This window comes from Sesamum indicum, linkage group LG1, assembly GCF_026168435.1.
Source record: "Sesamum indicum cultivar Baizhima isolate 11 linkage group LG1, ASM2616843v1, whole genome shotgun sequence".
Classification (NCBI taxonomy): domain Eukaryota; kingdom Viridiplantae; phylum Streptophyta; class Magnoliopsida; order Lamiales; family Pedaliaceae; genus Sesamum; species Sesamum indicum.
This window is the reverse complement of record NC_142657.1, coordinates 8,107,199-8,179,287: the sequence shown is the minus strand read 5'-3', so window position 1 is coordinate 8,179,287 and position 72,089 is coordinate 8,107,199. Positions and strand designations below refer to the sequence as shown.

At 33.8% G+C, this 72,089-nt stretch overlaps 2 protein-coding genes across 16 annotated transcripts; one reads left to right on the top strand and one right to left on the bottom strand.

The window, feature by feature from the left end:
- The first annotated feature begins 29,563 nt into the window (after nt 1–29,563).
- LOC148789430 (histone acetyltransferase HAC1-like) lies at nt 29,564–41,132 on the top strand. Of its 10 annotated transcripts, none has more exons than XM_088885617.1 (10): nt 29,564–29,960; nt 30,067–30,160; nt 30,586–30,980; nt 32,653–32,794; nt 33,850–33,979; nt 34,072–34,133; nt 37,628–38,172; nt 38,730–38,971; nt 39,050–39,330; nt 40,108–41,132. In XM_088885617.1, the coding sequence occupies exons 8-10, from the start codon at nt 38,968–38,970 to the stop codon at nt 40,246–40,248; spliced, it is 426 nt and encodes a 141-aa protein (XP_088741743.1). In that variant the 5' UTR covers nt 29,564–29,960; nt 30,067–30,160; nt 30,586–30,980; nt 32,653–32,794; nt 33,850–33,979; nt 34,072–34,133; nt 37,628–38,172; nt 38,730–38,967; the 3' UTR covers nt 40,249–41,132. The 10 variants fall into 10 exon arrangements, 8 of the variants coding, with proteins under 8 accessions (XP_088741743.1, XP_088741725.1, XP_088741698.1 ...); XM_088885599.1 differs by having other exon boundaries at nt 34,392–38,172; XM_088885572.1 differs by having other exon boundaries at nt 34,072–34,536.
- A 6,480-nt stretch (nt 41,133–47,612) lies between these two features.
- Nucleotides 47,613–57,946, bottom strand: LOC148789429 (uncharacterized). 6 transcript variants are annotated; one of them, XR_016067575.1, is made up of 10 exons: nt 57,098–57,946; nt 55,719–56,070; nt 53,255–55,493; nt 50,900–50,968; nt 50,721–50,803; nt 49,918–50,181; nt 49,548–49,647; nt 49,018–49,294; nt 47,949–48,328; nt 47,613–47,812 (listed from the first exon to the last, which is right to left on the bottom strand). XR_016067575.1 is itself a non-coding variant. In XM_088885472.1 (9 exons), exons 3-6 carry the CDS (start codon nt 53,269–53,271, stop codon nt 49,919–49,921), a joined length of 432 nt encoding a protein of 143 aa, XP_088741598.1. In that variant the 5' UTR covers nt 53,272–55,493; nt 55,719–56,070; nt 57,098–57,942; the 3' UTR covers nt 47,858–48,328; nt 49,018–49,294; nt 49,548–49,647; nt 49,918. The 6 variants fall into 6 exon arrangements, 1 of the variants encoding a protein (XP_088741598.1); XR_016067594.1 differs by lacking the exon at nt 47,613–47,812 and having other exon boundaries at nt 47,858–48,328; nt 50,721–50,813; nt 57,098–57,945; XR_016067626.1 differs by lacking the exon at nt 47,613–47,812 and having other exon boundaries at nt 47,858–48,328; nt 55,719–55,908; nt 57,098–57,945.
- Between the last annotated feature and the right edge of the window lie 14,143 nt (nt 57,947–72,089).

Below are 72,089 nucleotides of genomic sequence, written 5' to 3'. Positions count from 1 at the left end.
GGGGTATGGTAATGCATTTTGCTCGATTCCTGCCTTTCATATTTGCTATTCATCTTGAAGGGTAAGGCCATATGCTTGATGTATTGATGTCTGCATGTGTTGATGACGATGATGGGTCCCTCCTCATATGTTTCTAGGGGGGGTTCGCCAAACCTTTTGACCCAAAAGGTCTCTCGTGCTCTCTCTTTTTTTTTTTTTATTGTAGACGTGGCCTGCATGAAGTCACTTTTCTGGGAGGTCCGAGGTTTTCACTATGGCCATATTGCTTTCTAAAGACTCCAAAAAAGGAGGTCCTCTTGGCTTTCTTGGGAAAGGGGGGGAATACCCCTCTGAAATTCCTTAATGTTTAAGTTTTTTTCGTAGAGTGTATCCTCAAACTTTCCCATAAGTGAGTATTCAAGCAGTATACTAAGAAACATATTTATAAAAAGTAATGAAGTATATTATAGATGAGGGCCGAGGATGGGAGCCTTAGGGGGTCCCTTAGTAACGGAAGCCTGATACATGCGCCAAAGACGAATACTTATCATATTCATAGGGACAACATTGCTTAAATAAAGATTGCTTGAATGGTCCTCAAAACCGCCAATCTAATTGACTTTTAGTCACCTATTCCAATAATCTCCCACTTGACCTTAAAGCTAATTACTCATGTTTTTAAATTAAACTAATTATGAGCAATATGCGATACCGACTAGGTCTTATGGGTCTATTGCCGATTTTGCCGATGTTCCCCGGTCCAACTGCAAGTTACATCTTTCTATCATCGCTCCAAGCAGATGATGGTGTCTAAGATTTTTCCTTGGACCTACGATGAGATCTCAGACCTGTTACCTTGTTCCATAGCCCAGTTGAAATCCTCCAAGGTAACTACTAGTGCGGCTATGCTAGGTAGCACACCCAACAACCGGGCGTTGTTTTTGGTCGTAATCGTTTTCCAATATAACTTTTGAAGTTTGCTATACATTCAATTTTTCATGATAAGGTTCCTTGTGGTATTCCACTTGGAACCTACCGCATTATCATTAATCTCAAATGTACGTTCCTTTTGAGATTAAATATTTTTCATATGATCCTGGAAGCTGCTATCACTATAGCCATCCAAAATCAACTCTCCATTAATGTGCGTCAAGGGCTCTTCTTCAATCCTTATTTAGGTATTTAAAGATAGCCCTTCAACAGTTGTTTGTTGCCTCTTCGGTGCATACTCGATATCCATTATTATGCTCAAAAAGCATAACCAACATCAGGTTCAGTGCACCGAATAACATTCCATGTTGCTTACATCAAAGATGTGGGGGATGTCAAACATCTAAGCTCCTCATCAGTCTAACATGACTGAATCTTAGATAGCTTATCCCTAGATAGGAATATAATTCCTATTATGGAGAATTTTATGAAAAATTCTCCTTACCTTTTTGTGCTAGTTACTTGGAAGTGTTAAGAATGACATTTCAGCATTACATTGAATAGAGAATGGGTTTCACGTATCATTGGAGATGTCGGGAAATTGGCCTCTTTCAGCTTTGCTTTGTAGAAGATTTCCTCCTTTAGCCATGCAGATGAAAGCTCCACAAGGGTATTCCGAATGGGATTGGAGTTATTTGCTTCTTTATCTGGGTTACACACTAATCCGGAGAAGAGTCAACTTATCTTGTCTAAATCGGCCCAAAATAGACGAAATGCCCTTCTTTTTTTCAGTGAAGGTAAATTGCATTAATACCAAAAATAGTATAGACATAACAAGGCCTATCAACTAGTCGTATCCCCTATAGGCCAAGGATTACGCCAGAATCTATACAAGTCCCTCATACTAATAGAGTGTATAAGATTAGCTCTAATAATCCTCTATTTAACTATATCAACAATGGAATAAGCTATCATATTCGTGGGATGCAGAGTCTGCTGGAATCTTCTTCTATTGTATTCTTGCCACAAATTACAAATAGTAAAGCAAGTAATACAGGATAGGACGCATTAAAATGCCCTTCTTGATATTCTCAGTTATCAGGAAGGAATTCTACCAATACAGTATCTTGGTCTACCATTTATCTCCTGACAAAGAATGGTTATTCTTCTCTGCTGGGCCGTTTACGTAACTATTTCAACATTATCTCATAATTGGATTATGAATGCTCAAAACAAATGGTAAAATGGATAATCAAGATAAACTCATAGATCTGACATGCGAAGGTAGGTCACATTTCTCTAGTTAGGATAAGGAAGTTGGTGAACTCAACGAGTCTAAAAATAGACAAGTTGAGTCAACAAGCTTACTAGTCCTTCCTAAACAAGATGGGGACTGAGAAGCACTTTGTGGGACAAAGTGCGTTTGTCATTGGTCTATTGAATTAGATCCAATTAGACATCTATGAGTTATTGAATACACAGAGCCAGAAGGGGGTTCACAAGTCTAAAGGACCTTTGGAAGGTTTGGAGAGTTAGACTTGAAGTGGAGAACCAAACTGGTTACAAAGTTAAATCCTGCGATCAGATCGAGGTAGTGTGTATTTAGTGGGGGTTCTTGAAGTATCTCACGAGAATGGAATTCTCACTTAGTAGAGTTCTTCTTTGGAGTGCCACAATTGAATGGTGTCTCTGATAAGGGAGGGTCGAACCTCATTAGACTTGGTCCGATTGTTCTTTCATTGAACTACCTTGACCCATATGGCATGACAAGCCTGTTTCCACAACGTACTTTAGTATATAGGATGCTCCTGTATACATTAAAGGACTAGTGGGAGACAAACTAGGTTTATATACAGGTTTATTTGTTATCCTAAGAGAAATTGAATTTCATTGGAAAACTGACATGAGGAGTAGATCTTTGAGAAATCAAGTGGATAGACACCTCAATCAAATGTAGCAAACATAATTTATACTCGAATTCTTCCACTAACTCACTATATTCCAGCCTCCTGAGGGATGATTAGAACACCTTAGTTACCTAATAGGTACAGGTTTCAGAGTCTGACCACTCAATTGGATTATGATCCAAAGACATAAGGCGAAGCGACGTAGGACATCGGGTTGGATGAATGGCTTGGAGCAATGAGATTCGACATGAAGTACAAACTAGATTTGAAACTTCCTATATCTGGAATATTCGTGTAGACAAGGTCATGCAGGGTATGATTCAGGTTGAGAATGAGTTAGAAGGTCAGTGGGAGCTTAGTTATACTCCTAGTGTTTTAGGTGCGAACGTCTTACTCATTTGGAATGATGTGAAGTGTTGGGAAACACTGAAGCACAAACATTATTCATGCAATTCTCCATGAAGGAATTCGATTCCTTTCCTTATCATGAGGTTAAGCCATCCAAGACTCAGTTTTCGAGGACTAATGAAGAGCTTAGAAATATGTTTGACATCCCCTATGTTTTTTGTCGTTGACAACATGTGTATGTGTCTGATGCACTAGGCCAAATGCTATGTGTGCTTTGAGCACAACAATATATATCGAAAGTGTATGGAGAAGGCATTGCGTAGGAATCAAGATTACTTTTTAGTACCTGAATAAGGATTAAAGAAGTGTTCTTGATGCAAGTCAATGGAGAGTTGATTCTGGAAGGCTATGGCGATACTAGCTTCCAGTTATATGTGAATGATGACTAGTCTCAATTTGAATGTACATTCAGACCTAATGGTGATGTGGTGGCTTGGATTGGTTTGTAAGCGGGATGCTACAATGGTTTTCACAATGGAAGTCAAATGTATAGTCACTTTAATAGTTGATCATGAAGTATTTTGGATGAAAATCCACATCCAATAGTTGAATGTAGAGCATAGCACGACTAAGCCAGTAGTTACCTGGAGGATAACAACTACGCAACGACATAAGCAAAAAGGCTGAGATCTCATCATAGATCCAAGAAATATTCTTAAACGCCACCATCAGTTTGGAACAATGGTAGGAAGAGGTGACATGTGATTGGACCGCGTCATTTCGACAGAAAATATGGTAGACCCATGAGACCTAGCAGGTATCGGAGATTGCTCACTCAGATAGGTCTGAGGGATATGGGCAATTGACTTTAGGTCAAATGGGAGATTGTTAGAAATGGTGACCAGAAAGTCAATTGGGTTGGCGGTTCTGGGAACCATTTAGCAATCTTTATGAATGTGATATTATTTTGATGAATGTAGTATGCATTCATTTATGGAACCATGTGTCTGTTGTACTTACTATTTACGTTAAACGTTATTTTAACATCACAACAAATGCCCACAAATCAACTGAATAACCCATGTAGTTGGGTTGCGCATTGGATGGCAGCTACGAAACCAACTTTTGAGGGTTGGTCTGAAATGTTCCAAATCAAGGACCTCAAGACTGGGCATCGAGAGTCCTATAGAAATTTGCACTAAGTATTGCATTCATTGGATGAGTACCATGTTTCATCGGAAACAGGCATGGGATGTCTATGCAATTTTAGTGGATTAGTTGACAAGATTGTTAATTGATTGAACTGATTCGAGGGAATCGTCATATGAAAATCTTGGAGGCTTGGTCAGTATGACTTGAATTCTCTGCTCCGATAGTACAAGATTAGTCCTTGGACTTGAGGAATCATGGCAGTCGCATGCATATGATGGCTATATCTTGGATCTGGCGAGAGATGACTGTGTCTTCGATTTGGTCATTATAAGCCTTTTCCAGTGTAGTTGGATTATGTATTGAGGAGGGTGGATTTCAAGATATGATGTCCCATATCAATATATGATGGATATATTTCCTATGTGTTCTGAGACTGTTTAGACTCTCTAAGTCTATGGCCTTAGCGATTAGTCGAATAGGAAATGGTTTTCATTGTCGATCAATAGAGTAAATGCATCTCAAGTACTCAGCATAGTTGCCTGATCCAGGATGGGAACCGACGCCCAATTTCATGCCCTAGACTAAGGTCAGGAGATGGTCGATGGAAGTACCGTACCTGTATGGAACTCGAGAGCCTAAATGTTCACGCCAACATTCAGCTAGTCTTTAGTGCCATGGACCATTGTTGTTTGGAAATAATTAATTAAATTAGATTTAATTAATTATTTGTGTTGGACATAATGCCCAAGTCTAGTTGCGAGTGAACGTAAAGAGTCATGCACAAATCACTATGGAATTGGTGGAATTAATTTGAAATTAATTCAAGAAGAAACAAATTAATTTAATTGGTTTAAATAAATTCAAGGAGAATATATATAAATAATTGGATCATTTATTTAATAATCCATTTGATGGATGACTCAAGAATTAATTAATTGGATCAATTAATTTTGGGTTTAACACCTTTAAATCAATTGGATTAATTTATTATGTTTGACTTAATTAATTAATTGAATTCAATTAATTAGAGTTTGGGCTTATATTTATTTAATTGAATTGAACGAATCTTTGGAGTTAGTTGGGCTAAAATTAATTTAATTAATTATTCTCCAATAGACTTTTGTTGGGCTTAATTTAATTTGATTAAATCAAATTCGTTCCATACTTAAAGTCCAAGCCCATTTGAGGGAGGTTGGAGCAAGTTAAGGAGGAGTTGAAACTTCTCACCATGATGAATATAATGGAGTAGTTATTTCATCATTTTTGGAGGTTATATGCATGTGTGTGTATAGGTTGTCTTGGAGGCAAACTTGGTATTTATTTAATTTTGAATTCAATTGTGTGTAATATACAAAACTATACACATATCATGTATAACCAACACCTAAGCCACGAAATTTGCTCTCTTTTCTCTCAAAATATGTTCTTTTTTTTTTTGTTTTATATTGAATTGGATTCAATTTAGAACATAAAATATTCTAAAAGCACTAAACGATAATGTTAGTTTGGAGCATGTATTTTCTTCTTGTTCTTTGTTCTATCTAGAAATAGAAAAAGAAATATATCTATTCCTTTGTATGGTGTGGACAAATTAGAGGGGTTCTAATTTGGAACCTAAAGTGAAGGGGAGAATGTGAAGGGAACAATGCACATTGCTGCTCAACTATGGAAACAAAAGGTAAAGTTTCATGTTTTATTTCTATGCCTTTTGTTTCATCCTCCAGCCACTTGTCTAGCATGTTTATTTATTTATTATTATGCTTTTGACAAAACCCAAACGCCCGAAAATTTCAAAGGGAACACCCCTTTGAACCGTTTTAATTATTTTTTTATTTCACACTTTCGCCGTGTTCCCAGACCATACCGATTCTTTCACATGCGTTTGTTGTGCTAAACGGATTACGTTAAACACTACTTTGACATCACAACAGATGCCCACAGATTACTTAATAACCCATGTAGTTGAGCTGCGCATAGGATGGCGGCTACGAAACTAACTTTTGAGGCTTGGTCTGGATTGTTCTAAGTTGAGAACCTCAAGACTGGGCATCGAGAGTCTTACTGTGACTTGCACTGACTATTGCATTCATCTGTTGAGTGCCGCCTTTCACCGGCGACAGATGTTGGACGTCTATGCAATTTCAGAGGGTTTATTGACAAGGTGGTCCACTAACTGAACTGACTTGCGAGGATCATCATATGGAATCCTTCGAGGCTTGGTCGGTATGACTTGAGTCCCCGGCTCTGATAGTATAGGAGTAGTCCTTAAACTTGAGGAATCATAGCAGTCACGTGCATACGATGACTGTATCCTCGATCTGCACGAGAGGTGATTGTGTCACATACATGATCATCATAAGCCTTGTCTAATGCAATCGGAGTGTATAGCGAGGAGGATGAGTTCTAATAAGGGGATCCGTCCCTATCAGTGTGTGAGAAAGGTATCTCCTATGCACTTGAAGATGCGTTCACGCTCTATGAATCTGTGGCCACAATCGTTGATCGAATGGAAAATGGAGGCTCCCATATCTAGAAATTTGGCGTAACGCAATCTCAAGTATTAAGCATAGATGCCTAGTCCAGGATGAAAACGGACGCCTAATTCCATGCCTAGATTAAGGCAGACGGTAGACGAAAGGACCGTAACCGTATGGACTCGAGAGCCTAAATATTCATACGATAATAACCTAATCTCTAGTGTCATGTACCATTGCTAGACGGCCATTTATGGTGACGGGCTTTCTTAATTAAGGGTGAATCAAGAATTATTAATTAAATTTAATTTAATTAATAATAGTATTAGACACTAGAGCAAGTTTAGCTGAAAGGAAAACGTAAAGAGTCACACACAAATCACCGGAAAGGAATTAGGAGTTAATTTGAAATTAATTCCACAAGTAATTGGATTACGTACAAAGGGAGATCCATTGAATGGGAAAAGGCCCCAGAATAAATTAATGGAATTAACTTATATTGGGCTTGTCCATATAGTTTAATAAGTTAGATCTTATTAAATAATAAGGATAATTTGCATTTATGTATTTAATTAGATTAAATACAAATTGGGCTCAATAAAATTAGATTTTTTTATTAAATTAGATTTAAATAAAAATTCATTGGCTTGTATTCTTAAGGGTAAAAATTAGCCAAGCCCAGTTATTTTTAGCTCATGGAAAATTTCATAGAAGGAAATAAATTGTTAGCAAATTGCAATTTTGAAAAGTGCAATTATAGCCATTTTGGGGATCTTTTTATTTGGAATAAAAAGAAATATACCTTGTAAATAATACAATGTATTTGGAAACATTATTAATTATCAAATAAGGTATATATATATATATATGAATAATAATTATTTGAGAAACAATTTGATCATTGTTACACAAAAAAAAAAAAAAAACAAAATCCCCTCTTCCGCCAAGCATGGCCGCCCCTCTCTCCCAATGCACTTGATGCATTTTTTCTCTTCTTCTCTTCTAACAAAGAGGACGTAGAGATTCTAACTCTGGTGCGATGTGGACGAATTAGAGGATTGCTACGTTGGAACCTCAAGTGATGAGCATTTCAAGCGATTGTGAAAAACGAAGGTATCATTTTTCACCCTCTTTCTATTCGGTTTTATGGTTCAACATCAGCCCCTTGTACATTTTATTTTTTAGTATATCGAACGCCTGAGAACTCTAAGGGTACACCCCTTGGATTTGTTTAGTTTCTGCATTTAATTTTGTTTTTACACGTTTTTTATTTTACCACTTCCACTAGCGTGTTCTCAAGCCGTACCACGCAATTCTTCATAAAGAAGTACTACAATAGACAGAGAAGTATTTGAGTTATTGGAGAAATCAATGGCTATATCCTTATAAGCCTTCCCCAAAAAGACAGACTAGATAAGTCTGATTGGAAGGTCATGTAAACAAGCACGAGCATATAACCAAGGTTGTTACCTTGTTTATATGTCCTTGTCAGTCTATAGGCACCTGAAAAGAAGGATGCAACCACAGACTACAGATATAAGAATCTTATTTTTGACAGTCATCTTACATGACACCTTTCTTAGTTTCTTAGAAAATGATTGGCGTTTACTTGCACTTACCCTCCATGAGGACTTAAAAATGCCTTACTTGTAAGCAAGAGGTAAAAATAGGAAAATGCACTTCACATAGGTTTACTAATCTTACTTATTACAAACTCCTAGAATGAACTCCAGTAAGTGTACTTAAAAGTCGAGAATTTCCTTCCCCATTTTTTCCGACAGAATTGACAGGTATTAATTGTTCCTCATGGCCTTCTCCTTGCTAAATTTAGATTAACGAGCAAATGTTTACATTAAAAATCCATGAAGAACATAAAATGGTTTCTGATTTTTCATACCTAAGCAACTATGACATGAAAAGAATTTTGTAGGCACACAAAATTGGGATTTCACAAAAACTTATGCTTCTCATAAAGTGTAGCAAGATTAGGAGAACTCTCCGAATTTGTAGGTTTTGTTACAACTCGTATTTGCGTTTTCCCCCTCTACCACCACTGTATATAGGAAAGAAATTAATAATATTACAGAACTAAATTTGAGCCAACATGGCAAAGTACTGCTACTCTTTTTGGTTTTACTATACTACTGATGCAAAGACTACATATTTTGTGCATGGACTCATTGGAGTGTCCTGACACGAAATAGAAAACAGCTACATTGGCAATTATGTTCGCATTGCAATGTTTAAATTGGTCTTTAAAGTAATTAATGATACTCGTGCAGTGGTTCAATTAGTTTCAGAAAATAAAACAGTATTATGCACTTAGATGTAGCACATTTTCAATGAGCATACAACATAAATAGCACATTTTACAAGCAACACAGTAGCTAGATAGCATGTGGAAATTGCGAAAACGGTGGCACATATTCAGGTTATCAATATTGTCCCTGCAAGAATATCTTTGACAGGCATGATTATCATTGAGAACTTTCCTAAATTTTGTCTATGTCCGAAAGCCTAAGCATCTTGCCAGTAACAGTTTCAATGACAAAAAGGCGATTAGAAAGGAGAAGAGCTACCACCCAGTCAAAAGTACAATTATTCAACAGGGCAAATAGAGAAATCAATTGGTAGTTTAATTCTAGAAAAATAAGTGCACGCAGTCTGCCACAGTTTTTCATGGACCTATACCTCTCATAGTACTACAGAATCAGTACTTGAAGCATGCGCAATTTAAAAAAGCTAATTATTGGTAGGAGCATAAAACTTACTAATTCATCTTCAGGCTGCAAATCATAGTCTTCATCTTTCACAGACACCTTTGACTGGGATCCTAGCAATATCAATTTAACTAGGAACCACACAAATGTACAAGAACAACACAATAAACTAAATATGCAAAATTAACCACTTACCACTTTTTGATTCAGATGTTTTTTCATTGCTATTGTCACCTCCTTTCTGATGAATAGTGTTGCCCTTGGACAGTGCACAAGTTAGATGATTTGCAAAGAGTGAGTAAATTCACAAGGTTCTCGGCCAGCATTGATGAGTACCTAGAAGAAGAGAGTTGGGGGTATCAATATTTTCATATATATATATGGAGGCAAATACAAACTTCTTTTTCCAAAAGAGAAACAACAAATAATATGAATCTGCTCACTTCATCTTATGCAGTTAGCAGAACCTCCTTAAATCTCATTATAACTTCACCCAGCAGATAGTCAAACTGTTATCACGAGAATGGAACTCAAGCTGCTTATCAAATTCTTTTTTCTTTTTCTCATCAAGTTCTTTTTGTGCTTGTACAAAACTGGAATCAACCATGATCATTGGTAACTTAGTTGCAAAATGTGGTTATGACAGTAACATTATAAAGCCATTTCAAAATGAGTTGCCAGCTTCTCTATTTTTGTCCAAAATTTCTTCACATCCTTGGAAATATTGAGTGCCAATTTTTTTAATTGTGGTATCAGGACATTCAGTTGCCATACTTCAACTTTACTTCTCAACCAGCTGCTAGTTGATCCAAGGAAATGAATTCATATCTTGTTGAATCCAACAGAGAATCACAATTAATAGTACTAAGATGTGTGTAAATTGGCACCATATACGAGTGTAAAATATTCATATTTATAGTTATGTTTGATGTTAGAATCTTTGTAGGTGTCACTAGGAAGAAGCATAAAATCCTATACATGGGTAATACAGGGTTTGTAATCAATAGAGTTCTGCAATTCACATCTCTCTTCATTTCAAAGTTATTACTGAAAATGTTTGGACTCTAAAACTACAGAAAGTTAACAATAATTCAGAAGAATAGATGACAGAAACATCCTGACCTTCTGTCATCTAGCTTGCGATTCATGGTCAAGTTTAGACCTTGGACCCTTGGAGATCATGATTCTTCCAAGATTCCTATCTCATAGTTAAAGCTACAAAAGAAAAAAAAAAAAAAAGCAACAAGAAGGGGGAAATGTGATTAAGCCAACTACAAACTGATATCCAAAAATAGTCAACCATATCCAAAACAATCCCAATTGACTTGAATAAGACAGTTACAACAGATAAAACATGCAAACAAAGCCAAAAAATAGTCATAGGCTTAGCATGTATGATTATAAGTCTGAATAGGAAAGGCAAAGGAAAAACTTCCAAAACATTATAGATAAAACTCACTCCAATTCCTAACTAGTCTAACATGCAAAGATATTAAAGAATGTCAATGATCAGTTTGCCTCTGAGGCAATCAATGAATGAGTACAATGCGTAGCAAAACTAGTGATCAAGTCAAGTGAAGCAATCTAATATATAATCAACATGGCCAAGGAGCAAAGCTCAAAGAACAAATTAAGATGTTAAGAAACAAAAGGGAATACTAAATCATAATGGATTATATAGGTAGCAAAAGCAACTCACAGAGCATGTAGCAGCTTGCAACAGCCACTTTCTAGACAGAAACTATTTGCTATAACCAAATAAATTAACTAATAGCCATCTTACTTAAACAACAAACTATAACACCATGTACCTGGCATGCAGTAATATCAGCTATTGAATTTTGTGTCTTGCGAGCAAAAATTATTTTTTAATTGCACAATTGCCTCTGCCTCTACATCTAGAGAAACAACCGAGTGGATATTGCAGTTTTTCCTTTTTCTTTAGAAGGATGTTGCGTTTTTCTGTATCTCTTTTTTCATTTTTATTTTTTTGTGGATATCACTTTTTTTCCGTTTCTTTTTCTTTTTCTTTTGGATATTTTTTTTGTGGATATCACTTTTTTTCCGTTTCTTTTTCTTTTATTTTTTTGGTGTAATAAGTTTCCCCGCGTTCAGTTTTAGTCCATTATATTTACTCATTTTCAATTAAGTCCAGTAACTTGCATAATTGCTTAAAATAGGACAACAGACAGGTTTTTTGACAAATTTAGGACATTTTTACCCCTATGCAGATTGAAAAGAGCTGCTTTAGTCCATTTACACTAAAATTTTAATTTTTCATCCATGCTCGCCAAAATGGTATCAGAGTCGTTTATTGAATAAATATATGATTAATAGAGAATTTGTGGAGACTCTTTAAGAGAAAATGGAACCAAACGAAAGTTCGAGTTACTCTAAAAATAGAGAATATTTTCAGATTCTGGAAATACAAACAAGAGAATTTCTGTTGAAAATTCTTGACAAATGTTACAACTATCCCAAGAGGATTGATCCAAGACTTCTCACGCCAGAAAAAGAAAAAGAATAACTGAGAAATTTTGAAGTTCGACAAGTGCTACCAAGGAATGCAGTGAGGCGTCTACACTCTACTAAAGTCCATGATAGAATCCCAAACAGGAGAAGCGGTACGGGTAAATTCCTGCATAATTTCAGTTCTAAAAATTACGACTGATTGGAAAGAACTCGAGCTGGATACATCGAAAATCTCTCAAGATCTGAGGGAGATCCAAAAGACAGTTCAAAACTATGGACATAGGTCAATCCATATACCTATGAAAATGGAATCCTTAATACCAAAGGTGGACGAGATCCTAAAGATCCTTCCCGATCTACACAAGGATCTTACAGATCTGAGGGCAGAAATTACAGATCTAAAGAGAAACCAAAAAGAGAACCCTGAGACATCTAGATCCAGACATGAGCGAATCAGGGACGCCCTTGGAACAGTACCTCTTCTACACCAGAAGGGAAAGGCCATGGAAATTCCAAAGCCAAAGTCTAGAGAAGATCTGATTATCGCATCTACCAGATCTATAAAATAAAGGAAGTATCAAGAGTGGATCTATCAGATCTACAAGAATTAGCTGACTCCTTCTCCCAACATGGGATTGTGGATTTGTCAATATCCAAACCAATAAAATCACTCCAGCTCTACCACAGCCAGAGGGAAGTACATGCTCTAATGATCCTCCACAGGATCAACCGATGAGAAAAAGTGCGGATTTCCACACTAATGCCACTCCAACGTTTGCGGGAACAAGGCTAAAGGAAAATCCAGGAAGAAATTCAAAGAGAGTGCCTGAAAATACACCTTGGGCAAGGACCACACTCCAGCCCTTACATCCATATGGCACTATACTGAACTAGATATTATCGATTTCCGAAATACCGAGAAAGGACAAGGAAAACTTCATAAAGCTTGTGGAGTTGAGCTTGGAGGGATCTATCAAGATCGGATGGGATAATACCGCAAAAGATACCAAAGCCAAGTATCCTTGCTGGAGACTCGAAAGGCGCGATAGCAGACCAGCTAGGAAGGCTTATCAAAATACACTTCATCGGAGATGGATACTTCAAAGGAAGTAGAGCAGAAAAGGCTAGAGAATATGCACAGGCTCTCTTCAGCCTTGAACTAAGGAGTATTTGCGCAGTAGATAAATACATCTATTGGTTTCGCAAGTATTTCTTTCAGAGTAAAATAGCAACGGAAGTAGCAGCTCCAATGTTCTTCGCAAAGATATGCAGTCCATGGAGGGAAATGTTGATCCATTCATACAAAGTACCTGAAGAACAGCTAAATTCAGTGGCGTGAAGAATGTCTTTCCTTAAAGACAAACTGAAGGATTGTTGTTATCAAGCATTCATACAGAAGAACATGAAAAGACTGAGAGGTAAAATCAAACGAACTCCTCTCTGTTTGATAACAATGATTTTCCAACTATTCTAAGAGAATCAAGCGAGCCAAGGAAAATGAGAAAGCAAAATAGTGACTCCTACCCCAGGAGTTCCGGAGAACCTTTTCATGGCGAAGATCATGGTGGTCTAACGCCAAAGCCAGAACATACAAATCTGGACAAAGAACAGGACCAACAAGGGCTTCATCCCAAGGATCTAGACGAACAAATGCAAGACCCACAGGAAGAACCCCTACAAGAAGAACTTTCAGAAGAGCCCATACCCGAGCCAATGAATGTTTCAAAAACTGCAATTGCTGGACTTGCGGGGCAAAAGGACATATATCTCCCGACTTACCATAGAAACGTGGTGAATTAAGAAAATTTGAAGCCACGGATGATATTTTAGATGAAGTATACTATGGCGATTTAGAACCCATCTACCAATTCGAAGGAATGTGATGGAGGAATCGGGAAAGTCCTAAACTGGATAGGACTAAACCAAAGAAAGCATCACATAATCTACAAAGTGAGTTCAGGTGAGTTTACTATACCTATGGAGCTTACTGGTAATGTGATGGAGATGCAATTAATTTCTAAAGAAGAAATTCTTGAAGAATTAAGTAATGAAGTAGTTGTTACTATAAAATGGATCCACATAGGAACTATTGAAGTAGCAATAAAAGAAACTTTTAAGGAAGGAATTGAATTAGAAATACATTTAAATGGATAGAAGAAACAATAACTTAAGAGATGGTTGTCTTGGAACAATGATAGGTAATCTGTATGCAGGAAAAATGATGTTTGACATTCATCCTAAGATTGCATACAACCTAGCAGACCAAAATTTTAGTAGAGTCTTAACACTTCATCAAGATTTTAAAAGAAAAGATCTAATGAAAGAAGGTAACAGATCGTATTCGATAACTTATAGAATAGCTTATGCCCCCAATACGCATCATTCAGATTTATTCCTTAGGAAATAGTATATTGAGATTCCTCGAATTTTCTAGAAATTTGCCAAGGTTATGACACCAGATCCTATTAGGCTACCTAGAATAGGTGGTGTCGATATCATCATAAAAGATCACCCAATTTAGATAGAACACTTAGCTCTAGAATTGAGTTTAATAGTCGGATGTCCATTTCGATAGATAGGATTACAGGTTACAAAGGTAAGGAGAAAGAGTTATTAAAAGCTTGAACTCCTCAAGAGATTAGGGTAGATAACGTAGAATTTAGATGCCCTGAAGGATGGAAAGAAATACAAGTTATATTTGACATCACTAAGAAAGAAACCTGTTGTTGGGAAATATGAAGGCATGTTAGAAATAGCAGGCCATGAAATTTTAGTCATAGGTGTTGTTGGATGAGAAAACGGTTGTATAACTTTGGGGTTAAGTTTCCTCGAAGATTATAAACCATGGGGAAGAAAAGGTTACGGAATGGAATTCAGTCTTGATGGTGTTACCATAAGTATCGAGTGACGAGTCCCTTTTCTATATACATATCTATTGGTATGTTGTATGATTATTATAAAATAGAATATTTTATAGCTTATATTGATTCAGGATCAGGGATTTGCTCAGCAAAAACTGGAGTTTTCCCTAAGGAAGCAAGGGAAACCTTACCCGTTATTGCAAGAAGGATTTTTCACAAAAAATCCTGATACTCAATAAGGGAATAAGAGAATCCAAGATCATGATTGGAGGAGCATTTGGATCACCCTGGTTTAGGGTAAAAACACTTCCTATTTACTTTCATGATACAGGTGCTGAGATCTTGATAGGTAACAATTTCATTCAAACATTTGCAAGATATATGCAGGATAATCAGAGGAATTTGTTAATCTTTACTACTAAATGTGGTAGTGAGATACAAGTGTTGCAAAGAGAAAAGGCATTTAATAGGATAATGCCAATAATTTTTCGCAGCAAACGTGGTGATTTTGATGCCAAATTAACTCATCCAAAAATACAGGATAAGAGGAAATTTGGTAAGGTTCTTTTGTCTTTCAAGCAACAGGGACTCATGGACAACGATAGCTTCTATAAGGAATCCGAGGAGGAGATTGTGAGCCTTAAAGAAGCACTACTGGAAATAAAATCGCTAGATATTAGCGAGGAAAGCAGGCTTTCTCTTGAGAATATCAAGAGGCTCATCCAGAGGAACTTTAGTGAAAACCCTCTGGCATGGCGAGATAGGAACAAGATCGAAGCTACTCTAAAACTCTGGGAAGAGTGCAAGTATCAGTACGTTCAATACAAGCCTATCCAAATGAACATGGAAGATAAGAAATATATGCAGATGATTATCAAAGAGCATATCGGTTTTGGACTCATCGAACCTGGAATCTCTGCCTACAGCAGCCCTGGGTTTCTAGTAAGAAACCATGGCGTGATTAAGAGAGGTAAACCCAGGTTAGTAATTAACTATCAAGGTATTAATAAGATATTAGAGTTTGATGGTTATTACATTCCCAGTAGAGAACACTTACTTGATTGCATTAAAGGGGCAAAAGTATTTTTTAAATTCAATTGCAAATCTGGGTTTTATCAGATTAAGATAGAGAGTGAATCAAACAAATTCACTGCATTCTCCACACCACAAGGACAATATATCTAGAATGTGTTTCCAATGGGTTTAAATGCACCCCAAATATTTCAAAAAAAAAGGATAATCTTTTTAAAGATTATTTTGTGTTCATGTTTGTCTATATTGACGACATACTAATTGCATCCAAAAATATGAAAGAACATATTAAACATCTTGAAATATTTTTTGATGCATGCCATAAAGAAGGTTTTAGTACTTTCTGAAAACAAAACCACTATAGTTGTCATTAAAATTGAATTTCTAGGAATTCGTATTGACGAAATAGGGATTGAGTTATAGGAGCATATTGTGGAGAAAATCCGTAATTTTCCAGACGTGCTCAAAGACAAGAAACATTTACAGAGCTTCTTAGGAATTGTTAATTTTGCAGGTATCTTCATTAAGGATCTTGCAAAATACAAAAAGGATTTCTGACCACTCTTGAAAGAAACGGAGAGCTCAAAGTGAAAATGGGAAGAAATTCACACAAGAAGGGTTCGTGTAACCTGCCAAAGCTTGCTATACCACAGGACAAGGATGAATTGGCAGTTTATATAGATGCCAATGATTATAGATGGGCAGCAGTGCTAATGAAGAAGACAACTACAGGGGAACAACCCTGTAGATATACAGGAGGGTTGTTCTCTAAACAACAAGCCAAAGTTTGGCACATCAACGAGAAAGAATTCTTTTCGGTTTGGAAGGCTTTTAAAAATGGCCTTTATTTTTACTTGCTAAAAAATTTACTTTAAAAGTGGATAATACTAATGTCAAAGCTTTCTTAAAGAATAAATTAGAATAAAAAATAGAGAAAGCTCGTATTATCAGATGGCAAGGTTAATGCCAATATTATTGTTATAATATTATCGTTATAAAATCTCACGAAAATATTTTTGCAAATTTCCTGACGAGAGATGGAGGCAACTGAAGCAAACTCTGTCTGGTTGAGACTCAGGAACCTCCGGGAAAACATCGAGGAGTTTGACAGAAAGTTCGGACAGCTAGCAGTTAATGCCCAAGTTGCTAGACAAATTCAAAGAGTTGATCTGGACACTGTTCAGGTCGCAATAAGGAGTTCTTTATTAGCATCCACCTCGCTATGGAATGACTTACGAGAACCAATTCGGAAGGCGTCACCTTCGGGGATGACTCACGAGTTGAGGGAGCATGACCCAAAATATGCCTTTACAGTACATGGCTACCCATAGCGTCGGATTCAAGTACCGATTGCACAAGGCCATCACCAGACTCTGGTGAAACGACAACAATTAAATCACAGGAAGTGCAAACTCCTGATGATTCAAGTCAACCTAGCACCTCTTGGGTTAAGGAGGGAGAGATTAGCCTTAGGCCGATGACAGGCACCTCTAAGGTTAATACAACGAGTTAATATCTTCTTCTGCTTGGTAGGGCTACCAGCGTATGTGGGAAAAATTAATTTTCCGCAAAGGAGTAAACCCAGGCAAGATCATTATCGAAACATCCAAAAAATATAATAGGGTCTGGATGTTAGAAGGGTCAAAACCAGAAGATGTTCGAGAAGGGTATGATTTTGGAGCTCTTGCTTCAGTTCATACTATGTCACCACGTTTTTCGAAAATCTCAAAACTTCCGAAGTGGATTAGTAGGGCGATTTTTGATTCATGGCAAAATAGCCCCCACCTTAAAAGAGGAAATGTTCTAGAGATAAAGTTCGTATCAGTTGCTCCAGAAACGGCAGGAAAAGAGTCACATCCAGCATTTCATTTCATGAAATTATAGAGGCCAGACATGGTGGCTTTCAACAAAATCAAAACCGCCTCAGGCGAAGCTCCCCTGGTATCGGTCATTACTGAAGACAGTATCTCTACTAGAAGAGCTTGGAGATTATGGGTTTGTCTCATTGAGATGAACAAAGTCAAGTATCCATTCAGAATCTTCTCAAACAAAGTGAATGGATCCTTATTGTAAATTCCATGACAGGAAAAAACACTGAGTTCGCAGAAAGCTTATTCGAGAAAAAGAGGATGTTAATATGGAAAAATAAGCTGTCAGTGACTGAAGCCACAAGAATGAAGACGTGCAACATGTTGCATGTTGGGAAATGGCATAACCATTTGTGCCCCTGCTGCGAAAAACAAGAAAAGTCCCTGTTTGGGACAAAGATTCGAGTCACAAAAAACAAACCGAAACTGAACCAAGACAAGAAAAAGAGAAAAATTTTTAAAAACGAAGTAATAATTAAATGATGTAAAAAATCGAGAGGATAAGACGGTCTGTAGAAAATGACAAAAGCCAATAGTCAGCAAAGCAGGAAAGACAGCTGGAAGTCACATGATCGACAAGCCATAATGACCAATAGCTGGAAAGACCGAGGCAATTAGAACATAGTGACGTCATTCGAAAAAAGACAAGATGATGACGAAAGCAATGACGTCATCAAAAACCAAGTTGGAGTCCGAATTTGAAGTCTGTGGACGCCTATAAATGAAGAGGTAGTGAAGCAGATGGGGATCATCAGAAAACTTCTCCTCCTCTTCAAAGTATTAGAGTTTTGATTCTTTTGAATCTTCTGTAGTATTTTAATTTTTTAGTTTATGGGGGTTTACCAAACAAGTCAAGTCCTCTATACCATGAGAGGCTAAACAATTGTCTCCTTGAAGTTATTATTACGCTTAGCAAATTTACCACACAAATGCATGGGTTTAGACCAACGTTTGGGTCAAGTTTCGTGGAATTCTGAGAACGTTCCAAATTTAGTTGTATTGCATGATTTTATTAAAGCAAGTTTGATTCCCTTTTATACTAACTTGTAGTTATTTTTACGCATAGTGAATTTACCACACAAATGCATGGGTTTAGACCTATGTTTGGGTCATGTTTCGTGGAATTTTGAGAATGTTGAATATTTAGCTGTTTTACACGGTTTTACTAAAAAATCAACTTTATTTCCATTTACACTAACTTGTAGTTATTATTATACTTAGAAAAATTTAACACACAAATGCATGGGTCTAGACCGACGTTGGGTCAAGTTTCGTAGAATTCTGAGAACGTTCAAAATTTAGCTGTTTTGCACGTTTTTATTAAAAAAGTAACTTTGTTTCCCTTTTACACTAACTTGTAGTTATTACTACGCTTAGAAAAATTTTCCACCCAAATGCATGGGCCTAGACTTATATTTGGGTCAAGTTTCATGGAATTATGAGAACTTTCAAAATTTAGCAGTTTTGCACTGTTTTATTAGAAAAGCAAATTAGCTTCCCTTTTAATCTAACTTGTAGTTATTATTATGCTTAGAAAATTTAAAACACAAATGCATAGGTCTAGACCTACGTTTGGGTCAAGTTTCGTGAAATTCTGAGAATGTCCAAATTTAGCCGTTTTGGATGATTTTATTAAAAAAGCAACATCGTTTTCCTTTTATACTAACTTGTAGTTATTATTACACTTAGCAAAATTTACCACACAAATGCATGGGTCTAGACCTACGTTTGGGTCAAGTTTCGTCGAATTCTGAGAACGTTCAAAATTTAGCTGTTTTGAACGGTTTTATTAAAAAACAACTTTGTTTCCCTTTTACACTAGCTCGGAGCTGTTATTACGCTTAACAAATTTACCAGACAAATGCATGGGTCTAGACCTACGTTTGGGTCAAGTTTCGTGGAATTCTGATAACGTTCAATATTTAGCTGTTTTGCACGGTTTGTAAAAGCAACTTTGTTTCCCTTTTACACTAACTTGTAGTTATTGTTACGCTTTGAAAAATTTACCACACAAATGCATGTGTCTAGACCTACATTTGGGTCATGTTTCGTGGAATTTTGAGAACGTTCAAAATTTAGCTGTTTTGCACGGATTTATTAAAAAGCAAATTTGTTTTCCTTTTATACTAACTTGTAGTTATTATTATGCTTAGGAAATTTACAATACAAGTGCATGGGTCTAGACCTATGTTTGGGTCAAGATGCGTGGAATTCTGAGAATGTTCAAAATTTAGCTGTTTTGCACGGTTTTATTAAAAAAGCAACTTTGCTTCCCTTTTACACTAACTTGTAGTTATTATTACGCTTAGAAAAATTTTCCACCCTAATGCATGGGCTTAGACTTAGATTTGGGTCAAGTTTCGTGAAATTATGAGAACGTTCAAAATTTAGCAGTTTTGCACTGTTTTATTAAAAAAGCAACTTTATTTCCCTTTTACACTAACTTGTAGTTATTATTATACTTAGCAAATTTAAAACACAAATGCATATGTCTACACCTACCTTTGGGTTAGGTTTCGTGAAATTCTGAGAATGTTCAAATTTAGATGTTTTGAACGGTTTTATTAAAAAAGCAACGTTGTTTCCCTTTTACACTAACTTGTAGTTATTATTACTCTTAGCAAAATTTACCACACAAATGCATGGGTCTAGACCTACGTTTCGGTCAAGTTTCGTGGAATGATGAGAATGTTCAAAATTTAGCTGTTTTGCACGGTTCATTAAAAAAGCAACTTTGTTTTCCTTTAACACTAACTTGTAGTTATTATTATGCTTAGCAAATTTACCACAAAGATGCATGGGTTTAGACCTACGTTTGGGTCAAGTTTCGGGGAGTTCTGATAACGTTCAAAATTTAGCTGTTTTGTATGGTTTGTAAAAGTAATTTTGTTTCCCTTTTACACTAACTTGTAGTTATTGTTAAGTGTAGCAAATTTACCACACAAATGCTTGGGCTTAGACGTATGTTTGGGTCATGTTTCGTGAAATTTTGAGAACGTTCAAAATTTAATTGTTTTGCACGATTTTATTAAAAAAGCAACTTTGTTTTTCTTTTACACTAACTTGTAATTATTATTACGCTTAGGAAAACTTACGTTACAAATGCATGGGTCTAGACCTACGTTTGGGTCAAGTTTCATGGAATTATGATAATATTCAAAATTTAGTTGTTTTGCACGGTTTATTAAAAAAACAATTTTGTTTTCTTTTTACCATAACTTGTAGTTTTAATTACGTTTAGCAAATTTACCACAAAGATGCATAGGTTTAGACATATGATAGGGTCAAGTTTCGTGGAGTTTTGATAACGTTAAAGATTTAGTTGCTTTGCACGGTTTGTAAAAGCAACTTTGTTTCCCTTTTACACTAACTTGTAATTATAATTACGCTTAGCAAAATTAACCATACAAATGCATGGGTATAAACCTACGTTTGGGTCAAGTTTCGTGGAATTCTGAGAACATTCAATATTTAGCTGTTTTTGCACGGTTTTATTAAAAAAAATAACTTTGTTTGCCTTTTACACTGACTTGTAGTTATTATTACGCTTAGAAAAATTTACTACACAAATGCATAGGTTCAGACCCACGTTTGGGTCAAGTTTCGTGGAATTCTAAGAACGTTCAAAATTTAGCTGGTTTGCATGGTTTTATTAAACAAGTAACTTTGTTTCCCTTTTACACTAACTTGTAGTTATTATTACGCTTAGCAAATTGACCACTTAAATGCACGGGCTTCGACCTACGTTTGGGTCAAGTTTTGTGGAATTATGAGAACGTTCAAAATTTAGCTATTTTATACGGTTTTGTTAAAAGAACAACTTTGTTTCTCTTTTACGTTAATCTGCAATTATTATTATGCTTAGCAAAATTTATCATACAAATGCATGGGCCTAGACCTACGTTTGGGTCAAGTTTCGTGCAATTATGAGAATGTTCAAAATTTAGCGGTTTGCACGGTTTATTAAAAAAGCAACTTTGTTTGCCTTTTATACTAACTTGTAGTTATTATTACGTTTAACAAATTTACCACACAAATTCATGGCTTTAGACCTACGTTTGGGTCAAGTTTCGTGGACTTCTGAGATCGTTCAAAATTTAGCTTGTTTTACACGGTTTTATTAAAAAAGCAACTTTATTTTCCTTTAACACTAACTTGTAGTTATTACGCTTAGCAAAATTTACCACACCAATGCATGGGTCTGGACCTAATTTTGGGTCGAGTTTCGTGAAATTCTGAGAACGTTCAAAATTTAGCTATTTTGCACGGTTTTATTAAAAAAGCAACTTTCTTTCTCTTTTACATTAACTTATAGTTATTATTACGCTTAGCAAAATTTACTATACAAATGCATGGGTCTAGACCTACGTTTGGGTAAAGTTTCGTGGAATACTGAGAAAGTTCAAAATTTAGCTGTTTTGCACGATTTTATTAAAGCAAGTTTGATTTCCTTTTATACAAACTTGTAATTATTATTATGCATAGCAAATTTACTACACAAATGCATGGGTTTAGACCAACGTTGGAGTCAAGTTTCGTTGAATTCTAAAAACGTTCAAAATCTAGCTGTTTTACATGGTTTTATTAAAAATGCAACTTTGTTTCCCTTTTACAGTAACTTGTAGCTATTATTACGCTTAGAAAACTTACCACGCAAATGCATGGGGTCTAGACCTACATTTGGGTCAAGTTTCGTGAAATTATGAGAACGTTCAAGATTTAGTTGTTTTGCACGGTTTTGTTAAAAAAGCAACTTTGTTTCCATTTTACACTAACTTGTAGTTATTATTACGTTTAGCAAATTTACCGCACAAATGCATGGGTTTAGACCTACGTTTGGGTCAAGTTTCGTGGTATTCTGAGAACGTTCAAAATTTAGCTGTTTTGCATTATTTTATTAAAGCAACTTTGTTTCCCTTTCACACTAGCTTATAGTTATTATTAGCTTAGCATATCTACCTAACAAATGCATGGGCCTAGACCTATGATTGTTTCAAGTTTCGTGGAATTCTGAGAAACGTTCAATATTTAGCTGTTTAGGACTGTTTTATAAATAAAGCAACTTTGTTCTCCTTTTACACTAACATGTAGTTATTATTATACTTAGCAAAATTTAACACATAAATGCATGTGTTTACACCCACGTTTGGGTCAACTTTCGTGAAATTCTAAGAACGTTCAAAATTTAGCCGGTTTGCACAATTTTATTAAAAAAGCAACTTTGTTCTCCTTTTACACTAACATTTAGTTATTATTACGCTTGGCAAAATTTAACACACAAATGCATGTCTTTAGATCACCGTTTGGGTCAAGTTTCGTGAAAATCTAAGAACGTTCAAAATTTAGCTGGTTTGCACGATTTTATTAAAAAAGTAACTTTGTTTCCCTTTTACACTAACTTGTAGTTATTATTACGCTTTGCAAATTTACCACTTAAATGCATGGGTTTGGACCTACATTTGGGTCAAGTTTCGTAGAATTATAAGAACATTCAAAATTTAGCTGTTTTGCACGGTTTTATTTAAGCAGCTTTGTTTCCCTTTTACAATAACTTGTAGTTATTATTACGCTTAGCAAATTTACCACACAAATGTATACGTCTAGACCTACGTTTAGGTCAAGTTTTGTGGAATTATAAGAATGTTCAAAATTTAGTTGTTTTGCACGTTTTTATTAAAAAAGCAACTTTGTTTCTCTTTTACATTAACCTGTAGTTATTATTACGCTTAGAAAAATTTACAACACAAATGCATAGGTTTAACCTACGTTTGGGTCAAGTTTCATCGAATTATAAGAACGTTCAAAATTTAGCTGTTCTGCACAGTTTTATTAAAAAAGCAACTTTGTTTTCCTTTTACACTAACTTGTATTTATTATTAAGTTTATTAATTTTACCACACAAATGCATGGATTTATACTTACGTTTGGGTCAAGTTTTGTGGAATCCTGAGAACGTTCAAAATTTAGCTGTTTTTCACGATTTCATTAAAGCAACATTGTTTCACTTTCACACTAGCTTATAGTTATTATTAGCTTAGTATATTTACCAAATAAATACATGGGTGTAGAGCTATGTTTATTTCAAGTTTCGTGGAATTCTGAGAACGTTCAATATTTAGCGGTTTTGCACGGTTTTATCAAAAAAACAACTTTGTTTGCCTTTTACACTAACTTGTAGCAATTATTACGCTTTGCAAAATTTACCATACAAATGCATGGGTTTATACATACGTTTGGGTCAAGTTTCATTGAATTTTGAGAGCGTTCAAAATTTAACTTTGCCATGGTTTTATTGAAAAAGCAACTTTGTTTTCCTTTTACACTACTTGTAGTTATTATTACGCATAAAAAAATTTACCACACAAGTACATGGGTCTACACCTACGTTTGGGTCAAGTTTCGTGAAATTATGAGAACGTTGAAAATTTAGTTGTTTTGCACGGTTTTATTAAAGCAAATATATTTTCCTTTTACACTAACTTGTAGTTATTATTATGCTTAACAAATTTACCACACAAATGCATTGGTTTAGACCTACGTTTGGATCAAGTTTCGTGGAATTTTGAGAAAGTTCAAATTTAAGTTGTTTTGCACGGTTTAATAAAGCAACTTTATTTCCATTTTACACTAACTTGTAGTTATTATTACGCTTAGCAAAATTTGCCACACAAATCCATGGGTCTAGACAGACGTTTGGATCAAGTTTTGTGAAATTATGAGAATGTTCAAAATTTAGCTATTTTGCACGGTTTTATTAAAAAAGCAAATTTCTTTCTCTTTTACATTAACTTGTAGTTATTATTACGCTTAGCAAAATTTACTACACAAATGCATGGGTCTAGACCTACGTTTGGGTCAAGTTTCGTGGAATTCTGAAAACGTTCAAAATTTAGCTGTTTTGCACGGTTTTATTAAAGCAACTTTGTTTCCCTTTTACACTAACTTGTAGTTATTATTATGCTTAGCAAATTTAACACACAAATGCATAGGCCTAGACCTACGTTTGGGTCAAGTTTCGTGAAATTCTGATAACGTTCAAATTCAGCGATTTTGCACGGTTTTGTTAAAAAAAACAAATTTCTTTCTCTTTTACACTAACATGTAGCTATTATTACGCTTAGCAAATTTACCACACAAATGCATGGGTCTAGACCTACGTTTGGGTCAAGTTTCGTGGAATTCTGAGAACGTTCAAAATTTAGCTGTTTCGCACGGTTTATTAAAAAAGCAACTTTGCTTTCCTTTAACACTAACTTGTAGTTATTATTACATTTAGGAAATTTAAAACACAAATGCATGGGTTTAAACCTACGTTTGGATCAAGTTTCGTAAAATTCTGAGAATGTTCAAATTTAGCCGTTCTGAACGGTTTTATTAAAAAAGCAACGTTGTTTCCGTTTTACACTAACTTGTAGATATTATTACGCTTAGCAAAATTTACCTCACAAATTCTTGCGTGTAGACCTACGTTTGGGTCATGTTTCGTGGAATTATGAGAATGTTCAAAGTTTAGCTGTTTTGCACGGTTTTTTAAAAAAGCAACTTTGTTTTTCTTTTACACTAACTTGTAGTTATAATTACGCTAAGCAAAATTTACCACACACATGCATGGGTGTAGACCTATGTTTGGGTCACGTTTCGTGGAATTATGAAAACGTTCAACATTTAGCTGTTTTGCACGATTTTATTAAAAAATCAACTTTGTTTCCCTTTTACACTAACTTGTAGCTATTATTACGTTTAGCAAAAACTTACCACATAAATGCATGGGTCTAGATCAACATTTAGGTCATGTTTCGTGCAATTCTGAGATCGTTCAAAATTTATATGTTTTACATAGTTTTATTAAAAAAGGAACTTTCTTTCTTTCTTACATTAACTTGTAGTTATTATTACGCTAACAAAGATTTAACAAACCAATGCATGGGACTAGACCTACATTTGGGTCAAGTTTCGTGAAATTATGAGAACGTTCAAGATTTAGTTGTTTTGCACGGTTTTATTAAAAAAGCAACTTTGTTTCCCTTTTACACTAACTTGTACTTATTATTACGCTTAGCAAAATTTACCACACAAATGCATGGGTCTAGACTTACTTTTCTGTCAAATTTCGTGGAATTCTGAGAACATTCAATATTTAGTGGTTTTGCACGCTTTTATTTAAAAATAAACTTTGTTTTCCTTTTACACAAACCTGTAGTTATTATTACGCTTAGCAAAATTTACCACACAAATACATGGGTCTAGACCGACGTTTGGATCAAGTTCCGTGCAATTTTGAGAACGTTCAAAATTTAGCTGTTTTGCACGGTTTTGTTAAAAAAGCAACTTTGTCACTCATTTACATTAACTTGTAGTTATTATTACGTTTAGCAAAATTTACCGCACAAATACATGGTTCTAGACCTAGGTCTGGGTCAAGGTACTAACTTGTAGTTATTATTATGCTTAGCAAATTTAACACACAAATGCATAGGCCTAGACCTACGTTTGGGTCAAGTTTCGTGAAATTCTGATAACGTTCAAATTCAGCGGTTTTGCACGGTTTTATTAAAAAAAAAAAATTGTTTCCCTTTTACACTAACATATAGCTATTATTACGCTTAGCAAATTCTCACACAAATGCATGGGTCTAGACCTACGTTTGGGTCAAGTTTCGTGGAATTTTGAGAACGTTCAAAATTTAGCTGTTTTGCACGGTTTATGAAAACAACAACTATTTTTCCCTTTCACACTAACTTACAGCTATTATTTCGCTTAGCAAATTTACCACACAAATGCATGGGTCTAGACCTATATTTGGGTCAAGTTTTATGGAATTCTGAAAACGTTCAATATTTAGCTGTTTTGCACTGTTTTATTAAAAAGTCAACTTTGTTTCCCTTTTACACTAACTTGTACTTATTATTACGCTTAGCAAAACTTACCACGTAAATGCATGGGTCTAGATCAACGTTTAGGTCAAGTTTCGTGCAATTCTGAGAACGTTCAAAATTTAGCTGTTTTGCACGGTTTTATTAAAGCAACTTTGTTTCCCTTTTACACTAACTTGTAGTTATTATTACGCTTAGCAAATTTAATACACAAATACATAGGTCTAGACCTACGTTTGGGTCAAGTTTCGTGAAATTCTGATAACGTTCAAATTCAGCGGTTTTGCACGGTTTTATTAAAAAAAAACAAATGTGTTTCCCTTTTACACTAACATGTAGTTATTATTACGCTTAGCAAATTTATCACACAAATGCATGGGTCTAGACCTACGTTTGGGTCATGTTTCGTGGAATTATGAGAATGTTCAAAATTTAGCTGTTTTGCACGGTTTATCAAAAAAGAAACTTTGTTTTCCTTTTACACTAACTTGTAGTTATTATTACGTTTAGAAAATTTAAAACACAAATGCATAGGTTTAGACCTACGTTTGGATCAAGTTTCGTGAAATTTTGAGAATGTTCAAATTTAGCCATTTTGAACGGTATTATTAAAAAAGCAACGTTGTTTCCCTTTTACACTAACTTGTAGATATTATTACGCTTAGCAAAATTTACCTCACAAATGCATGCGTGTAGAGCTACGTTTGGGTCATGTTTCGTGGAATTATGAGATTGTTCAAAATTTAGCTGTTTTGCACGGTTTATTAAAAAAGAAACTTTGTTTTCCTTTTACACTAACTTGTAGTTATTATTACGTTTAGAAAATTTAAAACACAAATGCATGGGTTTATACCTACGTTTGGATCAAGTTTCGTGAAATTCTGAGAATGTTCAAATTTAGCCATTTTGAACGGTTTTATTAAAAAAGCAACGTTGTTTCCCTTTTACACTAACTTGTAGATATTATTACGCTTAGCAAAATTTACCTCACAAATGCATGCGTGTAGAGCTACGTTTGGGTCATGTTTCGTGGAATTATGAGATTGTTCAAAATTCAGCTGTTTTGCACGGTTTATTAAAAAAGCAACTTTGTTTTCCTTTTACACTAACTTGTAGTTATTATTACGCTAAGCAAAATTTACCAAACAAATGCATGGGTCCAGACGTACGTTTGGGTCAAGTTTCGTGGAATTGTGAGAACGTTCAAAATTTAGCTCTTTTGCACGATTTTATTAAAAAAGCAACTTTGTTTCTCTTTTACATTAACTTCTAGCTATTATTATGCTTAGCACAATTTACCACACCAATGCATGGGTCTAAACCTATGTTTTGATCAGGTTTCGTGGAATTCTGAGAACATTCAAAATTTTTAGCTGTTTTTGCACGATTTATTAAAAAAACAACTATGTTTCCCTATAACACTAACTTATTTCGCTTAGCAAATTTACCACACAAATGCATGGGTCTAGACCTACATTTGGGTCAAGTTTCATGGAATTCTGAGAACGTTCAACATTTAGCTGTTTTGCACGGTTTATTAAAAAATCAACTTTGTTTCCCTTTTACATTAACTTGTAGCTATTATTACGCTTAGCAAAACTAACCGCATAAATGCATGGGTCTAGATCAACGTTAAGGTCAAGTTTCCTGCAATTCTGACAACGTTCAAAATTTAGTTGTTTTGCACGGTTTTATTAAACCAAATTTGTTTCCCTTTTACACTAACTTGTAGTTATTATTACGCTTAGTAAATTTAATACACAAATGCATAAGTCTAGACCTACGTTTGGGTCAAGTTTCGTGAAATTCTGATAACGTTCAAATTCACCGATTTTGCACGGTTTTATTAAAAAAAACAAATTTGTTTCCCTTTTACACTAACATGTAGCTATTATTACGCTTAGCAAATTTACCACACAAATGCATGGGTCTAGACCTACGTTTGGGTCAAGTTTCGTGGAATTACTAGAATGTTCAAAATTTAGCTGTTTTGCACGGTTTATTAAAAAAGTTGTTTTAAAGCTTGCTTTCTCATACTTATGATAGAACATTTTTAATGGAAGAAACTTTTGGTACGTCATAAATATTAACCACTAAAACAAGTACATATTATTAATTAGAAAATAAAATAAAATTATGATATGATTTAATTGGGAGTTATAGAAAAAAATATTATGTGAATAGTATGAATTAATATATCATTTTTTAGGATCAATTATATAATTACAATAATAAGTCTTGCCACCATTATTGTATATCAGAATAATCTATTAAGAAATTAAGTATAAACCCAATAAAATGTAAGATGAACTTTCAATGTAGGAAATTTAACAATGAAAATATAAGCAATACTGTTGAGTTGATTATCAAACTTTTAATAATTACATTTTTTCTTTTTCTTCAAGAACAATGTCGTCTGTATAATTTATGCGCGAACATACTATCAATTTAATGTTAATTTTTATTTTTATATATCATATTGTTTTTCAGGCCAAATTGTAAGAAATACATTTTACATTTGAACTGGAAACCAGATTTGATCTATCCAATGAAAAGGTCAAAGGAGCACTTAAAACAAGAGTTTTGATTAGTTCGTAACCATCATTTCTCTATACCAAATTCGGAGGGTAAAAAAGTAATAAAAAAATTACAAAAATAATTTTACAGAATACTAATATACTTAAATATGAAATATGTGATAGATACAACATGAGAGTCTCCTATTTAATGAAGAAAAAGAGAGTTTTTAATTAATGTTTAGAATATGATAATTATACTCTGAGACTCATTCCTTAATTTTCCACAACTCTCCAATGCACAATAAATCATTTTTACCTGCTTTCTTGATTGTATTTAGCAGAAATAAAATAATATATTTTAATTGGTCACTCTACGAAAATGTATATATCATAGATTTACAGAGATGAAATCAAACAAGGTGTAAAGATTGAATAAAGAGAGGAGATAGAAAGTTTCTTGATATCCTCCCGTCTTTACTCTCATTTGTAAAAACCTTTCCCACCATCAAACCCTTTCAACTTCATTTCCCCTTTCCTCCCTCTCTTTATTTCTCAACCCCGAAAGATAGAAGGAATGCAGAGGCAAAAGAAGGGTTCCACTACAAAAAACCCTTAAAAACAAAGAGGAAAGATCAATAGAGGGGTTAGGGTTTAGTACCACTGGCGGAGGGTGATGTGAAAAAGGAGAACGTTAAGTGGTTTCATTTGGGTTTATTACTCTGGTTGATGGAAGCGAAGATGTGTTCGTTCACCAATCAGCACACCCAAGAGAAGCAGCAATGGAGGTGGGTGCAACACAAAATTCCAAGAAAGAAAACCCTACTGGTAAAAACCCTAAAAAATACTCTTCTTTCCCACCATTTTACACGAGCCCACCGTCAATCCATACTCACATGTTTCCACCTTTCGATTTTTTATTTCTTTTATTCAGGGTTTGCAAAGCCAGAGCAGTAGAGAAGAAAGTGCAAGAAAAAAGGAAAAGAAATTAAGTTGGCGACGTCTCTCTTCTCTCTGTTTGTATCTATGTAAGTATCGTTCTTAGCTCTTAATTTTTTTTATATTTCTTGTAATTGTTTAAATTTTATGGTGTCACTTAGCTTGAAACTTTTGGTGGATGTGAACATTTGTGAATCTGGGATTGCATGTGATTAATTTGTGGGTTTTTTTGGTTGAATCTTGATTATTTTTGGCACGAGGAATGAAACTTTTGATAAAAAAGAAAAGGAGGAAACTGATATCTGTTATGGTTTGTGTCTTAAAGTTAGTCCAACAAATAAATGACCTTTGTTTACTCATTAATTGAGAACCAGGCCCACCCACCTTATCAATGCTTCTTTTGTTTGCAACTCTTCTTTTACTATATTAGTCATGGCAAATTTTGGCTGTCAAAATTTTCTTGGTCCACATCTTTATTTAAATAATTGATCAATTTTCTGGAATCTGTGTCCAGATATGGAAGGCTAAGGAGTATCTGAATATTATTTATAGCAGCAGAAATGTCAGGCTAGAAGCTGACATCATTGATGCTATTACTATTAGCTTCCAAATCTTGGAGTCAACCTTCTCCCTATGGTATTTAGGCAAATAAAAGATCCTATGGAAATCATTAAGTTGGCAATTACAAATCAAACTGGAGCTCATCTAAAAGTTGAAGAACTTATTTGATCAATTATTTGGGATGAATGATCAAGAATTTGAATCCGATGGCCAGCAGCCTAACTAATCATCACTGAGTCTACCTATACTGTTTGTTGCATAGTTATGGCATTAAGTGCAAGAATCTTGCCCAAAGGAGGGAGCTGCTGCTAACTGAGTTTCAAGAGAAGCACAAAACACTGAGTTCAGGTGATTTTTCTTGTTATTATAAAGCCTTGCAGCTTTTATATATCTTCAATAGAAGTTACTGTTTCCAAATGTGGTTTGCTAGGAATTTTTATTGTTCATTGACATGCTTTTCTTTTGAAACTTGCTGCCTTATGTTGTTTCAAACCCAGATAAATGAACTAAAGGACCTAAAGCCCAACCAACAATCTGGAAATGAGTTGAAAGTCAAACTTAGAACAACAGAAGCATGTAGCAGATAAATCAGGGGTACTGGAGAACTTAATTCCTGTGTCTATGATCAACCACACCAAAACCCTTGTATTGTATTTGCCCTCCAAAATAATGCAACTTGCATTTATTTTATGTGAAAGAATTTGAGCAGTTTTAGTCTGAATAAGTTTTATCTTCAGTTTTTATCTAATTCTAGAAAAAAAATGTGAAGCTTTGTAATCAAAAGTTGTATCAATGGAGAAGCTATTAATTTGTGATTCTATTAGAGAATTGAAGTATAAGAGTAAACTGAGTTGAACTTTATTAGATTTCCTAGTTGGACCTCTTATTATTAGTATTCTTGTCGTTTCTGTTGTTATTTATTATCATGGGGTGGGTGAAGGTTTGTAGAAGATTGGGTAACCAAAACAAAAAATAGATAACTGGAGATTTGTTCCTTAAAATGCCTCGTTAAATATCTTGTGTTTAATAAAGAAAATCTACTTTATGTAGTAGTACAAATGGTTTCTATCTTCCAGGTAATACTATTATTTCGTTCAGAAAATTGAAGGTGTTGTAGTGTGGCTATTTGGGATGTATGATCAAGAATTTGAATCCGAATGCCAGCAGCCTAACTAATCATCACTAAGTCTACCTATGTTACCTAGACTTACTTAAGTATTTGAGTCCAGAGGTCAAAGCAGTGACTGGAGAAGCTCTGCAATCATTTGTGTACCATGAAATTTTGGCAAGTTTTCTAGATTCATTGCTCTTTTGCTACATTGTAGTTGCAATTTCTGGTGCGCTAGTACCCATAATATTCTTATATTTAAAGATTGGATACTCAGAAATCTGCAAAAAGCATGGTTTCACAAGCTGTTATATGTTGGCTTGCCCTTCATTGTAAGGGGAAGGTTACATTTTGTATTGCCACCCACAAATTCAGAAGACACCAAAATCATATATACTTGGGGAGTGATAAGTTTGGTGGTTGTTTGATTATGAGACTGTAGATTGCGAGTTGTGAGGTAATACTACTTTACTTGAATTATTGTCTTAGTTTCAATTACTTGTCCATGCTAAGAAAATCTGCAAGGGAAAATATTGAAATTGACTCACAAAAAAGATGAGGGAAAGAGCTCTGAAGGCATCTGGCCAAACTGATCTTTCTAACAATGCATCAAAGCATCTGCTGTTGATGCACAAAGTAATTTCCCTGTCAAATTTGCGAATTTTGCTTGTCCTTTTTAGTTCTGTAAGCAAGGATTCATTTTACTTTAGCATCTATCAATTTTGATATTGTTGTCATTGTCCTGCTATATCACAATTTTAATTTCATTACCTATGTAGCATTTTCAGTTTATTATGTCGTGCCCTACGCCTTTATTTCATTCTTTGTGCGACTCTTTTCCTCACACACATGAAGTAGAATTGTGGCTGCTGCTCCTGTTTCCTAGTTCTCAAACTTACTGTGTTTATGTAGCTGGGTGGAACAATATCTCCTATTGAAGGAAGGCTTCATCATATTGCACATACAACATGCATGGACTGCTGCTGCTGCATTCTGATGGTTGCTCGAAATCGTTGGGTTTGCGAACAATGCAAAACTTTTTAGCTATGGACAAGTAAGGTTTCTCCTGACTTTTGGTGTTCATAGTAAATCCTCTCCATGTTTATTTGATTTTCCTAACTACTATTCTATTTTTAGTTTTGGTGAATTAGTGGTGCTATCGAGCTCTCATGCTATTAGTAGACGTTCTGGATAGCCAAAAGAAGAAAGAAAATATGAGAAGGAATGTTGGGTTTTTGCTGTGTTAACCCCCGTTTCTTCTTTCTTAACCAACCTTCTCCCCTTCATGGTTGAAGACAGGGGCCCTTGAGGATATAGAATTGCTTATTGAGTATAATAAACAACAATTGACTGGAGGATGTGACAGAAGCGGAATAAGTTGGTCGAAATATGCCATGTGATATAATTTCATGTATCCGTGAGATTTTTTATTTTCTCGCCTTGCTTGTGTACCATTGTAAGCTGCTCATAATTGATGTTTCTGCGAGCTAGCTAATATGAGAAAGGGAAATTAGGGGAGAGAATTGAAGGTGCAGAGCTTGAATAATTGAAGCGGTTGCTTGTTAAACGTTTAGTACTTAGCTGCAGCACGATTAACATTTTGCTCTAATGGGTCGGTGTTTATACATGTGGAACAATAAGACTTTAATCAATTATGAATTCTGATGTTAGCTTAGTTTATTGATACTTTGTTCCTCTTAAACGCAAAATTCTACTGCATTGGTTCTTCTTTATGCTTTATATAGATTTTCCTTATCTTCTAGTATAATTATGGCTCTTAAGAATGAAGAGGGAAGTTATAAACAGTGCCTTCAACAGTTTCTGTTTCCATATGATTTGATGTTAAGTATGATTTGTGTGCAGCGGCTGGCCATAATTGTTATATTTCAGCACTTTCTGCCATCTTGTTATTTTTTACACTTTTCTTTGTTGCAGTTGATACTACTATTTAAAGATAATTTGTGTCTTGAAAATTACGTTTATGAAACTCTTCCAAGTTAGCTAATCAAAAGTTGATGGATATAGTGGTGTTCCATTCCATTCTGTAGAGCATGGAATGAAAAATATGGCTGTGACTTATGATGCTAACTTTCATGTGATCATTTGCAGGGCTGCTAAGAAAGAAACATGGTCCTTTTGATGTACCAATATACGCGGATCAGATTCGATCTGTGTGCCAAAGCATGTGTGCTGGGTCAAAAGCTCGAATATGAAGTTTTTAGAGCACGGCCTCTCTTTGGTAGATTACTTTGCTGGATAAACTATGTTTCATTATCACAAATATAAAGAGATATTATTTGAAGCTGAAGTTGAAACTCGATTATCATGTAGGAATGTGGTGCTTCAAAATGAAGCTGCTAATGCTGATGAAGATCTTGAGCATTTTGAAGATTGTGAGTTTATTCCAACTGCATACAGCGGGATTTTGAGAAGCATGGGTGCTTGAGTTTTACATTTAAAATCCAAAAAAGGCATTGCAAAATTTTAGCATTACTTTGGTGAACACTATATAAGAATTGTATTGAGATAAGCAACCGGTACCTTTATGCAGATATGTTCGAAGTTTTATTTTAGTGTTAGTGGGTTACTCATCGTTTCATATGTATATTTATTACTATGCTTCCTCAAATTCATGAGCAATGGCAATGCAGATAAGGTAGGCTGGTGGAGCTCATGGCACTTGCCTCACATGTGCACCCCTTGATAGTTGCAGCCATATGGCAATAATTTTCATGATTATTGTTTGTGAGGTGCATGAAATGTGCTGCATTTTTATCTTTGGTTTGCGATTAGCAGGTATGTTTCGCAATTCTTATACGTAGATAAGATTTGCTATGCTTGAATTTATCTTTTCTTTAGTTTCTTTAGCTCATTGTCTCTCATTAATACATTTTGACATTTGAATTAGATCATAAAGAGGCACAATCTCTGTAGAACGTAGTTATGAAAGACTTGTTTCAAAAAAATAAAGGAAGATTTGACTATGAACTTCCAAAACTTTGATTTATTGTTGCTTGTGCTCTCTTTGGATTATGACATATTACTCGTATTGGATTAGAGTGACTTGACAAAGAATCTTTCTTTTAATAAAGTACAAGAGATTGGAGCCCAATGTTCATTGTGACAAGTGACAAATGAATTAGATTAGTCGGGGAATTAATGTATTGGAATGTGTGATGTGTGGGGACTAAAAAGTTTTATTTGGGGGTTGCAATTTTTATTGAACACTGAAACTTGTGAAGGATGTTAGTGTCTTGAGAAAAATATGCGAATTATCCTATGGTAGCACTTGAATTTTTTTATTGTTGTCTTGTGATATCCCTTAGATTAATAGGAATTTTTGGTATAAGTCGAGATAAGTAGGAGAAACTAGCACTAGTGGCATATAAAAACAAAGTTGTGTGAAGTGTGTTCCATTGACCGCATCAAATGAACAATGTTCAAGAATCAACACAAAAGCCTTTATGTGAGCTTTTGGGCCAAAGCACTTTCATTTAAATAGTGCTCCAATATTTCTTTGGATTGAGGGCATCAAACTTAGTGTGTTCATTCTAGAACTTGCTTGTGTAATACATTTTGAGTTCACATTCTTGTAAGATTGGTGCATGAAAGTGATAAGGGCACTTAGGAATACCCCATTACCTCAAAAGAGCCTACCTTGAATTCACCCATAGAAAAACTCATTTGAGCCTTGACTTTTCTTTTGCTGGTTAAACCACGTTATAAGCTGATTCACCCCCTTTCTTGATTATCTCCTGAAGTAATTTTTGAACCCATTCAAGGGAATGGTGTTGGCTTGGTTGCTTGTAAATCGACGTGAAAATGAGTGAATGAAATGAAGTTGCATATGAGGGATGCACTCCTAGCCCCAAGGAAAAGAAAAAGAGAAATGGAATGAGGAAATGAAGAAACGAATGATGAAACAGAAAGAAAAAAGAGAAGAAGAAAAAAAAGAAAAAGAAGAAGAAAAGAAGAAAAGAAGAAAAAAAGAAACGAAAGAAGAATAGATTGAGAAAAAAAAAAGGAGAAATAGAAACAGAAACGAAAAAATTCGAAATGTTTGATTGTTCAAGTCTCTTCTAATCGAGTTGAAGGGCAATGAGGTTGGAAGGATAAGCAACTAGGTCGGCATCACTCCTTTTAATTCATAAGCCACAATTCGGCCTATCTTTTGCCACACCTTGTCCTAAACCCCATTACAACCCATGAAAAGACCCTTTGATTCATGTAATAATTTTCATTCTGTTGGTGGAGGAGATTTGATTCACAAGCAAGCCTATGGTAATGGCATTCTATGTATTGATTTGAGTGGAACCCAAATTCCTAAACACTTTATGAGTGGAGTGATACAGTGATACCCTTGTGAGAGTGTTGAGACTTGTTTCATTTTATTTTGATGAAATCAATGGGATACTTGTGTGTTGAATGTTGTATGTGGGCTCAAGTGCTTGTCTCAATACTACTCGCTCTTCTTATACTATTAAGTCTTATTAGTATAGGGGTTATACTTGAGTGACATGAAAGGAAATTTGAGAATTGCTACTTGGATAATTCGTGTATTTGGATTGAGACATGCTTGAGGACAGTCATGGTTTCGGTCTGGGGGAATCTGATAAGATATATCTTAAAGCTCCTGTGCGTTCTTATTTCAAGTGATTGGAAAAGATTTTATTGCATACTTTCGTGATGTTAAGTTACCCCAATTTCCTAGAGGATGGGAGTGGGAGTGGGAGTGTAAGGTAGGTGATAGTTTTTTACACATCACAGTTGAAAGTTATAGAAGTGAGATTTAACTCTTGTGTTATTGTGGTGAATGGATTTCTGTGTGAAGTTCAGAGCTAGTATGTCTTGTAATTAATTTTGTGTGTCTTTCTATTAAAAAAATTATTTAATTATAGTCTATGGTTTTAGTTTAAAATATGCTAACTAATATTTTTAATATAATTAGTCAAGATATTAATTTCATATACTTTTACATGCTTATAATATGTGAGTTATTTTACTTATTTCATATTAAAGAATCAGTGAGATGAAAATGAAGTATAAATGTATGAGGATAGAAATCGAATGTGCAGTCTTGATCTTGAGTTCAAAACGGCATGCTATAATCTTCTATGGCTCCTTATGCATAGCTGGTAAGTTCTGAAACAAAGAGAGCTTCTGAACATGAGCAGGGATTATTTTCATGTGTAACTTGTGGGGTTTTGTGTTTTGCTTGTGTTGCTATTGAAGCAACTGCTCATTATCTATTGTTAGCCAATTTCAGTACATTTAATTATTGGGGCACTGGTAATGGTGGGTAGCACGAGACATGCGAAATTTCGCAACACAAACCTTGGTTCATGTATTTTCTCCTTGTTTTATTCAAAAAATGCTCTATTGAAAATTTAACATTTTATAGGCATTCCGTTTCTCGTAACATATTGGCTCCTCTTCGTAATTAATTCAAAGTTTATTTCGCTGGAAATTTGCTTTGGCAAATGCAGTAGTGCTAAATCAATAGTGTAAGGGTCGGGTTTATCTCATGTAACGAGCATCAACTACTCTTCTACTTGTCATATTCTATATTCTGAAAATGATGTGTTGGGTATGCAACCACCCATGAGACTTCAGAGCTCCAAAGTTTGTGGTGTGAGTCATTAAATGACTCTTGTTTTGCATACAATATGGAAATAGCTAGAAATGGAAAGGGAAAGAAAGTCTAATTATACATTCTCTTTGTAGAATATTAGTATTAGGTACACCTAGTTCGCTGATCGCGATTTTATAGTGCAACATTCAATTTTGGATGTAGTGCATGAGCTTCTAGTGTTCTTTTTTTTAAATCCATTTATATTGAAAATATGGCTATGACTTGTGATATTAACTTTCATGCCATCACTTGCAGGGCTGGTAAGAAAGAAACCTCTGATGTGCTAATATACACGGATCAGATTCCTTCTATGTGCCAAAGCATGTGTGCGGGGTCAAGACCTCAAATATGATTCTTCATCTGATTCAAGCACCGCCAAAGAAAGTGAGAGGTATGATGCAGTTGCTGCTGACCAAGCCCATGTTCCACTTTCTCTGACTGCTCAAACCGTAGCATCCCCTGTGATCCATGTGATCGTGGCAGCAGTGATTAGACAAAATGGAAGTTTCTGGAAGTGTTGGACTGTTACAAAATGATTGAAATGAAACGGCTGACTTGGAAGATGCTTAGATCCATATGCCAGAAGGTGATCCTACTGCCAAAATACTTACTGGATTTTGTGTATAGGACGTCATTAAAGCTGAGAAGGAAATGGAACAGTCTAAGAGGGAAAATCCACCATTACCTTCCGAAAATGCATCTAAGTCTAGCAAGGCGAAAATGAGGGGAGTATCATTGAAATGTCAGAAGTCCGGCACCATATTACAGCATATTACAGGTCTTAGCACTGGGTAGGCCAGGTCAGTATTATGTGTTGTCTGTTTTTTGGGGCTGATGGCTGGATTTTCGTTATGATTGATTAAGACATTCATTCATGTAGTTCATGGCCATACAAGGCCCTTAATGTTAGTGTTTGCATCTGAAAGCATGTTTATCAAAGACTTTTATCATTATCATAAACTCTAAATCTAATAAGCAGCCAACCATGAAAGAAAAATTTCGATATCGAATCATTTTGTTTGCAAAAAGTTAAAGAATTTATGAATTGTCATAATAAATATAGTAATATTTCATTTTCTGGCTTTTAGATGATTGAGTTGATTGATGGAGAAGAGAGCAAGTATTTTTATTTTTATCTTTTTATTTCGTGAAAGTTGTTGGAGCATTTTATGTTATGATTTATCTATGTCTTTCTTCTCTTGCTTAAGCTCCTTTCAGGATCTTTTTTGGTTGTTCCTTGTATTTTAAGCTTTTTACTCTTTTGGTTTGGGAGATGAGATAGGTCAGTCGTGGTTGTAATCTTGCTAATTATGCCTTCACCTCATGAAGCTTGATATACAAAAAAGTCTCTTCTTAGGTATGCTTCAATGTTTTGAGAGCGAAGCAAAAGCAGGAAAAAGAATCAAGCAGTGGAACATACGATGTGTGGAAACTCTTGCCATTATGTGCAGTGGAGAAGCTTACCTTTGAACTGGCCCCTATACATTATACACCTAGTGGTGCTTGCGTCATTACATTTGCATAATTGTAGCTGATGGAAGTGCTCTTACAAAGGCAAGGATTGGGAAAAAGAAAAATGACGACGAAACTGAAGAATGGGTATGCCACTTTAACGTATAAAGATGTTGTTTTGCTTACGACAAATAGTCCTAAATGCTGAATATTTATTTTGTGCAGTGGCTCCCAATGTGACAAGTGTGAAGCGTGGCATCATCAAATTTGTGCATTTATTCTATGGTAGAAGAAACAATGGTGGACAAGCTAACTACACTTGTCCAAGTTGTTTTATAGAAGAAGTTGAGAGAGGTGACCATGTGCCATTACCGCAGAGTGCTGTTCTAGGAGCCAAGGATTTGCCTAGAACAATTTTGAGTGATCACATGGGGCAGCGATTATTTGCAAAGCTGAAGCAAGAAAGACAGGACACAACAAGGCTTCAAAGCAAAAGTTATGGTGAGGTGATCCTTTTACTTATATGCATTTGTGATGTATTTATTCCAGGCGCATTTGCATACCGAATTGGATAAGATATTTTGGGATTTATTTTTTCCACTATAACTAAATATTTCTAACTAATGCCGTGTTTATTTAGTAGTCTTATTCTTAGTATTGTAGTTTATGTTATTGTTAATATTATGATGTGAACTTTTGGTAGGTGCCTGGAGCATAAGCAATTGTACTAAGAGTGGTGTCATCAGTGGACAAGAAGTTGGAAGTTAGACCAGGGTTTCTTGAAATTTTCCCAGAGGGAGATTATCCTACAGAATACCCCTATAAATCTAAGGTCCGTGTTTTGTGTACATCCATTGGAAGAGCACCAAACTTAGAAGTCTAGTACCGGATTTAGTTTATTTTACGTGAGAGAATTTAGTAGAGTCTTGTCGGAATAAGTTACCTTCAGTGGGTTTTCTAATTCTAGAAAACAAATGTGAAGCTTCATATCAAAAGTTGTATCAATGGAAGCTATTACTTTATGATTCTGATAGAGAATTGAAGTCTAGAGTAAAACGAGTTGAACTTTATAAGGTTTCCCAGTTGGACCTCTTATTATTAGTATTCTTGTGTTTCTGTTGTTATTTATTATCATGGGGTGGGGTGAAGGTTGCACAAGATTGGTTAACCTTACCAAAAAGTAGATAACTGGAGATTTGTTCATTAAAATGCCTCCTTAGATACTTGTGTTTATCAACTGAAATCTACTTTATGTAATAGTACAAATGGTTTCTGTCTTCCAGGTAATACTATTTATTAAACCATTTCTTCAGAAAATTGAAGGTGTTGAAGTGTGGCTAGTTGGGATGTACGTTCAAGAATTTGGATCCAAATGTCAGCAGCCTAAGCATCACCGAGTCTACCTATCTTACCTGGACTCTTAAGTATTTCAGGCCTGAGGCCAAAGCAATGACTGGAGAGGTTTGCAAACATTTTTGTACCACGAAACTTTGGCAAGTATTCTGGACCCATTGTTCTTTTGCTACATTGGAGTTTCAATACCTGGTCTGTTAGTACCATCACTTATATTTTCAGATTGGATACTTAGAATACTGCAAAAAGCGTGGTTTCACAAGCTTTTATATATGGGCTTTCCCTCCGATGAAAGGGGAAGATTACATTTTGTATTGCCACCCAGAAATTCAGAATACAGCAAACTCGCATAAACTAAGGGAGTAGTAAGTTTGATGGTTGTTTGATCATGAGAATGTAGATTGCGAGTGGTGAGGTAATTTGTCCCACTATTTTACTTGAATTATTGCCTTTGTTTCAGTTACTTGTCCCTGCTAAGAAAAGCTACAAGGGAAAATATTGCAGTTGATCTTACTAACCTCTATGACTATTTTTGTGTCCACCAGTGAATGTAAAGCAGAGGTAACCGCAACTCGATTGCCATAGTTTGATGGAGATTATTGGCCTGGTGTTGCAGAGGACATGATCTATCAACTACATGTGTATTTCATTTTTCTAAATACTATTCTATTTTTAATTTTTGGTGATTTAGTGGTGCTATCGAGCTTTCTTGTTATTGGTAGACGCTTTGGATAGCCAAAAGAAAGAAAGGAAAGAAGAGAAGGGATGTTGCGGTTTTGGTGCTTAATCTTTGTTTCTTCATTCTTAACCAACCTTCTCTCTCTTCATGGTTGGAGACAGGGGCACCTGAGGAAGTAGTACTGCTTATTAAGTGTAATAAACAACAATTGACTAGAGGATCCGAGAGAAGGGGAATAAGTTGATTGACATATGCCATGTGATATAATTTCATGTATCCTTGAGGAAATCTTTTTTCTTGCAATTGCTTGTGCACCATTATAAGCTGCTAATAATTAATGTTTCTGCCAGCTAGTTGGTTCTTCAATCCGAGAAAGGGAAATTAGGGGAGGGAATTGAGTATGAGCTTCTGATTTGCTGTCCATCAAAAATTGATGTTAGTAAATCTAACACGAAACTTTACGATGAAGTTGATGAGAGCAAAATTGATCTACTCAGAGTTGGTTCTAGTATTAAAATGGAGGTAACCCTTTTATTTATTTATTTATTTATTTTTGATAGCTCCTTTATGCATTTTTTTATAAGGGTGAAAATGTTTTTCTTCTCTCTACACAAATCTCTTGTTTGCAGTTTCTAATTTGTTATGTTGCTTTCTGAGTGGTAATTGGAATGCCGTTTGAAGAAAGTGACTTGCCTTGTTTCTCATAATTGGAATGACATCACGAAAAAACTGCCTAGCCTTCTGTAACTCATTCTGATAGATACCTTATTAATTAAAATTTACGGTTATTGTGCTATACACTATGCTCTTGTGGCGACAGCCTTGTGGCCATGTAATAAGACTTGACTGGAAATGAAAACAACTGCTGAAATGAGGAGTAATCCAGCGCCACATAAATTCACTTTACACGGTGAGAACATTCTACTATAGCTCTTTCTCATTTGTACTCCAACCTTGAAAAGAAACAGGATTAATAAACAAAGTTTTCATTGTTTGTGTTCTTTTCTAACCATTCATTTTGTTTTGCTTCCAACCTATTGAAAAGAAGCCTACGAAGTTCAATTCATTGGTTTCTTGTTCTAGATTATTATTTTAGCTTCTGATTAATAATCTAAATTTATGAGATGCGCTTCTAAATTTAGCTTTATTATTTTACCCGTTTGTGGTTCATGCACAACTTTATAGTCAAACAACATCATGGAATTGGTAAGGACTGTCTTCCACCACTTAAATCAAGAATGCTTCTGAGCATTGTTTCCGTACACTTTATCTTGGAAAATGCTTCTCATAATCGTTATCTAATTTTTAATATATCAAAATGGCTCTTCTCTTCTTTGTGCAGGAATATGATTGATTGTTGTGAATGAATTGGTAAGGATTGTTTTGTTCTGATGGGTTTGCAGGTTTAATTATACATCATTGCATTTCCTTTGTTTCTATTCTTTTTTTTTTTTTTATGAATAGTTTGAAATTATTAGTCATTTTCTTTTAAAAAAAAAAAAAAAGAGTATAAATTAAGCAAACCCTTATTACCCTTGTACACTTAGTTAGATAACAAGTCTTTGTATGTTAAGGTCATGTCTTTGATTTTTTTTAAAACTTTTTATGTGAAATGATTTTAACTGATCATTTATTGATTATTGATGATAAAAAATTAATTTAACTAGACATATTCATAGTATTAGTATTAATTTGTGTTGTTATACTATCAATTTTTTTAATTCCATGGTTTCTTGTCGGTTCTTGATATGATTCATAGTATTATGTGTCCTGAAATTCAAAAAGTGCGCTATGGACTTTTGTCTTTTCGTGTTGTTTTGATTAATGACAGTTTCTGCCTAATTTATTTATACTATTCCTATTTATATTACATATATTAATTGATTTTGTTAATTCATGATTATTAGATTAGTTACTAATAAATGTTATTTAATAATAACTATCCCAACTTATATAATCCTACAAATTATTAAAATCATTGATATTTCTTTTTATATTTATAATTCACTTGTATGAATTATTTTTACATTCATAAATATCAAATCATCTATATAACTGTTAAAAGATCTACATAATTTCTTTTAACATAATTTTTTGTTTATGCTTTTATACACATAGAATTAATGATTAGATTATTATTATAATTTAAAATATTACACAGAATATATATATACTTGAATTGTAAAATATGTAAATTTATAATATATTTAATCTATAGTATTTTATATTTTTTGATTAATGATCTTTTCTGCCTAATTTATTACTATTCCTATTTATATTATAGGTATTAATTTTTGTTAACTTATAATTATTAGGTGGTTATCCATATACTAATTAATTTTATTTAATAATGATGATCCATAAAAATTACTAAAATCATTGATCTTTCTTTTTATATTTATAATTCACTTGAATTAATCATTTTTTTTATCTAAAATATCAGAGATTGAAAAGAATAACATAATTTATTTGTTTATACTTCTTTGAAATTTTTTAAAATATTACACCCAAATATTCATAATATAATTTATAGTATTTTATATTTTTTTAAGTAATTATATGGCATATTTTAATTATATTTATATATATTTTTAACATAAATAATTTACTTTACCAAGTGAATGAAAGGGAGATGGGATTTTTGTTGCCTTACATATGAAAGTCTACAAAAATGAAGTTATGAATTTTACATTTTGTTTGGTATGAAAAATTATAAATTACGGGTTTAGTGAAAAGCACAAACCCCCTCCTTGTGGGAATAAAAAAGCAATAAATTTAAGATTAATTATATTTAAATCCTTCAAATTATACTTTCCATCAAAAATTTTTCAAAATTAACCTCAAAATTCTTTTTTTATCTTGTTTTTGGATGTAAAATGCTAACCTTAGCATAAAAAATTACATAAAATTTTAATTTCTTTCCTTATTTAATGTTTTTGGTATTTATAAATATATATATATATATATATTATAATATGGTCTACAATGTTTGTTGTAAATTTATGTGTCCTGAAATTCGGAAAGTGCTCTGTGGGTCATTTCGTGGTGTTTTGATTAAAGACAATTTTTGCGTAATTTATTTATACTATTCCTATTTATATATTACATATATAATTTGATTTTGTTAATTCATAATTATTAGATGGTTACTTACTAATAAATTTTGTTTGATAATAACTATCCCAACTTATGTAAAATCCTACAAACTATTAAAATTATTGATATTTCGTTTTATATTATTATTCACTTGTATGTTTTCACATTCCTGTTAAAAGATTTACATAATTATTTTGTTTAAGCTTTTATACATATCGAATTTTTCTAAAGATTAAATTATATATAAATATATATATATGAATTGGAAAGTATGCAAATTAATTATATTATAAATTTGTAATATTCTATACTTTTTTGAGTTATATGACATTTTAATTGTATTTATATGTAATTTTTCTCATAAACTTTGTGAAATAAATGAAAAGTAGAGTCATATTTTGGGGTTGCATCGATAAATTTACTTTTTTATTTTTTATTAACATTTTTCTCTAATTAATTTTTCATTCGCACAGTAATATATTTACTAATTAGAAAATTTTATATTTTTTCTGCTATAATAAAATTATGAACATAATATCTTTTAATTTTGTGGTCCAACACTATATTTTAGATGGGATTTATGCAAGTTATTTTTATTTTAAATTTTAATCTTAATTATTATTATAATATCAATTGAATTTGTTAAATTATTTTCAAACCAAGTTAAAATAATTTAATATAACAATAAGGTCCTCTAAAATTTGCATTTAAATTTATTTAATAAAATTTGCTGTCAAAATTAATAATTTAAATTTTAAAAACAATTTATACTATACAAATTTATATTTATCATTTGATAATCATTTTATTTTTATATTATATTAAAGAATTTAAAATCAGAAAAAAAATATTTTGGTGCTAATTGAAAGTGACCATTTCCAATTGCATATCGCGTATTATTCATTCTCATAAATATTGTTTTGACACGCCCTCTATCTTTCGTTAATACAAATTTAGTTGTAAATAAATAAAAATCAATCTTTAAATTTTAAAAATTTGTAAAATATTTACACAATATTTTAATATAAATTATACAATTTTTAATATAAAATTATAACCTATATACAAACAAATATATGAGATCGTATTAGTCATTTCATAAAATATTGATTTGACGCCTTCTCTAAATTTAGTTATAAATAAAATTAAATAATTTATAAAAATTTTTAATTTAATTTTATAATATTTCAATTGTTAGAAGGTGTAATTTTTTATACAAATTCAATAAGAAAATAACAAAATATTTAATTTTAATTAGTATAAATTATAGTCCCGCAAATTAACGCTCCTCTACCTTTTGATTATTTAATTGTAAATAAAAATAAAATAAAATTTAAAATACTTCTATTTTTTAATTTTATATTTATAGTAGAAATATATAACTTATTTGATACAGATTCAATAAAAAATAAACAAATATATGAAATTATATAATTCATTTTCATAAATATTGCTTTCATGCCCCTCTTCCCTTTAGTATATAAATAAAAATTAAATAATATTTAAGTATTTCTAATTTAAATTTATATCCTAACATTAACTAAATAACTTAATACTTCAATTTTTAAAAAAGTGATACACGATTCAACAAATTTTAATTAATATAAATATAAAATATAAAATAATAGTTTACATATAAATTCAATTAAATTATACAGGGTCAATTTTGTTACAAATATAAATAAAAATGTAATCGTTTTAATTTAAAATTATAAATTAATGTAAAAAAATTTAATCTGTACCAATATAAATTACAATTTAAATTAGGATAAATAATATAAATTTATAATGTTCTTTTAACATAATAACAATCCATTCATTAAATCCAAAATATATGTAGTAAATACATTTATACTAAATTGTTGCTTATGATTACGCTTGATAACTAAAAATAGTAATAAATACTTTTATTATATTTTAAAAATAATTTATATTAACATAAATAATTATAATTTAAAAAAATATGGTACTTTTGTATGTTTTCAATTTTACAATTGTAATTATTAAATTATGGGCCAAAGAATATTCGCACGGTAATATATTTACGAATTTATGTTATACTATATAATAAAAAAAAAATATTCTGACGCGCCCTCTACCTTTCATAAATTTATAAATAAAAATAAAAATTTAAATTTTAAATTTGTAAAATATTTATAGAATTTTTTAATATAAAATTATAACCTGTATACAGATTCATACCTTAATAAAATTTAGTTATAAATAAAATTAGATAATTTACAAAAGAAATTAATTTAATTTTTTAACTTAATAACTAATTTTGCAATATATTTAATTTAATGTTTTTATTGCTAAGAGGTGTAATCTTTTTATACAGGTTCAATAAAAAAAATTATTAAAATATTTAAATTTTTAATTAGTATAAATTATATTCCCATAAATCAACGCTCCTCTACCTTTTGATAATTTAAATTGTAAATAAAAATAAAATTATATTTTAAAATACTTATATATTTTAATTTTAAATTTATAGTATAAATATATAAATTATTAAGAGGTGTATAAATATTAGTATAAATAATAAACAAATACATGAAATTTTTTTCATAAATATTGCTTTCACGCCCCTCTTCGCTTTAGTATATAAAAAAAAAAAAAAATTTAATTTTTCTAATTTAAATTCATAACCTAATAACTAGTTCTTGTTAGGATATTAATAATACAAAAGTTATACACGATTCAAAAAATGTTTACATACACATTCAATTAAATTATACAGGGTCAATTTTGTTATAAATAAAAATAAAAATTTTTAAATTCATGTAAAATTTTCAATTTATATTTAAATTATTAATGTCTCTCTACCAATATAAATTTACAATTTAATGACTAATTTTTGTTGATATATTAAATAAAAATATATTTACAATTTTAATAAAAAATTATAAAATAATTTAAATTAAAATTCATATTTTGATTAAAAAAAAATCTATTATTCATTCCCATAAATACACCCCCTTCCTAATAAGTATTTAATTTAATACATGTAATCGTTCTATAATTTCAAATTTAACTCCATATCTATAGACTCAATAAAAATTTAAATTAGGATAAATAATATATATTTATAAATGATAATATTGTGTTCTGTAAAATAAAAACAACACAATGACAATACATTCGTAAATAAATGCATTTATACTAAATTGTTGTTATTAGATAACTAGAATAGCAATAAATATTTTATTTTGATCATGAAGAATTGAGGATTAAGGAACCGAGTGGACAAAGCGTAAAACTAAAATATCTACTCTACTTGGCTCAGGCCGTTAACAGAAATTATTCACCCCCTATGTCCTGTTATGCATTCCTCAAAGCTCCCTATGCATAATTGATTTCCATAAATATGCCCTATCAATCTTATAAATATTTATTTATAAAAAATAATATAATTAGAGTAAATAACTAATACACGTGATTTCTAATTTAAAATTTATAACACGATATCTAATTTTCATTATTATGTTAATTAATATACAAATTCAATAAAACAAAGTTAGTAAAATAATAAAAATATAATCCGTTTCCATTAAAAAATCACCAATGAAAAATAGCAATCAGAATCTCCATCTTAGCAATAGACTAAACGAAAAATTTATATTAGTATAAATAATTTAAATTTATAACCTAATAACTAATTAAATATATGTGGATATTGATACCCCTCTACACTTTGAAATTAATCTTTTAAATTTATATTTTAAATTAATATAAATGATTAAAAAATATGAGGTCTTATTATTCATAAAAAATTATCAATTAGAAGCTCATCTCATAAATTTATAACAACTCAGCATTGTAACCAATGGAATGAACTTCATTGGCTTCTTGGCAATAGGCTGTAAGCAAAACGAAATGAGCGGTTAGAAAAGAACACAAATAAATGAAAAAATAAATTTGTTTATTAATCCTGTTTCTTTCTTGAGGTTGGAGTAGGAATGAAAAAGAGCTACAATAGGATGTGGATGTTCTCACCGTCCGTGTTTGACCGACACTGGAATGTTATCCTCCTCAGTTCAACAATTGTTTTCATTGCCAAGTGTTATTATGTGGCTACAAATCGAGAAGCTTCAAGCTCAGTCCAAGCTCGCAAGAGCATCGTGTATACCACAAGAAACATATTAATTTCAGTTTACATGAACTTTAATTAACAAGCATGTATCAGAATAAGTTATAGAAGGCAAGGCAAGTCACTTTTTTCATGATGTCATTCCAATTATGCGAAACAAGGCGAGTCACTTTTTTCAAGATGTCAGTCCAATTATAAGTTATAGAAGCCTATTCTGGAAGGTGCCTGCTAAGACTGCCCGAATGGCAGAGCCCATGGGCTCTCTCCAGGTTGGAAGACTCTAACCCTAAGAAACAACACAATCAATGTTAGATAAGTTTTTAACATCTGTACAATCATCCAAGCACATCAATTCCAGTTCTACTGATAAAGAGGAACATTAACATTTTCATCATTTTGCTTTAATCTCATACAGTATCTCTTTCTACAGAGAAGCGAATTTAAGCAGTTAAGCTTAACTCCACCTCAGTGTTTGGGATGAAAATAATGCTTGTAAGCTGACTCTCAGATTGACAAAAAAAAAAGTAATATCTGATACTTAAAAGCTTGTCTTGATCCATAGTGAAATAATTATTAGCAACACAAATAAAGAGGCATACAGTAGACATGTTATCTCCGTACTATACATAAAGCCACAAAGAAATGAATTGACTCTTAGAACTTCTAATTGTGATGTGTCAACTCTCACCTACCACACACTCCCATCTTACAGGAGTTGTTTTGTTATCATCTGTATATGTGAAAAATATATTAACTATCCACTCCAGGAAGTAGAATCATCATAAGGCAATGCCATTTCAAAAAATGCTGGAGGCCCATAAACACATACTTGTACAGATGTTCAATTAACACTCGAAAAGCAAAATCGCAAATTAGAAACTGCAAACAAGAGATTTGTGTAGAGAGAAGAAGAAACATATTGACCCTTATAACAAAATGCATAAAGCAGCTATTAAACAAAAATAAAAGCGTTACCTCCATTTTGATACTGGAACTAACTCTGAGTAGATCAATAAGCGCAACAAAAGCATTTAACTTCTCTTAAATGCTGAAATCTGGATATTCACTCTCCATTAGGCCTAACAACAACACTTCTCCTGGATTGCTCTCATCAACATCATTGTATACTCAACACTTTTGTGTTAGATTTACTAGCATCAATTTTTTATGGACTGCAAACCAGAAGCTCATACTCAGAATCATTTGCATCGTTCCACCAAGACTTCAGAAATGTCATCCATGCTCCCAAAGTCTACAGAATCACATAGAAAATTATCGCATCCTTTGTCAGCAGCACAAATGCGTAATAGAGACCAAGATGATAAGATCTTTTCTAGAGCTGAAGTGATCAAATTCTCTAGGTCACAGAGTGTATCCACGAGGTTCAACCCAAAAATTCATGGCAAAAGAATACTCCCAACAAGTAAAAGCCAATAATATCTGAAATTGCTAGTTGGTTCCCAATAAATGTAAGCTAACAACTAAAATAGAAACCACAAACTCACCAATGAAGATTTTGCCAACTTTTTCATCCCACTATTTCCTTGTGTTGTTCTCCCTTCAATGTAGAGGACTTAGGCCATACTTCTCCAAAAGATTGACTCCCTAGAAAACAAAACAAGTAGGATTAACAAATATTCCACAAGAAAATTTGACAATGATGATGTCTTGGTTAATGTTATTATGGAAGACAATACACAAAGACTCAATTTCTAACAGCAGTCGTTCTCGCTAAACTGGGAAAAGTGCTGTCGTTCTCGCTAAACTGGGAAAAGCAAATAAACATGTACTACTTTAGTAGTGTAACAAAAGAATAAATGAAAAGGGTAAACAATTGGTGCCCTCTGGTTCAACGTATTTAACTAAAAGTGCTACCTTATCTTGTCCTCAAGCAAAAGTCTCCACCATAGGAATGTCTTGCCACTACTGCCATAATCACATGGATCACAGGGGATGCTACAGTCTCAGCACTCCTAGAAAGTGGAACATGGGCTTGGCCAGCAACAACTGCATGATACTCTAACTTTCTTTCGCTCAGTGCTCGACTCAGATGAAGAATCATATTCGAGGTTTTGACCCAGCACACATGCTTTGGCACATAGAACGAATCAGAAGGACCATATTTCTTTCTTACCAAACCTGCAAATGATCACACCAAAGTCCAAATCATAAGTCACTGTCATATTTTCAACATAAATAGATTAAAAAAGAAGAGAACACTACAAGTTCTCCATGCACTACATCTAAAAGGTAATGTTGCACCAGAAAATCACCATGAGCAAACTAGGCGTACCTAATACTAATATTCTGCAAAAAGAATGTATAATTAGACTTTGGAGCTTAGTTACTCAAACCAAGAGTCATTTAGTTGCTCACACCACAAACTTTGGAGCTTTGGGATGGTTGCATAGCCAACACTTCATTTTCAGCATATGGGCATACAACAGTCATAGAATTTCTATGAAAAGTAGAAGTGTAGTTAATGCTTGTTACATGAAATAAACCTGATCCTTACACTATTGATGTAGCACTACCACATTTGCCCAAGCAAATATTCATTGAAATATGAACTTCGAATTAGTTAAGGAAAAGTAGCCAATATGTTACAAGAAAAGGAATGCCTATACAATGACAAATTTTCAATACACCATTTTCTGAGTAAAACAAGGAGAAAATACCTAAACCAAGGTTTATGTTGGGAGATTTTGCATAAGACATGTGATCGTGGTCATCATCACTAGCACCCCAATAATTAAATGTACTGCAATCGGCTAACAATAGATAATGAGCAGTTGCTTCAATAGCAACACAAGCAAAACACAAAATCCCACAAATGGCAAATGAAAATAGTCCCTACTCATGTTCAGAACCTCTCTTTGTTTCAGTATATACCAGCCATGCATAAGGAGCAATAGAAGGAACCTCACTGCACATCAATGAAACTTCATCACGAACATTATAGCATGCACTTTTGAACTCAAGATCAGGAGTGCAAATTCGATTTCTATCCTCATACTGTCATACATTTATACTTTATTTTCATCTCGTTAATCCATTAATCTGAAATAAATAACATAACTACATATTATAAGCATGTAAATATATATATGGAATTAATATCTTTACTAATTATATTAAAAGTATTAGTTAGCATATTCTAAACTAAACCATAGACTATAATTAAACAAATTTTTAAGTAGAAAGTTGTAAAGAAAATATCAGGAACAATAAAATAACAGAAAAGTAGTATGTAATGGGGCACAAGACGACCCACAACATTAATCATAAGACATGCTAGCTCTGAACAAAAATCCACTCACCATAATAACACAAGAGTTAAACCACACTCCTCAACTTCCATCTGTGACGTGTAAAGTATGCAATAAAATCTTTCCCAATCACTCGAATAAGCATGCATAGGAGCTTTAAAATATATCTTATTCCCCCACCCCGAAACCATGACTACCCTCAAGCATGTCTCAATCCAAATACACAAATTATCCAAGTAGCAATTCTCAAATTTTCTTTTCTGTCAGTCAAGTATATCCCCTATACTAATAAGACTTAATAGTATAAGAAGAGCCAGCAATATTGAGACAAGCACTTGCAGTACAACATACAATACGCAACACACAAGTATCCCATTGACTTCATCAAAATAAAATGAAACAAGTCTCAACACTCTCACAAAGGTATCAGTGTAATCACTCCACTCATCAAGTGTTTAAGAATTTGGGTTCCACTCAAATCAATACATAGGATGCCATTACCATAGGCTTGCTTGTGAATCAAATCTCCTCCACCAACGAAATGAAAATTAATACATGAATCAAAGGGTCTTTCCAACGGTTGTAAGGGGGCTTAGGACAAGGTGTGGCAAAAGATAGGCCGAATTGTGGCTTATGAATTCAAGGGATCGATGCGGACCTAGTTACTTATCCTTCCAACTTCATTGCCATTCAACTCGGTTCATTTTCTATTTCTTTTTCTTCTTTTTTTTCTCAATCTTTTCTTTCCTTTCGTTTTTTCTTCTTTTTCTTCTTCTTTTTTTTTCCTCAATCTTTTCTTCTTTCCTTTCTTTTTTTTCTTTTGTTTTTTCTCAATATTTTCTTCTTTCCTTTCTTTTTTTCTTCTTCTTTCTCTTCTCCTTTTTCTTCGTCTCTTTGTTCTTTCTGTTTCATCATTTGTTTTTCATTTCCTCGTTCCATATTTCTTTTTCTTTTCCTTGGGGATAGCAGTGCATCCCTTGTTATTCACTCATTTTCATGTCAATTTACAAGCAACCAAGCCAACACCATCCCCTTAAATGGGTTCAAAATTCAGTTCAGGAGATAATCAAGAAGGGGATGATTCAGCTTATGACGTGGTTTAACCAACAAAAGAAAAGCCAAGGCTCAAATGAGTTATTCTATGGGTGAATTCAAGGTAGGCTCTTTTGAGGTAATGGGGTATTCCTAAGTGCCCTTATCACTTTCATGCACCAATCTTACAAGAATGCGGACTCAAAATGTATTACACAAGCAAGTTCTAGAATGGACACACTAAGTTTGATGCCCTCGATCAAAAGAAATGTAGCACTGTTTAAATGAAAGTGCTTTGGTCCAAAAGCTCACACAAAGGCTTTTGTGTTGATTCTTGAACATTGTTCATTTGATGCACTCAATGGAACACACTTCACACTACTTTTTTTTTATATGCCACTAGTGCTAGTCTCTCCTGCTTATCTCGACTTATACCAAAAATTCCTATTAATCTAAGGGATAACACAAGACAACAATCAAAAAATTCAAGTGCTACCACAGGATAATTCGCATATTTTTCTCAACACACTAACTTCCTTCACAAGTTTCGGTGTTCACTAAAAATTGTCAACCTCCAAATAAAAACTTTTAGTCCCCACATATCCACATTCCAACACATTAATTCCCCGACTAATCTAATTCAAATGTCACATTGAATATTGGGCTCCAATCTCTTGTTACTTTATTACAAGAAAGATTGTTTGGCAAGTCACTCTAATCTAACAGGAGTAATATGTCATAATACATAGAGAGCACAAGGAACAATAAATCAAAGTCTTGGAAGTTCCAAGTCATATCTTCCTTTATTTTTCTGAAACATGTTTTTCATAACTAAGTTCTACAGAGATTTGCACCTAACTCAATTGAGCTAAAACAAACATAACAAAGATAAATTTAAGCATAAATCTTACCTTGTGATCGAGAACATCAGTCAGGAATTCAATCATCGACTTGCAAATAGTGTGGCAGAGTGTTATGCACCCAAATATAATAGAAGGAATGAGAAAATCTCTAACAAGCCATTTAAATAGGAAGGGAAAAAAGAAGAAAAAGATTATTCAGACTAGCAGATGCATATACAAGCATAGTAAACAGACTTTCATCGACACATTGAAGAATATTAATAGAAAGTTCTAAACATACACGAAATTGTTGCCACCCTTCTTATAAATTTTCCACCCGTTGGAAGGTGAACTAGCGTACAGGAACTGGACATACTTGTATAAAATCCTTTAGGCACATAAAGATGATTAAAATAAGGTAATCGTCCAAAGTTTTCATCCCATGTCAACCATAGATAACCTTGAGGTTGTTCGCATAAATAAGAATGCATAGGAACATTAAAATATATCTTATCAGACTCCCCCCACACCGAAACCATGCCTGCCCTCAAGCATGTACCACTCCAAATACACGAATTATCCAAGTAGCAATTCTCAAATTTCCTTTCATGTCAGTCAAACATATCCCCTAAACTACTATGACTTAATAGTTTAAGAAAAGATAAGCAATATTGAGAATAAGTACTAGTAACGGTGTAGCACAACATTCAACATACAGATATCCCATTGACTTTATCAAAAATAAAATGAAACAAGTCTCAACACTCTCAGAAGGGTGTAATCACTCAAAGTGTTTAAGAATTTGGAATTGACTTTATCAAAATCAAATTAAACAAGTCTCAAAACTCTCACAAGGGTGTCACAGTAATCACTCAATATGTTTAAGAATTTGGATTCCACTCAAATCAATACATAGAATATCATTACCATAGGCTTGCTTGTGAATCAAATCTCCACCACCATGAAATAAGAATTAATGCATGAATCAAAGGGTCTTTCATGGGTTGTAATGGGGTTTAGGAAAAGGTGTGACAAAAAATAGATCAAATGGCTGAAGTCAAAGGAGCGATGTTAACCTAGTTGCTTATACTTCCGAGCTCATATTCCTTCAACTCAATTCAAGTGCTTTTAACAATCAAACTGCTGAATTTTTTTTTCATTTTCTGCATCTTTTTTCCCCTAATCTTTCCTCTTTCTTTTCTTTTTTTCCCCTTTTTTCCTTTTTGTCCTTTCTATTTCATCATTTTTCTCATCTTTTTTTTCTTTCTTCTCCTTTTTGTTCCATTTCCTCATCTCTTTTTTTTTCCCTTTTCCTTGGGACTAGCAACGCATCCTTGGGTGCAACTTGAATCATTACACTCACTTGTTTCCATGTCAATTTATAAGCAACCAAGCAAACACCATGCCCTTGAATGGGTTCAAAAATGACTTTAGGAAATGACCAAAAAAGGGATAATTCAGCTTATAAACCGAGAAAAGAAAAGCCAAGGCTCAAATGAGTTTTTCTATTGGTGAATTCAAGGTAGGCTCTTTTCAGGTCAATGGTTTATTCCTAAATACCCTTATCACTTTCATACACCAATCTTACAAGAATGTGGTCTCAAAATGTATTACACAAGCAAGTTCTAGAATGGACATACTATGATTGATGCCCTCAATCAAAAGAAATGAAGGAGCGCTATTTAAATGGAAGTGCTTTGGTTCAAAAGCTCACACAAGGGGCTTTCGTGTTGATTCTTGAACATTGTTCATTTGATGCAGTCAATGGAATGTAGTTCACACAATTTTATTTTATTTTTTTTTTGTATGCCACTAGTGCTAATTTCTCCTACTTATCTCGACTTATACCAAAAATTCCTATTACTCTAAGGAATATTACAAGCAACAATCTGAAAATTCAAATGCTACCACGGGATAATTCAGATATTTTTCTCAAGACACTATTTGTTTCACAAGTTTTGGTGTTCAATAAAAATGTCAACCCCCAAGTAAAAGTTTTGAATCCCCACACATCCACATTCCAAATATTAATTCAAATTTCAAAAACACAACCAATTTCGCAAGAATCGTGCCACAATGACTATCAAACCACCTCCCAGAAAATAAATCACAAAAGCACAAAGCACAACATTGAACATACCCCCCCTCCCAAGCACATACATTGTCCTCAACATATGCACACAAACCCACTGAAACAAGAGAACAAAAAGTAAAAGGAAAAAGAGAACGTCCCTGAAATTTGGGATTGTCAAGGTCTTCCAGACAAAGGGTGGTGGAAGTGGAGGCAACGACAGCGCAGGGGGGTGTGCTGGAAGAGTACAACAAGAAAAATGCATAAATTACGATTAGTTCCAGCTAAACAGCATCATCATAAATTCAAAAGAACTTCTGAGCTGAATTTATAAGTATAATTGAAATATCAACAACAAGACTTTTCTTCTTATTCGTTTTTAAGCTCATTATTGCAGTAAGCAGTAGTACATGAAATGCAGTAACAAAATGGGAGCCATCAGCGGAAAATTGTGAAGCATACCGTCGTGGACATCTGATCCAAAAACCACAGACCATCACAGGCAGATATATACTCAGAACATGACGACAATCTCCTGATGAGAACCTTCCTCTTCCTGAAAGATTTGCTGCTCGACTTGCCAGCATTTTTGTAGTTGAAACGGGAAACTGATGTCTCCCTGGAAGAAGTCTGCTCAAATTCTCATGTGGCCCTGAATGTAGCTTTGTTAGCTGAGCAATATCATGGTCTGAAAAATCCAACTTTCTATCGAACCAAGGACTCCCACCAGTCTCCTCAGTTGAACGATCATCTTCAGATTCTATCTCTAACTTACTAAAAGCATACCCCATATTTCTATCCGCAGTGTATTCAGCTACAAAAAACATTTTAAACACTCCTCATATAGGTGATCCTTCATACAATTCGCAGCAGAATTTAGTCATGCCATATCAGCAAAACACCGTAAATTGGGAGGCCCAAAAGTTATTTCACTTACTATGTGTGAACACAGAATAATTGGAATCCACACATATGCGGACACGTGACAGTCCCTGCAAGCTAGAATCATATTTACTAATTTTTTGAAACAACATCACCCTTAGCTAGTTCAACCCTTCTACAAATTAGTATTATCATTTGTTATTATTACTATTCCAGAAAAATGCAGGAAAAGAACATGCACATGATCATCCACAGTCTACTTTATCTTCGTGTTGCTTCTTCCCTTGGTGCATGTCAGGGATGGAACTATATAAGCTCTTGCAGAAAGAAATCAACAGTACAGAAACAGCTTAAGTACGAGGACAATTTATTGGAATTTTTATCATATGCTCAAATAAAGATATAAAATTGATGGTCCATTAAGTATCCTATATACAAAACAGACCTAGACTCTGGGTCCGGACAACATTTGAGATATCATACATTATATATACACATATGTGATATGTGCATGAGTGTACAAGTTGGAGTAAAAAGGTTTTCACCACATTCTCAAAGACTACACCATCACGACCTAAAAAAGGACAAAATACGTTCAATGTAGACCAGCAACAAATGCTTGGAGCAAAATCATAAAACTACTAATACCTCTGGATACCACAAAACACCACCACAATCATAAAACTACTAATATCCGTGTTTATCTTCAACAAACAGATGAAAGGCAAAATCGTATTACATGGACGCACCAAAATATATGACCAAATTCACTATTAACAAAAACAAACATGAAAAACTCATGTTTATGACCAGGCAACAGCTTAAGTTACACTTAGTATCAGCAATTAACTACCAACTTTTTCCAAAAAACCAGAAATCTACTCTAAGATCAAGCAAAACAAAGAGGATGAAAGCCATAAATATTTCTCGAACAAAATCAATTGAGAAAAGGGTTTTACTTTAGCAAGTCCATCTCGAACAGCTGAGACAGCTCCATTTAAGCTGCCACCAATGATTTCGACATCCTCAACTGCTGAGCAAACTGTTCTGCTGAATTTCTTGAAATGTATTTCCTTTGAGAGGCCCAGTAACTTGGATCTTCTTCGATCAATGGTTAGGATTGTCCTTGTTAGGCCTTTTGTGTTTAAGCATTTGAAGCAAGGGACGGTATTCTTGAGGTGTGGATCGCAGATGAGGGCTCTGGTGCTTCCCATCTCAATGAAATTGCGCTCCCCATCGCGGTGAGGAAACATAAAAGATGGAACCCATCTTGAGAGGGTCAGGTAATCCGAAAACTTGATAAGGAGGAAATTGGCTGTGAGAGAGGACTTGAAAAAATACCAGCACCGGCAGATTGGTAGACTGGGAAGAGAAGAGTATAGATCGAGAAAAGGGAAAAAAAGTGGGGACTGGTCGAAGACCGAGGGATGGTCAGAAAAGAATCATGGGGGTGAGGGCAGTTCGATGTCGGCGCTGGTCGTCGGCGACGGCGAAGGACAGAGAGAAAGTGAGCAAATGGGAGAAAAAAAGGGGGTTTGCAAAGAAGGCTGAAGACGCACGTGGGGGGGCGTGGGTCGTCGGAAGGTGACGGGTTGGGCAGCAAACGGTGGCCGGAATGTCAGAAGATGGTTGCCGGCGGTGGTCAATTGCTATAGTGGCTGGAAGAGAGGATCGGTGGTTCTTGCGAGAGAGAAAGACGACCAAGAAAACCCCTTCTTGTATCTGTGAACAAAGAAGGAAAAAGAGAGAAATGAAGTGAGGAAAAGAACAGAATTCTTAGTTTTGAATTTTTACTTTTTGATGTTGAGTTTGAATTTTTTGTTTGTATTTTTATTTTGATCTATATGTTCATTTTGATTTTTTGCTTGGGCTTACCACAACGGGCTCATTTTTTTATTAATTTTTTTTTATTGTGAGTTTTATTTTTTCGACTAAGATTTTTTATTTTATTTGAGCCTTAAAAGATTTTGTTTGGATTTTATTTCTCTTTGATAACAATTTGCTATATCAATTTTCTTGGGTTGGGCTGAATTGTACATGCTTTATTTTTATATTAAAAGAGATTGAGTATCCCGACAATTTTCCTAAAAAGACACCCTAAAGCCAGTCTTTTAATTTTTCTCTCTCTTTCGATTAGTGGGTTTAACAGAATTTGGTTATATAGCTAAAGGCTACTGAAAGTTAACTTCTACTGATTAATGACTCTAAAGCAAATTATTGATTCATATCAAGAGATTAAAATGTACAAAGGAGTGACAAAGGTGTCTTTTTTTTATTGTAAAAATAAATTGGAGCATGGGCTTATGCAATGCAGATATTGTGGAGTGGTTCCTAATAAATTAAGTTCCTATGGCAATTTTTAATGCTTTATTGACTGTGTGGGAACCTCTCAAAGCAAGAACAATGAGGATTAGACTCACAATTTTTTACTACAATAGGTTAAGTTGCAGCAATTAAGTTTCTTTCTTAATTTCTTTTATTACCTTGTTAAAATAATTATGTTATTTAATAATTTAATTAAGTAAAAATATATAGTATTTCAAATATAATTTTAAAATTTAATAAGTATTTTATAAATAAAATGATCATATTCATTATTAAACTTAACGATTTCGAACTTTAATATTATTGTAAAAGCTTTCTATTTAATGAAAAATCTAAAAGTTAAATAACAATATAACTAAATGGGTTGCTATGTAAACATATAGTTTTGTTCATTTGCTTGTTCAAATTTGTTGGTGGGATAAATCTTCTTGCTTGGTTTCATTTACTTCATAGAAGCTCTCGATAAAGTTTTATTAATTATCTCCCTATTGCTTGGAATTTGAATTTCAGTGTCATCTTTTTTATTTATAGCTTACTATTTCCTTCATCTTCTACAATACCGCCCATGTTTATTATCAATTTTACTTGAAATCTTAAACCAATCAAGATTAAGTGCGTTAAATATTGATATTTTACTTTTGATTTCCTTCTCATTGGGAATGGATTCTTTTAGTTGTACTAGTCACAACATTCATTTTTTTTTTTTGTTAATTAATCGGATCATTTCTAATAGTATGAATTTGATAAATGCTTACAGACTCATGTCTAGAATATTTAGAGTTACGTTATAAAGTAACAAATTAGTAATTTTGAAAATCAAAGTACAGAAAATGGCCAACTTTATTGAATTAACTTCTTTTATACCCAAAAGATAAAAAAATTGCTAAATTATTAATAAGAATGAATTTTGTTTCTTTGTTCTACTTGCTTTACTTGAATTTTGACTCAATCCAAATTTTTTATATAGGTTCGTTTATGATTAAACTCAACTATTATTTAAATTCGAGCAATCAGTTAACAATTTTTCTATTATTCTCATTATTTTAGAATCAAATTCCATTAACAATTAAAAACTGAAGCTAAATCTAAAATACAAAGACACAAAAAATCAACTGAGAGTAAAAAGAAATTTAAGCAAAATTTTCAAAATGGATATGATTTTTGAAATGCAAATTTGTATGCCACATGACCTCATATGGAATTACTTTTGCTCAAAAACATTTGTCCAAAAATTACTAAAAAAGGAACAATTAGGTGCATAAAATTTTTAAATAACAGAAATATTAGCAAAATACTAACTTTGTATAGCCAATCAAACTAATATTTAGGCATGATTTTCATGTTAATCACTAAAAAGAAAAGTGATAAAGAGATCAAAATTAAATAAATAAGAATTGCTAAATGTCTTTTAAAAAATTAGTTTAATTAGACAATAATTTCATGTGTTGAGCATTTGTTGGCATTTGTTTATCGTTATATAAAACAAACAATAATAAATAATTGAACTTTATCTTAATTATAACATATAAATATAGGTCTAGACCCATGTATTTGCATGGTAATTTTCTAAGCGTAATAATAACTACAAGTTATAATGAAAGGGAAACAAACTATCTTTAATAAAACCACATAAAACATCTAAATTTTAAACGTTCTGATAATTCACGAAACTTAACCCAAACATAGGTCTAAATCAATGCATTTCTGTGGTAAACTTTCTAATCGTAATAGTAACTACAAGTTAGTATGAAAGGGAAACAAACTTTCTCTATTAAAACTGCGTAAATAGCTAAATTTTGAACGTTATCAGAATTACACGATACTTGACCCAAAAATTGGTCTAAACCCATGCATTTGTAAGATAATTTTCTAAACGTAATAATAACTACAAGTTAGTATGAAAGGGAAATAAGCTTTCTTTAATAAAACCATGTAAAACAGCTAAATTTTGAACGTGATCAAAATGCCATGAAACTTGACCCAAATGTAGGTTCAAATCCATGTATTTGTATACTAAATTTTCTGAGCGTAGTAATAACAACAAGTTAGTATGAAAGGAAACAAATTTTCTATAATAAAATCGTGTAAAACAGCTAAATTTTGAACGTTCTAAGAATTCCACGAAACTTGACCCAAACGTAGGACTAAACTCATGCATTTCAATGGTAAATTTTCTAAGCGTAATAATAACTACAAGTTAGTATGAAAGAGAAACAAACTTTCTTTAATAAAACTGTGTAAAACAGCTAAATTATGAACGTTCTCAAAATTTTACGAAACTTGACCCAAACGTAGGACTAGACCCATGCATTTGAATGGTAAATTTTCAAAGTGTAATAATAACTACAAGTTAGTATGAAAGGTAAACAAACTTTCTTTAATAAATCGTGTAAAACAGCTAAATTTTGAACGCTCTTAGAATTCCACGACACTTGAACCAAACAAATGTCTAAACCCATGCATTTGTATGGTAAATTTTCTAAACATAATAATAAATGCAAGTTAGTATTAAAGGAAAAACAAACTTTCTTTAATAATACCGTGTAAAACAAATAAAGTTTGAACGCTCTCAAAATTCCACGAAACTTGACCCAAACGTAGGTCTAAACCCATGCATTTGTATGGTAAATTTTCTAAGCCTAATAATAACTACAAATTAGTATGAAAGAGAAACAAACTATCTTTAATAAAACCACGTAAAACAGCTAAATTTTAAACGTTCTGAAAATTTACAAAGCTTGACCCAAACATAGGTCTAAAGCCATGAATTTCTGTGGTAAATTTTGTACGCGTAATAATAACTACAAGTTAGTATGAAAGGGAAAGAAACTTTCTTTAATAAAACTGTAAAACAGCTAAATTTTGAACGTTCTCAAAATTCAACAAAACTTGACCCAAAAGTAGGTCTAAACCCATGCATTTGTGTGATAAACTTTCTAAGCGTATTAATAACTACAAGTTAGTATGAAAGGGAAATAAGTTTTCTTTAATAAAATCGCGTAAAACACCTAAATTTTGAACGTGCTCAGAATTTCACAAAATTTGACCCAAACGTAGGTCTAAACCCATGCATTAGTATTGTAAATTTTCTAGGCATAATAATAACTAAAAGTTAGTATGAAAAGGAAACAAACTTACTTTAATAAAATCGTATAAAACAGCTAAATTTTAAACGTTCTTAGAATTTCACGAAACTTGACCCAAACGTAGGTCTTAAACCATGCATTTGTATGGTAAATTTTCTAAGCGTAATAATAAATGCAAGTTAGTATTAAAGGGAAAACAAACTTTATTTAATAATACTGTCTAAAACAACTAAATTTTGAAAGTTTTCACAATTTCACGAAACTTGACCCAAACGTAGGTCTAAACCCATGCATTTGTATGGTAAATTTTCTAATGGTAATAATAACTACAAGTTAACTTGAAAGGGAAACAAACTTTCTTTAATAAAACCGCGTAAAACAACTAAATTTTGAACGTTCTCAAAATTCCACGAAACTTGACCCAAACGTAGGTCTGGACCCATGTATTTTATGGTAATTTTCTAAGCATAATAATAACTACAAGTTATTATGAAAGGGAAACAAACTATCTTTAATAAAACCACGTAAAAATGCTAAATTTTAAACATTCTGATAATTCACGAAACTTGATACAAACATAGGTCTAAACTAATGCATTTCTGTGATAAACTTTCTAAGCGTAACAATAGCTATAAGTTAGTATGAAAGGGAAACAAACTTTCTTTATTAAAACTGCATAAAACAACTAAATTTTGAACTTTCTCAGAATTACACGAAACTTGATCCAAAAGTTGGTCCAAACCCAAGCATTTGTATGACAATTTTCTAAGCGTAATAATAACTAGTAGTGAGTATGAAAGGGAAATAAGCTTTCTTTAATAAAACCACGTAAAATAGCTAAATTTTGAACGTGCTCAGAATGCCATGAAACTTGACCCAAACGTAGGTCCAAACCTAATGTATACTAAATTTTCTAAGCGTAGTAATAACTACAAGTTAGTATCAAAGGAAACAAATTTTCTTTAATAAAATCGTGTAAAACAGCTAAATTATGAACATTATCAGAATTTCACAAAACTTGACCCAAACGTAGGACTAAACCCAAGCATTTGAATGGTAAAATTTCAAAGCATAATAATAACTACAAGTTAGTATGAAAGGGAAACAAACTTCTTTAATAAAACCATGTAAAACAGCTAAATTTTGAACGCTTTTAGAATTCCACTAAACTTGAACCAAACAAATGTCTAAACTTCTGCATTTGTATGGTAAATTTTCTAAATATAATAAGAAATGCATGTTAGTATTAAAGGGAAAACAAACTTTATTTAATAATACCGTGTAAAACAGCTAAATTTTGAACGTTCTCAGAATTCCATGAACCCATGCATTTGTATGATAAATTTTCTAAGTGTAATAATAACTACGAGTTAGTATGAAAGGGAAAACAAACTATCTTTAATAAAACCACGTAAAACAACTAAATTTTAAACGTTGTGAGAATTTACGAAACTTGACCCAAACCTAAAGCCATGCATTTCTGTGGTAAATTTTGTAAGCGTAGTAATAACTACAAGTTAGTATGAAAGGGAAACAAACTTTCTTTAATAAAACCGCGTAAAACAGCTAAATTTTGAACGTTCTTAGAATTCAACGAAACATGACCCAGAAGTAGGTCTAACCTATGCGTTTGTGTGCTAAATTTTCTAAGAGTATTAATAACTACAAGTTAGTATGAAAGGGAAATAAGTTTTCTTTAATAAAACCGCGTAAAACAGCTAAATTTTGAACGTGCTCAAAATTCCACGGAACTTGACCCAAACGTAGGTCTAAACCATGCATTAGTATGGTAAATTTTCTAGGCATAATAATAACTACAAGTTAGTATGAAAAGGAAACAAACTTTTTTTAATAAAACCGTGTAAAACAGCGAAATTTTAAACGTTATTAGAATTCCATGAAACTTGACCCATTAACCCATGCATTTGTATGGAAAATATTCTATGGGTAATAATAACTACAAGTTAACATGAAAGAGAAATAAACTTTCATTAAAAAAAATCGTGTAAAATAGCTAAATTTTGAACGTGCTCAAAATTCCACGAAACTTGAACCAAACATATGTCTAAACCCATGCATTTGTATGGTAAATTTCCTAAGCATAATAATAAATGAAAGTTAGTATTAAAGGAAAAACAAACTTTATTTAATAATACCGTGTAAAACAGCTAAATTTTGAACGTTCTCACAATTCCCCGAAACTTGACCCAAACGTAGGTCTAAACCCATGCATTTGTATGGTAATTTTTTTTACTGTGCAAGAAGTAAAAAATAAGTGCCTTGATCACGTGGTCCAAAATATTCACATATAAAAGTATTTTTGACTTATTCTTTTTGTTATTTTCCACGAACTACTGTGTTTTACCTAATATGATTTTTGATCTCTAATGTTTACAAATTCAATCACTAATATTTACAAATTTTTACGAATTTGGTCAAATTTCAAACCAAATTTATAAAAATTTATAAACATTAAAAAGTAAAATTATTAAACCATAAATAATGATAATAAATATAATTATATATGTACATGTGTGTGTGTGACAGACCAATAGATAATTGAAGTCTTAATTGAGCTACTAAACATATATACTGCATTAAAGTATTTGGCCTATTAAATAATTTTTCTAGCAGTTGTAATGTAATTTTGATATCATTATATTCTTAATTGATCTCTAAATTAAATAATCAATTAAAATTTAATTTGTTGTACTCCAATTTGTTCCACACATTAATCATTTTAAAACATTTTTTTCCCACAATTTCATTGAACACGACAAATAAAATAAGAAATTTCATTAATAATGTTATAATAAGTGAAACAAATAGACAATAAATGAAATAATGATGACTTTCTCGTTACAAATAACTTTTTATGTATAATAAATCATAAGTAATTATAATTATGTAGTATAATTGCATAAAAACCATTTCTGCTAGAATCCTATTATCATATAGCATTAAAGTTATAATCCAACTAATAACTTGATTTTACATAAATTAACTAATTACAAAGTAACTACACATAATATAACAATCTATTATAATAAGAAAAAGATATAACTGTCATCACAAAAAAGATGAAATATTAAAAATGTCAAATTATTCTATTATAATTCTATCTCCATTATCCTATGCAAATAAATTCAAAACTAAAAATTAATTATAAAATTATTTAACAGTACTCATAAATGAAGAAATATAATAGCAAATCATTCACAATTCTATAATATACACAAATAATTTAGTACGTTTTTCATTTACTAATATAAATATATATATACATATATATTATATTATACTATAATAAAAGTGTGAACACCACTTACGTATTATTTCAATTAGGAAAACACAGTTATACCCTTAAAGGACGATTTTAAATAATAAATAAAAGTGTATGAGGATGGATCTATTCTCACCTTTTTAGCCGGAAGGTTTTGTTCAACAACTGTATTAATTCTTCGCCAATTCTTAAGATGTCAAAAGAATTGTAAAAACGTGGAGGAACTTACTTCAACATGAGTCCAAGCACGCAAGCAAGAGCACAATCTCTACCACAGGAGCAAATTGACTTTACAAGAGTTTTACAATGTGTTAGTTGATTATATGCGCTGTAAACAAGAAAGCTAAAAATGGAGAACAACAATAGAGTTTCAGCAGTAAAGAAGCAAATATGCAAGGTAGGATCCGTGGGCCTTTTTCCTCCAAGCGCACTGGACAAGGTTTATGATGATATGTTTGTGACACAATCACCTCTTACGTAGATCCAAGATACAGTCATTCTATTCAAATGATTGCCGTGATTCCTCAAGTCTGAGGACTACTCATATTTCTCATATGCATTATACGTGAGGTGGAGAATTGTGGTCCTTTCTTTTGGAAGGAAGTATGGAGGCGGTTATCATAAGGTCGCTTGGAAGGATGTATGTAAACCGTTGGAGGAAGGAGGGCAAGGTTTTCGTGATATCCATGCTCTTAATAAAGCCCTTATGAGTAGATACTTGTGGGTTGTTATTAAGAGGGAACGTGTGTCCATATGGCTGGACTGGATCTATTGTGACCGCCTAAAGGAGAAATCTATCTGGACGGATGATGATAGAAATGGGATGGGGATGGAGGTAGCTCCTTCGCCTACGTAATATACTTATGCCTCATGTTGAGTATCATATAGGGTATGGTCGAATATTCTCCTTGTGGCATGAGCTATGGCACTTGCTGGGACCATTGGTGAGTAGATTCCCCAGAGGACCATGGTTTACTAGCATTGTGCTAGATGAGAGGCTTTGCAGTGTTACATGTGATGGGTAGTGGCATTGTCTGTTGATCATCGATATTGATTGTTTGGAGATCACGCACTCTCCCCCTATGAATCATGGACGTCATAACTGAGTTAGATGGCGATCTACATCGGGGGACCTTAGATCTAGGGTTGCTTATGCACTTTTTGTGCCTCAGGGGCCCAAGATAGGTTGGTCTTACTATTTTTTAGGCCCTTTAAAATTCCTCGGAATAACTTTATTCTTTCGTTATCCATATTGAAGAAATTGACGACTTTGGATAGACTATGGCTTGGGCATTTGGGTGGTACGTGTATCTTGTGCACGACTGACCTCATTGAGACTCATTCCCACTTATTTTTCGATTATTGCTATTTGAGACTATGCTTGAGGATAATTAGACAGCATATCCAGCTCCATTGGCCTAATCGAGGATGGGAGAGGGATGGGCGGCTTCGCGGTGGATAGGTCGGCATGTAGTTAGCTCCGCCTATCGAGCTCTACCGCTCCATTTTTCAATTTTTTTTAATTTCTGCAATTAAAAACTGAAGTAAAACTAGGCATTTACAGAAAATTCAATTTTTAAAAAATGCATAGATATCTATAATTTAAAAGCAAAATTAATATATATTTTCTAAACACATAACCATGCTTCAAAGCCATAAAACATGCTTTCAGAAAGAAAATTAAACACATTGTTCATGCTCAACCCATAATAACATGTTAATCCTAAAGTCATAATACCGAACTAGGCTCTAATACCACCGAAAGAATCTATATGGCCCGAGAACGCGGCGGAACTATGAAATAAAAAATTAAAATGGTTCAAAGGGGTGTTCCCTTTGAGCAAGGTGGTGAGAGGAATTGGCCAACCCCTCTATCCGGATTCTATTACTAGACCATGCACAAGACTGGATTTTACTCGTGTATGTATTATGCCTGATGTATCATCGAAGTTACCTCATCACATTGTCCTTATAATTCCTAAAGTTGATAGCAATGAGATGGCTTGTAAGGTGGATGTGGAGTATGAATGGCTACTGCCTAAATGCATTAGTTGTTGTACCTTAGGCCATGCAACATCTGCATGTCCCTTGAATAAAGCTGCTTCCAAACCTGCAGTGTCAGTTTATGTCGAACAGTGTGTCCAAGTGAAGCTTTTAGGTCCTGAGGCACGTAAGACCAATTCGAAAGAGGCTGAACCCCCCATTCAAGTATTGGCCATGAGCTCTCCTCTAGTGATCCCACGGTTGGATCCAGAGGATGTTGACAAAAAGGTTAGGAAATAGTATTACATAATTCTTTTAAATGTACTTATGTTAGATGAGGATGGTGCATAATCGTCTAGTGGTCCTAATGCATGCAACAACTCCACAAGGTCCCATATGATGAATCTTAAGGTGTGGAATGTTAGAGGCCTCAACTGTATGAATCATCAAGTAGCACTAAAAGAGCTTGTGGTTGAGTACAAGTTACAATTTATTGGTATTCTTGTAACTCGTGTGTCTTTTGCTAACTTTGTTGATGTTAAGGGTTGCCTACTTCCTCGGTAGCGTTGGGAACGGATCAGTTGGGTCTGGGGAATCGTATTTATATTGCCTGGTTGGATGAGTTTCTTGATGTTGATGTACTAGAAGTGGGAGTTCAGTTTATTCACTGTCGTATTCATATACAGTTTTTACATTTATCGGTTCTCTTTATAGTCGTGTATGGCGCGAATGAGACAGGGAAACGGCGGGCACTTTGGGAGGTGCTTGGTGCATTATCTAGGCAAATTGCTGATGTCCCCTGGTTGGTTGGAGATGACTTCAATGCTGTTCTGGACATGAGTGAGGTTTGTAGGACCTCCGGTAATATTGCGGGTGCTATAATAGATTTTAATGCTTGTTTGTTGGACTCGGGCCTCATTCCCTTGCCCATGCAAGGAGAAGTCTTTACATAGCATAATCATAGCTCTGGCCAGCGTAGTTTATGGAAGCGCCTTGATTGTATGTTGCTTAATGATTGTTGGTTGGAACGGTGTTGAAAACTTCCTATCATAGCCTTACGCCGCCAAAGCTCTGACCACTCGCAGTTGGTCTTTTATGGGGACAATGAGCCGAGATTGGTTACTATGTTTAGATTTGATAATAATTGCTATGTCTCAGGACTTTATGCCTACTGTGAAGAGCATATCGAGGAGTCAATGTATGTTGTCACTCGAAAGTTGAAGGCTTTGAAGCCTCTTTTTCGGCAGCAAAGGAGGATAAGGGGGATCTTTCAATGAATGTGAAGGGTGCAACTGTTTTTTTGGAGGTGGCATAGATGCTACTACAAAATGAATTGGCATGACGGCCTATTGTTGCACTTGGAGTACTGTTGTCGGTTAGTCTTCTTTAGCAAAATGGCAACCCGCCAGGTTGCGAAGCGGATATATTAGATTAAGAATGATACGGCCACATGCTCATGGATGCTGGGGAGGTTATCAATAAATTTGTTGAGTTCTATACATGACTCCTTGGGGGTGAAAGGAAGCGAAGATTTATTGACCTCTCCTTTCTTCATCCTTGGGCTAGGTATCTTATTAATGATGGTTACTCTTTCGAATTTTACAAGGCTTTCTGGCCTATGGTTGGGACTGAGGTTACTAGTGCAATCCTGGATTTCTTTACAATGGGGCGGTTGCTTAAGAAAGTTAACGCTACACTTCTTACACTTATCCCTAAGGTACGCTCCCCTACTAGGGTGGATGAGTTTCGGTCTATCTCCTATTGTAACGTTTTGTATAAGGCGATTACGTGTATTATTGTGAAGCGATTGAGTATTGTTTTGGGAAAATTATTAGTCCCTCGTAGAATGCCTTCGTGCCGGGACGCTCTATTGGAGATAATGCTTTATTAGCACAAGAACTATTTGCAGGTTATAACCAGCAACGCCTTCCGCCGAGGTGCGCATTGAAAGTCGACCTACGAAAGGCGTATGATATGGTGTAGTGAGATTTTCTATTTGCAGCTCTTCATTTATTTCGCTTTCTGTCTCAATTTATACGATGGATAGAAGAGTGTGTGACTACTATGTCGGTCTCAATTTGCATTAGCGGTTCTGCTCATGGATTCTTTCTGGAGGCACGTGGGCTTCGCCAAGGCGACCCCATGTCTCCTTATCTATTTGTGCTTGTTATGGAGGTGCTTCATTTGACGTTGCAACAACTAATTGAGCATGTTCTCGTACCACTGGTAATGTCGGGAGAGTAGGCTGTTTCAACTTCCCTTTGCAAATGACCTCCTCTTGTTATGCCATACTTATATAAAGTCTGTCTTGGTATTCAGAAAGGGGTTGGACCTGTTTGCTTCTTTATCAGGTTTGTGCACCAACTTGGACAAGAGTCAATTTTTTTCTGTCTAGATTCGTTGATGGAATACGAGAGGTACTTCATGAGTTGTTGGGCTTCCAAAAGGGATTGCTGCCAGTTCGCTATCTTGGATTGCCACTTTTGTCATCCTGGATGAAAACTGCTGATTGCCCCCTGCTCCTTAAGATTGATAGTCACATCCAAGGGTATTTCACTATATTTCACGGGTTGGGTTTAGTTGATTAATTTTGTTCTTATGGCACTTCATATATACTGGGTAATGGCTTTCATGTCGCCCAAGGTAGTTCTTAAAGAGGTGAAGAAGCGAATGAGGTCTTTTCTTTAGCATAGTTCAAGTGGTGGAGGTTACCCCAAGGTTGCTTGGCAACAGGTATGTAAACCTGTTAAGGAGGGGGGTAGGGTATTCGAGATATTGGTGTTATGAATCGTGCCTTAATGAGCCGACACCTATGGAGGGTTATGCACGGTGATCGATCTTCTGTGTGGATGCATTGGATCAATCATGTGCGCTTACCTGAGCAGATAGTTTGGACGGTCAATGCACAATGGTCATCCTGGGGATGGCGAAAACTTATTCTCTTGCATAGTGTACTACTTCCTTTTGTGGACTATAGGATTGGTGATGGGTCACTTTTTCCTTATGGCAGTATCCATGGCACAACTTTGGGCCATTGATCAGTAGGTTCCCTCGTGCACCTAGCCTTACATGGATGGCAGCAGGAACTTGCTTGGACACAGTTATAGTGTATGGGTAGTGGTAGTGGCCTCTTACTATGGAGATTGACTGCATCTAGAATTTTTTTTACTTCCTACTCTTTTTTTTACAATAAAGGTAAATTACATTAATGATATTTAAGTATACAAATACAGTACAATCAAGTGTTGGACGTTGGTGTAGTCCATGCTATGCTCCACAATCTATAAAGTGCTATAGTACTAACATTTTATGTCAATTTCGCACTAAGAATCTGATATCGAATCTCATCTATTATAATGCAACATAAAGTCCAAAGGATTTCTAATAAGTTGTTGATATTTCCTCCGATTATGCTCCTGCCAAATATGATAGATGAGTGATGCCAAAAGGTTCCAGCAAGCCGCATTGACGACATGCTTTCCCCTCTACTTTCGAGCACAAGCACATCAATGGTCCATCCTCGATTAGGCCATAGAAAGCGAACCTCTCAATGAAGAATACCAAACAACGTCTGGAGTAAGGACACTGGAAGTAGAGATGTTGATGCGTCTCCATTGAGCCATTCAAACATAAAACACACGAGCGATCAAGGTGTGTTAGCCATGTTTATCCATAGTAGATAGCTTCCCCAACATAGCAAGCCATAAAACAAAAGAGTTCCTTGGAATGACTACCAGCAGCATACCTTGGGTCCCAGATGATGAAAATACCATAAGCAACTCCATTATTAAATTCCCCTCCTCCAAATAAGATTTCGTCACCATTGCCACGAATCGCTGGGAGATTATGAATAATCTCCAAGCATTCAAAATTTTTAATATTGGACCAATGCCAATCTACCCCCGATATCATCACGTTAAGAATATCCTCTAAGGATGTGTCCGTAATCCATGACCCTCTTGGAATCTATGAACGAGAGAACCTAAAGGGTGCTAGGGGCCATTCGAAAGCGAAATCATCTCACCATTCCCAATCCTATATTCCACATGCGTTAAAGGGTGGCACACAACCTCTTAATCTTGCGCCACCCCCACGAGCCTGTCGTAGCACTAAATGTCCAAATTGATTTGTTACGCAACCATACATTATATATTCAAGATACCTAAATAGAAGACGTACAGGACCGAATAATGTCCCAAATGAAAGCAAAAGAAAAATGCGAGTGGATCGGCCCAAAAATGCGCATGTGGAGGCGGTAATATAAAAATTCATAAATAAAAACTGAAAACAGTAATAAAACCATGACTCCAAGGGTTGTACCCTTGGACTTCCCGGGCGTTTGATGTAGTTAATAATAACAATGATAAAACTAAAACAGGCTAACAGTAAAATTAAAACGAGAGGTACATAAATCGTAAATCAAGAATTACTTCTTTGATTTATTTACTTTGAACCTCCTTCTTTTGATCCATTCACGCGAGATTTCAATGTAGAAGGCATCTAAAGACGCATCCATTGTTAGAATAGGTGACCTGAAAGCCAATTGGATTGGCTGCATGTAAACTATTCTAACAATAACTTGATTTTGTGTAATATTATTCAGTGAATAAAATGAGTGTTCGCTATTGGGATTTCATTTGTTGTGCTCATTACATTTATGTTTGCGTTTCTGTCAAACATCACAACAAAGCCCACAGACCACCTTGAACAACTGTGCAATAGTTGGAGTGCGCATTGGATAGCAATCATGAAAACAACTGTTTAGAGTTGGGTCTGAAATATTTCTAGTTGAGGACCACGATAATGGACATCAAAGTTTCCTATGGAGACTTGCATTAAGAGTCGCATTCATTTGATGAGTGCCGTGTTTCATCGGCGACAAACGTGGGACGTCTATGAGATCTTAATGGGTCGATTGACTAGGTATTGAATCGACTAAACTGACTCGCGGGGATCATCACATGGAAGCCTGGGAGTCTCGAATGGTATGACTTGAGTCCCCGGCTTTGATAGTACGGGAGTAAAACCTCAAACTCGAGGAATTACGGTGTCACGTGCATGCGATGGCCGTATCTTAGATTTGTGCGAGAGGTGATCGTGTCTTAGATATGATCATCATAAGCCTTATATAATGCATTCAATGTATGTAGCGAGGATGATGAGTTCCAAAAAGAGGATCCATTCCCTGTGAAAACGTGACAGAGGTATCTTCTATGCATTGGAGATGCATCTACGCTCTATAAAACTATGGCCACAGTCATTGGTCGAATAGGA

Coding starts and splice junctions, on each gene's coding strand:
- LOC148789429 (XM_088885472.1), bottom strand. Junction 50,804..50,899: donor AAGAGAGGTTCTGAACATGA/GTAGGGACTATT, acceptor AGCCGATTGCAG/TACATTTAATTATTGGGGTG. Junction 50,182..50,720: donor CAACATAAACCTTGGTTTAG/GTATTTTCTCCT, acceptor GATCATTTGCAG/GTTTGGTAAGAAAGAAATAT.
- LOC148789430 (XM_088885557.1), top strand. Junction 39,331..40,107: donor AAAGCAAAAGTTATGGTGAG/GTGATCCTTTTA, acceptor TCTGTCTTCCAG/GTAATACTATTTATTAAACC.